We start from the raw sequence: 71,168 nt of genomic DNA, 5'->3' as shown, positions 1-71,168 counted from the left end.
TGCCACACACCAGCTTAGAAATTTTTTCCTTTTTGCTACAAGTTGTTAAACTGTCCGTAGGTAACACAACCAAATTACCTTTCTGCTCTTCTTGTGCCCTGGCTAGGGTATCACCCTGATCAGACAGAGTTGTTACACCCTTCTCCAACCACACATGAGCAACAGGCCCAATACAAGCATCAGAATTGTCTGGTCTCTGGGATTTTGCTAAGACACTAACTGGATGCAACCTAGTTACGGTGCCATTCTCCCCAGCAGATGCAAACTTAGGACCATTCCCTTCCTGGGCTTTAGTTGAATCCAGAACCAACTCTGAGACAGCTAAATTACTCTCAACCATCACAGGCCGAAAGGCACCTTCTGTCTGCTCCACAGACAAAGAAGAGTTGGAGACACATTTTCCTTTACCCGACACACAGTTTGGGATTTCATTTCCCTTGTCCCAGCACACCGGGCTGTTCACAGACAACTGCTTGGAGACTGGGGTAGCTTCCTCCATAGGCAAGTCAATACCCCTGACAGACACAGGCACATTTCCTTCACTATCACTATTCTTCGCACAGGAAACAGATAAGGTATAGGGACACTCATCTTCCACTCTCCTTGCCTTCCCAAACTGCTGACTAGATGAAGCCATCAGCTCACATGACTGCCTAGGCTCATCCAAAATCTCCTTGTTCTCCTCTCCCTTCGCTTGATCTAATTCCAGATTTACTTCTGAGACATTAGATAGACATTCAGAAACTTCATTCACAGCCAAACCGCTACTTTCCAAAGACAAACCTTTGGAGAAACCCTCCATAGGCACAACCTTAGGATCAATCCTCTCTTGTGCCTGGTTTGTATTAACTTGAATGACCATGCCTTTAATATGATTTCCAATCATAATATCCTTAGGGATTATGTCTTTTACTCCCACAACCATAGTGCCCTCCAATCCCTTCCATTTCAGGTGGATCTTAGCCAAAGGCACCCTGACAAAATACTTAGATAAGGCTACAACAGTTATATCTTCACCTGGCAAATAATCTTCCTTCCTGACAAGACTTGCTTTAACCAGAGTAATATCTGCTGCGGTGTCCCTCCATGCCATACACCGGACTCCATTAACTTCTGCACTGCTAATAAACTCTGCATTATTTCCCCCATATTTAGCTCTAATGTGAGTTTTAAGGTCAAATTCTTCAGAGACCACAGAAACAGCATTTGCACACAGGGCACCAATGCTGGGCTCTGTGTGGCTTGCCTGTGAGTTTACAACAACAGGGTTAGCATTTGCCGTGGCATTTGGGGCTGCTGGTTTTGGGCTGCCCTTCAGTGTCGGGCAGTCTGGTCTCATGTGACCCAGCATACCACAGTGATAACATGTAACCTGTTCCGTCCTGGGATGTGAGTTCCTACCCCCCGGGCCCCCTTGAACTCCTTTAGAAGAGTCAGGTTTACTTTTAAATCCTTCCCTCCTCTTGAACTGGGGAGAATGGTGATCAGTTTTCCCCGGGGTTTTACACCCTTCTCGAGCCCTGTTTTGGGTATGGGCATCCGCAATCTCTGCTGCCCGTAGGACTGACTCAGGGTCCCTGTCACACACAGCTGCTCTCACATTGTCCGGCACAATGTTTAAGAACTGTTCCAAAGTTATTAAATCCAGCAGTTTTTCAAAACTCCCATGAACCTTGGCTCCCATAACCCACTTTTTAACAAAACCCATCAGCTTATGAGCACATTCTACAAAAGTACAATCCTTAGACATTTTAAACTCTCTAAACTTAACTCTGTAAGATTCAGGAGTAACCTTGAACCGCCTTAACACAGAATCCTTAAACCGCTCATAATTTAAGGCTTCTTGTTCCCCCAAGTCATTAAACACCTCCCTGGCTTTTCCAGTCAGTCTGGTCAGCAGGACAGGCATTCGCTGACCCTCAGGGATCTGGTACAGATTGCAGAGGCGTTCAAAGGTAGACAAAAACTCCTCTATATCCTCAGTATCGTTGTAAATGGGACACATCCTTTCCCAGTTTTTCTCATGGTGGGGGGGAAGTGGAGTACCAGGTGGGGATGACTTTCTCCGCTCTTCCATTACTTGGAGCTGAAGTCTGGCCGTCTCCTGTTCAGCAGCGAGCAGTTCTAGACGTCCCTTACGAGCTCTCTCTTCTCTCTCAGCAGCCTCTTTCTCTCTCTCAGCCGCCTCTTTCTCTCTCTCAGCAGCCTCTTTCTCTCTCTCAGCAGCCTCTTTCTCTCTCTCAGCAGCCTCTTTCTCTCTCTCTCTTTCTAACTCTGCTATTTTTTGCCTCTCCAGCAATCGAAGATCTGCTAGCTTCTGTTCATGCTCAAATTGCAGTTGACTTGTCACCCTTTGCATCCTAATCTTTTCTGCATCTTCTGCAGCGTCAGGTAAGGGCTGTGCTCTTGCCCCCTGATCACTGGCTATTAACAGATTTCTCAGTTCTTCCTTTGTAGCTTTCTTTCTAAAGCTTATCCTCTTTTCTGAACACAAATTTTCCAGGGCTTTTTTGCCAAGTCCCTCATATGCTCTTTGCTCAGCCATTGCAGCAGCTCTTTAACCAACAAAACTCTCAATCCCAAAATTCAAATTTGGATAGCGTGGGGTTCTGACCCAAAGCTTAATTGACCTGGTTCTGTGGATCCAAGCACGACTACGCCACTGTGACAATGCGGTTCTGGCGGAACCCAACTGAGAGTGCCAACTCAGGACAAATTGCTAAAACAGGGCAGTTACAGCCCAAGGCCGGGGTTTTTCCACCTCTAAGGCAAACCAAACCAGCCAGACTAAGACTTCGGTCTCACCCCACTGGCTAACCGCAAGTCTCACAAGCAATCTCCTTAGACGCTCCAGTTTCCCAGTATTACCACCAGTGCCACACGTTATGGGGACAAATGGTTATAAAAACCAATACCCCAGTAAAAGAAAAAGGTTCTCCTGATCCCAAAGGACCAAGCCCCAGACCCAGGTCAATATACAAGTCAGACCTTACCCACAAATCACGCTACTGCCAATCCTTTAGAATCTAAAATCTAAAGGTTTATTCATAAAAGGAAAAAGATAGAGATGAGAGATAGAATTGGTTAAATGGAATCAATTACATACAGTAATGGCACAGTTCTTGGTTCAGGCTTGCAGCAGCGATGGAATAAACTGCAGGTTCAAATCAAGTCTCTGGAATACATCCCCAGCTGGGATGGGTCATTCAGTCCTTTGTTCAGAGCTTCAGTTTGTAGCAAAGTCCCTCCAGAGGTAAGAAGCAGGATTGAAGACCAGATGGAGATCAGGCATCAGCCTTATATAGTCTTTTCCAGGTGTAAGAACACCTCTTTGTTCTTACTGTGGAAAATTACAGCAAAATGGAGTCTGGAGTCACATGGGCCAGTCCCTGCATACTTTGCTGAGTTACAAGGCGTATCTGCCTTCTCTCAATGGGTCCATTGTATAGCTGATGGTCCTTAATGGGCCATCAAGCAGGCTAGGCAGAGCTAATCTCAGCTTGTCTGGGATGTCACCCAGAAGCATAGCATAAGTTTGCCATACAGACAGTATAGAGCCAATATTCATAACTTCAACTACAAAACTGATACATACATATAGACAGCATAATCATAACCAGTAAACCATAACCTTGTCCTAGACACCCCATTTGACCCCCTTTATACAAGATTTGGGTGCCACTACCGGACCTTGGTTGCAACGATGATCTATATGGTCCCAGTTTATGTCAATAACGTCACACACCTCATGCCAAAACTGCTATACAAAGGGAGATCCAGGACATGCTACAGATGGGTATAATCCGCCCCTCTAAGAGTGCATGGGCATCTCCAGTGGTTCTAGTTCCCAAACCAGATGGGGAAATACGCTTTTGCGTGGACTACCGTAAGCTAAATGCTGTAACTCGTCCTGACAACTATCCAATGCCACGCACAGATGAGCTATTGGAGAAATTGGGACATGCCCAATTCATCTCTACTTTAGACTTAACCAAGGGGTACTGGCAAGTACCACTAGATGAACCCGCTAAGGAAAGGTCAGCCTTCGTCACCCAGGCAGGGGTGTATGAATTCAATGTACTCCCTTTCGGGTTGCGAAATGCACCCGCCACCTTCCAAAGACTTGTAGATGGTCTCCTAGCGGGATTGGGAGAATCTGCAGTTGCCTACCTCGATGATGTGGCCATTTTTTCTGATTCATGGGCAGAGCACATGGAGCACCTGGAAAAAGTTTTCGAGCGCATCCAGCAGGCAGGACTAACTGTTAAGGCTAAAAAGTGTCAAATAGGCCAAAACAGAGTGACTTACCTGGGGCACCAGGTGGGTCAAGGAACTATAAAGCCCACAGGTAAGTGGGGAACATGGAGACCGGGGAAATGAGTCGGAAACAAGAGGGAGTGTGGGCTATATTGGCAGAGAGAAAGGAGAGTCAGGAAAAAACTGGGAGGAAAGATCAAACCAGTATTTTAGATGCCTATATACAAATGCGAGAAGTATGGGGAATAAGCAGGAAGAACTGGAAGTGCTAATAAATAAATACAACTATGACATTGTTGGCATCACTGAAACTTGGTGGGATAATACACATGATTGGAATGTTGGTGTGGATGGGTACAGCTTGCTCAGGAAGGATAGACAGGGGAAAAAGGGAGGAGGTGTTGCCTTATATATTAAAAATGTACACACTTGGACAGAGGTAGAGATGGACATAGGAGACGGAAGTGTTGAGAGTCTCTGGGTTAGGCTTAAAGGGGCAAAAAACAAGGGAGATGTCATGCTAGGCGTCTACTACAGGCCACCTAACCAGGTGGAAGAGGTGGATGAGGCTTTTTTCAAGCAACTAACAAAATCATCCAAAGCCCAAGACTTGGTGGTGATGGGGGACTTCAACTATCCGGATATATGTTGGGAAAATAACACAGCGGGGAACAGACTATCCAACAAATTCTTGGACTGCATTGGAGACAACTTTTTATTTCAGAAGGTTGAAAAAGCTACTAGGGGGGAAGCTGTTCTAGACTTGATTTTAACAAATAGGGAGGAACTCGTTGAGAATGTGAAAGTAGAAGGCAGCCTGGGTGAAAGTGATCATGAAATCATAGACTTTGCAATTCTAAGGAAGGGTAGAAGGGAGAACAGCAAAATAGAGACAATGGATTTCAGGAAGGCAGATTTTGGGAAGCTCAGAGAGCTGATAGGTAAGGTCCCATGGGAATCAAGACTGAGGGGAAAAACAACTGAGGAGAGTTGGCAGTTTTTCAAAGGGACACTATTAAGGGCCCAAAAGCAAGCTATTCCGCTGGTTAGGAAAGATAGAAAATGTGGCAAAAGACCACCTTGGCTTAACCACGAGATCTTGCACGATCTAAAAAATAAAAAGGAGTCATATAAAAAATGGAAACTAGGACAGATTACAAAGGATGAATATAGGCAAACAACACAGGAATGCAGGGGCAAGATTAGAAAGGCAAAGGCACAAAATGAGCTCAAACTAGCTACGGGAATAAAAGGAAACAAGAAGACTTTTTATCAATACATTAGAAGCAAGAGGAAGACCAAAGACAGGGTAGGCCCACTGCTTAGTGAAGAGGGAGAAACAGTAACAGGAAACTTGGAAATGGCAGAGATGCTTAATGACTTCTTTGTTTCGGTCTTCACCGAGAAGTCTGAAGGAATGCCTAACATAGTGAATGCTAATGGGAAGGGGGTAGGTTTAGCGGATAAAATAAAAAAAGAACAAGTTAAAAATCACTTAGAAAAGTTAGATGCCTGCAAGTCACCCGGGCCTGATGAAATGCATCCTAGAATACTCAAGGAGCTAATAGAGGAGGTATCTGAGCCTCTAGCTATTATCTTTGGAAAGTCATGGGAGACGGGAGAGATTCCAGAAGACTGGAAAAGGGCAAATATAGTGCCCATCTATAAAAAGGGAACTAAAAACAACCCAGGTAACTACAGACCAGTTAGTTTAACTTCTGTGCCAGGGAAGATAATGGAGCAAGTAATTAAGGAAATCATCTGCCAACACTTGGAAGGTGGTAAGGTGATAGGGAATAGCCAGCATGGATTTGTGAAGAACAAATCATGTCAAACCAATCTGATAGCTTTCTTTGATAGGATAACGAGCCTTGTGGATAAGGGTGAAGCGGTGGATGTGGTATACCTAGACTTTAGTAAGGCATTTGATACGGTCTCGCATGATATTCTTATCGATAAACTAGGCAAATACAAATTAGATGGGGCTACTATAAGGTGGGTGCATAACTGGCTGGATAATCGTACTCAGAGAGTTGTTATTAATGGTTCCCAATCCTGCTGGAAAGGCGTAACGAGTGGAGTACCGCAGGGGTCTGTTTTGGGACCGGCTCTGTTCAATATCTTCATCAACGACTTAGATATTGGCATAGAAAGTACGCTTATTAAGTTTGCGGATGATACCAAACTGGGAGGGATTGCAACTACTTTGGAGGACAGGGTCATAATTCAAAATGATCTGGACAAATTGGAGAAATGGTCTGAGTTAAACAGGATGAAGTTTAACAAAGACAAATGCAAAGTGCTCCACTTAGGAAGGAAAAATCAATTTCACACATACAGAATGGGAAAAGACTGTCTAGGAAGGAGTACGGCAGAAAGGGATCTAGGGGTTATAGTGGACCACAAGCTAAATATGAGTCAACAGTGTGATGCTGTTGCAAACAAAGCAAACATGATTCTGGGATGCATTAACAGGTGTGTTGTGAGCAAGACACGAGAAGTCATTCTTCCGCTCTACTCTGCTCTGGTTAGGCCTCAGCTGGAGTATTGTGTCCAGTTCTGGGCGCCGCATTTTAAAAAAGATGTGGAGAAACTGGAAAGGGTCCAAAGAAGAGCAACAAGAATGATTAAAGGTCTTGAGAACATGACCTATGAAGGAAGGCTGAAAGAATTGGGTTTGTTTAGTTTGGAAAAGAGAAGACTGAGAGGGGACATGATAGCAGTTTTCAGGTATATAAAAGGGTGTCATAAGGAGGAGGGAGAGAACTTGTTCACCTTAGCCTCTAAGGATAGAACCAGAAACAATGGGTTTAAACTGCAGCAAGGGAGGTCTAGATTGGACATTAGGAAAAAGTTCCTAACTGTCAGGGTGGTTAAACACTGGAACAAATTTCCTAGGGAGGTTGTGGAATCTCCGTCTCTGGAGATATTTAAGGGTAGGTTAGATAAATGTCTACTAGGGATGGTCTAGGCAGTATTTGGTCCTGCCATGCGGGCAGGGGACTGGACTCGATGACCTCTCGAGGTCCCTTCCAGTCCTAGAATCTATGAATCCCATACAGGCCAAAGTGGATGCTATCCAAAAGTGGCCGGTTCCAAAGTCTAAGAAACAGGTCCAATCCTTCTTAGGCTTGGCTGGATATTATAGGCGATTTGTACCCCACTACAGCCAAATCGCCACCCCGCTGACAGACCTAACCAGAAAGAAACAGCCAAATGCAGTTCAGTGGACTAATGAATGTCAAAAGGCCTTTAACCAGCTTAAGGCAACACTCATGTCTGACCCTGTGCTAAGGGCCCCAGACTTTGACAAACCGTTCCAAGTAACCACAGATGCGTCCGAGCGAGGCGTGGGAGCAGTTTTAATGCAGGAAGGACCGGATCAAGAATTCCATCCTGTCGTATTTCTCAGTAAGAAACTGTCTGAGAGGGAAAGCCATTGGTCAATCAGCGAAAAGGAATGCTATGCCATTGTGTATGCGCTGGAAAAGCTACGCCCATATGTTTGGGGACGGCGTTTCCAACTACAAACAGACCATGCTGCGCTACAGTGGCTTCATACCGCCAAGGGAAATAACAAAAAACTTCTTCGGTGGAGTTTAGCTCTCCAAGATTTTGATTTTGAAATACAACACATTTCGGGAGCTTCTAACAAAGTGGCTGATGCACTCTCCCGGGAAAGTTTCCCAGAGTTAACTGGTTAACAATTGTTTTTGGAATAAAACATATTGTTAGTTTTTATATAATCAGTAGTATGTCTAAAGGTACATGTGTCTTATTAACTCTGTTTTCTCCTAGAACTCCAGGGAAAAATCACAGCCAGTGTGGAACCGAACATCCAACACTATCTGTGATTTGGGGGGCGTGTCATAACTATAAAGGGAAGGGTAATAGCTGTCCTGTGTACAGTACTATAAATCCCTCCTGGCCAGAGACTCCAAAATCCTTTTCCCTGTAAAGGGTTAAGAAGCTCAGGTAACCTGGCTGGCATCTGACCTAAAGGACCAATAAGGGGACAAGATACTTTCAAATCTTGGGGGGGGAAGGCTTTTGTTTGTGTTCTTTGTTTGGGAGTTCGTTCGTTCTCCGGGAATGAGAGGGACCAGACATCAATCCAGGTTCTCCACATCTTTCTAAACAAGCCTCTCCTATTTCAAACTTGTAAGTAAATAACCAGGCAAGGCGTGTTAGTTTTCCTTTGTTTTTCTCAACTTGTAAATGTACCTTTTACTAGAGTGTTTATCTTTGTTTGCTGTACTTTGAACCTGAGACTAGAGGGGAGTCCTCTGAGCTCTTTAAGTTTGATTACCCTGTAAGGTTAATTTCCATACTGATTTTACAGAGATGATTTTTACCTTTTTCTTTAATTAAAAACCTTCTTTTTAAGAACCTGATTGATTTTTCCTTGTTTTAGATCCAAAGGGGTTTTGGATCTTGATTCACCAGGAGTTGGTGGGAGGAAGGAGGGGGGATGGTTAATTTCTCCCTGTTGTAGATCCCGGGGGGGGTTGGAACTGATTCACCAGGAGTTGGTGGGAGAAAGGAGGGGAATGGTTAATTTCTCCTTGTTTTAAGATCCAAGGGGTTTTGGATTTGTTTTCACCAGGGATTTGGTGAGGGTTTTTCAAGGCTTCCCAGGGAGGGAATCCATTGATGGTGGCAGCCGAACCAGAGCTAAGCTGGTAGTTAAGCTTAGAAGTTTTTCACGCAGGCCCCTACATTTGTACCCTAAAGTTCAAAGTGGGGATCTCAGTCCTGACAGAAGCACTTTGAGATCTACGGGTGAAAATCTCCAGATAAGAGCTTGGCATTCCCGTTGCCTTGGCATGACCTCAATGCCCCTATGCAAAGTAAAAAAACAACGAGGAGTCCAGTGGCACCTTAAAGACTAACAGATTTATTTGGGCATAAGCTTTCATGAAGCAAGATGTTAACATGACCCTGAGAACCCCTCAAAGCCGACTGGGGTCCCTGTTGTAGATCAGCAGCTCCTCACAGGCCTGACAAACTCACTGCACCTAACACCCCACTTTCACGGTCTTTATCCGTGAATGGTGTCATGTGAGGTATCAGATGAAAGCCAGCGACACCCGGGTTGTTCACGTCCTTGTGCAAGGCGTGTACTGACCCTCTACAAGGAGTTTTGTGCATTCACTGAAAAATATATTGTAACAACACAGAGGTGACAAGCTGGTTTTCCGCCAGACAAAATAATAACAACATATGGAGATATACCTATCTCATAGAACTGGAAGGGACCCTGAAAGGTCATCAAATCCAGCCCCCTGCCTTCACTAGCAGTACCAAGTAGTGATTTTGCCCTAGATCCCTAAGTGGCTTTCTCAAGAATTGAACTCATAACCCCGGGTTTAGCAGATCAATGCTCAAACCACTGAGCTATCCCTCCCACAAAGCTTTTCTGTTCATCTAGCCCTGTGCCCAGTGTAAATTAAGCACTGTGGATCAATACAATAGAAGCCCCATCTGCATATGGAACCAACAGGAGGACATGAAATCAACAGAGAAGAGCCCCCCACATCTGTGCCAGCCTTGATGGCATGAAGACATGAATATTCTGCTGTGGGAGAGCACAACTGGCTCTGTGCAGAGACACACCATGGGTGGCTGTGACAATACCCACGCCTCAGTGAATTCATCAGGCCCCGAGGTCTATTTCACCCACCCTCTGCCCCCCAATCTTGCCCCCCAGCCCGTATTCCAACCTTCTAAATGGTGGAGCGGCCACAAACTGCCCCCCCTTATTAAAACGACAATAACCTGCTTCTTCTCTCACCCCCACAAGAACACACACACACCTTCAAAATTACCCCACGGCCAGGGACGGGCAAGTTGGGTTCACTGAGAACAATAAATTCCAGTGGCTCCGTGGGGAGGAACTCAGGAAGCCCAGCTCTGGGGTGCTAGTAGTGAGGTGTATGTCAACAACATCCCCAGCTTAACAACCGTGCCAGGATGCAACTGCTGGATGCTCTCCAAATGATCTTTTTAGACCAAGGAAGTGATCTACAGTAGACACCTTCCCAGGCTGACCTAACCTACTGGGATGTACAGAGATACCACAGTGATGGGCAGTATAGAAATCCTAGCTAGCTAGATGGATGGGTGGCTGGGGATAGATAGATAGATAGGTGTACGGGGACAGATGGATGCATAAAGGGGTGTGTATGGAAATAGACAGATAAATATATAGGTGTTTTGCGGGATGGATGGATAGAGAGGGGTGTGTATTTAGATGGATGGATGGATGGATGGTTAAGGGGATGGATGGATAGAGGGGTTGGGTGGAGGGATGGATGGATGGAGGGGTTGCATGGATGGATGGAAGGATAGACAGAGGGGTTGAGTGGAGGGATGGAGGGATGGATAGAGGGGTGCATATTTGGATGGATGGATGGATGGATGGATGAAGGGATGGATGGACAGAGGGGTTGGGTGGAGAGATAGTTGGATAGAGGGGTTGGATGGATGGATAGAGGGGTTGGGTGTAGGGATGGATGGATGGAGGGGTTGCATGGATGGATGGAAGGATGGATAGGGGTTGGGTGGAGGGATGGATGGATGGATAATGGCTTGTGTATTTGGATGGATGGATGGATGGATCAATAGAGGAGCTGGGTAGCGGGATGGAGAGTGGGGTTGAGTGAAGGGATGGATAGAGGGATGCATATTTGGATGGATGGATAAAGGGATGGATGGATAGAGGGGTTAGGTGGAGGGATGGATGGACAGAAAGAAGGTTGTGTATTCATTGTATCTACTAACAACGTGACTGCCCTAGCTAGCTACACACACGCTGCTCCTCCGCCTGGTTTCCGGCAGCGTCTTCAGCACAGAACACCATGAGCACCAGAGGGCTCACAGACTATCTAAACAGTGGTTCTCAACCAGCGGTACACGTACCTCCGGGGGTACACAGAGATCTTGCAGGGGGTACATCAACTCATCTAGATATTTGCCTAGTTTTACAACAGGCTACAGAAAAAGCACCAGCAAAGAAAGTACAAACTAAAATTTCACACAGACAATGACTTGTTTATACTGCTCTATATGCTATCCACTGAAAGGTAAGTACAATATTTATATTCCAATTGATTTATTTGCTAATGATATGGTAGAAATGAGCAGGTCAGCCATTTGTCAGGACTAGTGTGGCTGTGACATTTTGGTATTTTTATGTCTGATTTTGGAAGCAAGTCGTTTTTAAGGGAGGTGAAACTTGGGGATATGCAAGACATAGCAGCCTCCTGAAAGGGGTACAGTAGTGGGGAAAGGTTGAGAGCCACTGACTACCCCTTAGACACAGGAGAGCTAGCTGGACACCAGGAGGAGCACGTTAACTTTGCTCTGGGGGAGTTCAGGAAGATTCAGCCAGAATTCCCTCCCACGGAGTCCATGTCACCCCCAACCTCCCTTTTTGGTGGTGCAGCAGCTGGTTCACAGCTCCATGCCCAGCCAGTGCAGAAAGGGCAAAAGTCTGCCCGAGGATGTGTGTGTCAAAGCAGAGGGAGTGTGTTGCATGTGAGAGAGAGAATCTGCAGGAAACTGTGTGTGAGACAGAGAGGGGCAGAGAGAGAAAAGCAGCGAGATAATGTGGTGGAGTGCGAGAGAAAAAGAGCGTTAGCAAGATCGTGTGTGAGCGTCTGTGCAAAAGAGAACTTGCAGGAGATTGTGTGTGTGTGTGAGAGAGAGAATGTGCAGGACATTTTGTGTGTGTGTGAGTCACTGCAAGAGAGAGAATGTACAGGATGTGTGTATGAGTCTGTGCAAAGGAGAATTTGTGGGAGGTTGTGTGTGTGTGTGTCTGTGCAAAGGAGAATTTGCAGGAGGTTGGGTAGGTGTGTGTATCTGTGCAAAGGAGAATTTGAGGGAGGTTGTGTGTGTGTGTGTCTGTGCAAAGGAGAATTTGCAGGAGGTTGTGTGTGTGTCTGTGCAAAGGAGAATTTGCAGTGGGTTGGGTAGGTGTGTGTGTCTGTGCAAAGGAGAATTTGCAGGAGGTTGTGTGTGTGTCTGTGCAAAGGAGAATTTGCAGGAGGTTGTGTGTGTGTGTGTGTCTGTGCAAAGGAGAATTTGAGGGAGGTTGTGTGTGTGTATCTGTGCAAAGGAGAATTTGCAGGAGGTTGTGTGTGTGTGTGTCTGTGCAAAGGAGAATTTGCAGGAGGTTGTGTGTGTCTGTGCAAAGGAGAATTTGCAGGAGGTTGTGTGTGTGTGTGTGCGCAAAGGAGAATTTGCGGGAGGTTGTGTGTGTGTGTGTGTTAAAAGGAGAATTTGCAGGAGGTTATGTGTGTGTATCTGTGCAAAGGAGAATTTGCGGGAGGTTGTGTGTGTGTGTGTCTGTGCAAAGGAGAATTTGCAGGAGGTTGTGTGTGTCTGTGCAAAGGAGAATTTGCAGGAGGTTGTGTGTGTGTGTGTGCGCAAAGGAGAATTTGCGGGAGGTTGTGTGTGTGTGTGTGTGAGAAGAGAATTTGGAGGAGGTTGTGTGTGTGTGTGTTAAAAGGAGAATTTGCAGGAGATTGTGTGTGTGTGTCTGTGCAAAGGAAAATTTGCAGGAGGTTGTGTGTGTGTGTGTCTCTGCAAAGGAGACACACACATTTGCAGGAGGTTGTATATTTGGGGGCGGGGGGAGAGAAGGGGGTGAAATTAAGCTTGAGACTTTCCAAACTACCAATTCCTATTTGAATTTGTGAGGACCGTGCATCCTCATTCACTAGACGGGCCGGAAAAAACTCTCCCCTTTCTTGCCTGGGCCAGAGTCACTTCTGCCTGCTTGCGGCAGCCCCCCCGAGAGAGCCAGATATCCCTTGCTGGCCGGAGAGCGACCCGCACGCTGGCCCTTGGCCTGACGCCAGCTCTGGAACGCCCCACCCCGCTCCCGGCCTGACCTGGGTGCAAGGAGCAGTCAGCTGGAGGGACTTTGGCAGCTCTCCCGCCCCGTCCGATGTGCATAATCCAAGGTCTTGACTCCCAGCCAGGCCATCCTCGAATCAGCCTCATGGGAAGGCGGGGAGGGGAAAGCTGGTAACTCCCAGCACCTCGCCAGTTTTACGCACACGCACAGCAGAGCTGCTGGGAGGTTGCGGTGGAGCCCCGGGTCAGAGAGGCCAGCAGAGTCATGCTTGTTCTGTGCACAGCCCTAGCCGGGCTGCTGCTCCTGCTACCCCTGCTGGTGAACCTGCTTTTCCCCTACTGGTGGCAGGACCTGGTCGTATCACTGTCCGTCATCCACAAGGGATTCAGATGTCTGCGCCGGCTCCAGCACCGCCCTCCCCTCACCCTGCTCGATACCTTCTTGGAGAAGGTGCGGAGCCACCCGGAGAAAGCCCTGCTGCTTTTCGGGGAGGAGGTCTACACCTACCGGGACATAGACCGGCGCAGCAGCCAGGCGGCTCGGGTCCTGCGGGACGGCGTGGGGCTGCGGGAAGGGGACTCGGTGGCCGTCTTCCTGTTGAACGTCCCTGCCTACCTCTGGGTTTGGATGGGGCTGGCGAAGATCGGCTGCGCCATGGCGTGCCTGAACAGCAACATACGCGCCAAGTCCCTGCTGCATTCGCTCGGTGCCTGCGGGGCCACGGTGCTGCTGACCACCCCAGGTGAGTGGGGAGATTGCTCCACCTAGCGTCACGTCTCCTGGTGAGCAGGGACCAGCTGCATCCCGGGGCTCTGCCCCACAGCGAGGGGGGGCCCTGGTCCATCCCAGTGCAAGGTGTTCCTGCAGCAGGGGGGCAGGGAACTGCCCATACTGGTTGGGTCTCTGATCCACCCCAGGGGCAGAGGCATGGGACTGTCACCAGCTGAGGGGCAATTCATAACTTCACTGCCTTGGGGGGTGGGTCTGGCCTCTCATCTCAGTTTGGTGTTGTAGTGGTTAGAGCCAGGGGGGCTGGGAACCACAACATCTGGGTTCTATCCTGGCTCTGGGTGAGGAGTGGGGGCTAGTGGTTAGAGCAGGGGGGCTGGGAGCCAGGACTCCTCGGTTCTCTCCCTGGCTTTGGGGGGGCAGCGCTGAAAGTAACTTAAGGGACTTACCGGTATGCAGGGCAGCTGGGGTCCTGAACGGGGGGTGGCGCTCAACTGGGCGGGGCCTCGGGCAGATGGGGCGGGGATGGGGGCAGACTCCCCCAGCCAGCCTGCCCTTCAGCATGGCCCGGCAGTGATTTAAAGGGTCCGGGGCTCTTGCCGCTGCCGGGAGTCCTGGGGAAGTGTCCCTTTTGGCCCCGCCACATCAGCAGCCCTGCCAGTACGGTCAGCTGTGTACCAGCTCTTACCGGTATGCCATACCATACCGGCTTACTTTCACCTCTGGGGTGGGGTGTAGTGATTACAGCAGGGGGGCTGAGAGCCAGGACTCCTGGGTTCTGTCCCCGGCTCTGGGAGGGGAGTGGGGTTTAGTGGTTAGAACGGGGGGAGGCGGGAGCTGGGAGCCAGGACTCCTGGATTGTTCACACAGGGGTCAACGACTGCACAGTGAGCGTAGTGAGTGGGGCCCAGGCTGCACACGGGGCTCTTGTCTTGCTCCTTACATCAAAGCCCTGCCGGCTGGGGGAGCGGGAGGCACCCAGCTGTAGGTGTGCCTGGATCACAGCTGCATGGCGTGGGTACCAGCACTTCGGAGCCAACCGAAGCCAGAGCAGGCCCTGTGCTCTGTGGGAAACCTGGCATGGATTTGGGGGAAGCCCTCCTCTGCCTCCTGCTGTAAACTGCTAGACCCCCCAGAGTCAGGAAGAGAACCCAGGAGACCTGGCTCCTAGCCCCCCTGGTCTAACCACTAGACCCTACTCCCCTCCCAGAGCCAGGGATAGAACCCAGGAGTCCTGGCTCCCAGCCCTCCCACTGCTCTAGGTCAATGCCAGGTCCCCAGTTGCAGTCTCTCTCCTTACGGTAATTTCCCCAGGCCTGTGACCATTCTCCGGGTACCTGAATCCCCTTTCTCAGCTTGCCAGCGAAGGAGTTAAGGTGTGTGTTTACTCAGTTTCTAGGGTATAGTGCAGAGATATTATGTACAGACTGAATCAAGGCCACGGCTCAGGCAATCAGGGTTAAGAGGACAAGGAAAAGGTTTGGCAGTTCAAACCACTTGCCGCGTCACTTTTCATTGTGTGTGTGCACGTGTTTGTGTGTGGCTGTTTGCATCTGGGTATGCAGGCGGGAGTTTGTGCGTGTGTGCGTGGGTTTGTGTGTGCGGCTGTTCCCTGCATGTGTGTTTGGGCAGGGGTGTGTGCACATTTGTCTAGGAGTATGTGCATGGACGCATGGATGTGTGTCTTTGTGTGTGTGTGTGTGCTGGTCTAGGTGTGCATGGTAGTGTGTGTGTGCATTTGTGTGTGTGTGTTTGTGGGTATTTATGTGCATGTGAGTTGGTCTAGAGGTGCGTGTTAGTGTGTGTTTGCATGTGTGTATGCATGCATTTGTGTGTGTAGTTGTTTATGTGTGTGTGTGCTAGTCTAGGTGTGCGTGTTCAGTGTGTGTTTGTGTATGTGTGTATGTGCGTGCATTTGTGTGTGTGTTCTTTTTTAATGCCTGTGTGTGCCTGCTGGGTGATATTTGGCCAGTCCCGTCCCGTCTCTGAGTCTACAGATGAAAAGGGATTCACCAGGGATTCCTATTATTATTCTGTGTGTGTGTGTGTATGGATGCATCTATTTGTTTTGTGTATGTGTGAGAAAGTAAGTGCGCCGTTGGGTGCATGTGTTTGTTTGAATGTGTGTGTTCTTCAGTGTGTGTGTAGGCATTGGTGTGTGTGCATTTGTTCAGGGGTGTGTGCACCTGAATGTTTTTGTGGGTCTCTCTGCAAGTGCACCTGCATGGGTATGTATTTGTGTGTATGCCTGTGTGTGTCTGGTTGTGTCTACGTGTGTGTTTTGTGCGTATATGTGTATACATTAGTTTGTGTGTCTGTATTTGTGTGTGTCTCTCTCTGTGCGTGGGTTGGCGGGGACTATCTAGCTCAGGGTAAAGTCCCCTGGGGCTGTAATAATGCCTCTCTCAGAGTTCGAGGACGGAGGTTATGATGACAGCCACGCCCCAGCGTACACATACATGCCCAGCTTTGGCACCTAATAGCGGCAATAAAACTCCACAGCTGTTAAGACTAATCCCAGGCTACTGGGAGGGCATTGACAGGGGGAAACTGAGGCACAAAGTGGGTCAGTGACCTGCCCAAGGCTGCACAGCCATTAACCCTGCCTCTCCTGGCTCCGGTTGCTTATCCTAATTGGGTCCTGTAGCCTTGAACGCTTTTAATCATACTCTACGGCAATGTGGGGCGCTCACATGCGATGGATGTTTTATAAATTCCCAGGTTCCAGCCAGAAGAGACCATTGTAATTATCTGATCTTAGCTCTGTATAACACAGGTCCAAGGACACAGGTCCAAGTATTCCCCTGATCTAATCCCTGCGTTAACTAGAGCATATCTTTAAAAAACGCATCCAATCCTGATTTAAAAACTGCCGGTGATAGAGCATTTCCCACCCCCCCTTCGTAAGTTGCTCCAGTGCTTAATCACCCTCACTGGTAAAGATGCAGAAGCCTGCTTTCCAGACTGATTCTGTCTAGTTTCAATTTTGCCCAAACATTTCTGCTGTACTCCGCGCTGATTAGGCCTCAACTGGAGTATTGTCTCAGGGGGTAGCCGTGTTAGTCTGTATCTACAAAAACAACAAGGAGTCTGGTGGCACCTTAAAGACTAACAGATATCTGTTAGTCTTTAAGGTGCCACCAGACTCCTTGTTGTTAACTGGAGTATTGTGTCCTGTTCTGGGCACCATTTCAGGAAAGATGTGGACACATAGGAGAAAGTCCAGAGAAGAGCAACAAAAACAATGATTAAAGGTCTAGAAAACATGACCTATTAGGGAAGATTGAAAAAATTGGATTTGTTTAATCTGGAGAAGAGAAGACTGAGAGGGGACATGATAATAGTTTTCAATTAAATAAAAGACAGTTAAAAGGAAGAGGGTGAAAAATGGTTCTCGTTAACCTCTGAGGATAGGACAGGAAGCAATGGGCTTAAGGGACGTTTAGGTTGGACATTACGAAAAACTTCCCAAATGTCAGAGTGGTTAAGCACTGGGATAAATTGCCTAGGGAGGTTGTGGAATCTCCATCATTGGGGATTTTTAAGAGCAGGTTGGACAAACACCTGTCAGGGATGGTCTAGTTATTACTTACTCCTGCCTTGAGTGCAGGGGACTGGACTAGATGACCCACTGAGGTCCCTTCCAGTCCTACGATTCTATGACTCTGTGGCTACGGGAATCTGTTCTGGTTTCGTCTTTATAAATTGAGACTTTTTAAAATTAAAAGGAAAGGAAGTCTTGAGATGAAAAAGTCATTTCCAACCCAACAAACTGCAATGTTTTGTTTGGAAAAGGTTCAAACGAAATTTTTTGAGCGTTTGGTTGCTTCCAAATTGTCTTTCGTTTTCATTTTGTTGTTTGAAAGCCTAAAAACGCTTCAGATTGAGACTAAACCTTTCATCCCACATGAAACAATTTTTGCCTCTGCTTTTGTGTCATCTAAAACTTTGAAAACTTTTGTCTTAGGTCTGATCCCAAATGATTTTCTTTCTCCCTTCGACTTTCCAAAATTGCCAATGAACCGAAAAATCGGTTATTCGCCCAGCTCTAGTTAAGGTATTGGGCTGGGACCTGGAAAACTCCTGACTGGTTCCTAGCTCTTGCTCAGATTCTGGAGAGGGGCAAAATTTCACAAAGGACCCAGAGCCTCAAAGGCTGAAACCGTCAGGGGTCAGGTGTCTGAAATACCTTTGGGGATCTGAGCTTTGGCATCTCAGCAAGGGTGTTCTCTCTCATATGCCTCCGGCAGCGCTCCCAGTTGAGAGACTCATGAGCAGATGTTCACACTAGTCACACAGTTGAAAATCTGGCCTCTTCTTTTTGAGGCCTAAATTACAATTGTTATGGTAGCAGGCAGAGGGTCCCGTCAAGATCAGGGTACTGTTGGGTTATGTGGCCTAGTGGACTGAACTCTGATCTGGGGTCTACACTGGCTTGCTGGTTGATCCTGGGCTTCCACACCCCGTGCCTCAGTTTCCCCACATGTGGAATGGGGATAAAGATATCTTTGTGAAGTGCTTTGAGGCTTCTTGATAAACAGACCTAGATAGTATATTTTATTATGCTGGGCACTGCCCGGGTACATAATTAGAGGCAGCGCCTGTCTCAAAAAGCTCCCAGTCTAGAAAGACAAAGGGCAGAAGGGGAAACAGCTCGTCCACATTTGTCCAGCTTCATGCAGCAGGTCCAGGGCAAAGTTGGGGGACAGAACCCAGGTGTCCTGACCCCTCCTCCCCCCGCCCGGTGCAGTGCACTGTTCATAGATGAGAGCAGAGCTGTTTTGGAAATCCTGGTCTTGATCTCGCAGCGTGCCTCAGTTTCCCTGCTGCAAAACAGCAATGAAAAGCCATTTCCCTGCCTTACGGGTGGGCTCCAAGTACCAAGCTAAACAGATGCGCTCTCCACTCGGCTTGCCGGGATCCTGCTCGCAGAGCTAGGGCGGTGGCCGCTGGGTGCCTGAAGTTCGCCAGAATTCCAGCACGTGGCCAACGCAGCATAAAACGGGATTTGCTGTCAAACTCCAGGGCTTCTGGACTGATAGCTTTAAATCCCTATTGAATTCGGTGAAAGCCTCACTGCAGGGAAACTGCTGCTGAACCTCCAGCCTGTTTTACAATCCCCTTGCCCAGAAGGAGCCATTAGATCGACCCTGACCTCTTACACAACACGGGGCCAGAGAACAATCCAATTTTACCTCTGGCCAGCCCTTGCCAAGCAACCCCAGGCTTTCCTAACCTTGGTGGAATACAATTAATCATATACCCAGGCAGGCTGTAAGTTTGGTCCCGTGCTTTTTTTAATCCTTGCATCTCTGGCACCAGCAATGAGAGTTCAAATCTCGCCATGATCTGTAGGTCACTGACAGCTATCTCTGCCCGATCTGAAGTCAGTGGTAGGCTTATAGTAGACCCCTAGTGAATTAGCGCCATATAAATGCCTAAGGACAAGCTCTGGGAAAGGTTTCTCTGTGTGTTTGCAAGATCAGCAGGGAGAATCGACCTGGAGTTAATCATCCTTGGGCTCAGATGAGAGGTGGCACTGATAAGGATCAGGATAATGAGGCAACTATAAAAGAAGGATCATAAAGCGATAAGCGGACGCCCCCTTCTCTAGCTAACGGGCTTAGGACACTCCCCTGCCAGAATCTTCCTGGTGTAGTTAGAATTGACAGTAAAAGGCAGAGGGCAAATCTAATGCTGGCTTTGATCTGGGAATTAGCCACGTGCAATAGGGAAAAAGCTTCTTGGCTGTTATCTCAGGAGCCCCTAGAGAGACTCCAGATGAGATCAAGCCACATGGATTGCAAGGCCAGACGGGACCATTGTGAGCTCTAGTCCGGCCTCCTGGCTAGCACGGGCCACAGAACGGCCCCACAGTAACCCCTAGAGCAGATCTTTCAGAAAAACATCCCATCTCGATTTAAAAATTGTCAGTGATGGAGAATCCACAGGGACAGTCCCTGCCCCAAACTAGCTGACCCTCTACATAGACAAGAGGTGGGAGGAGAAGATGAGGCACAGAGAAGGAACATCGTTATGTTCACAGCACAGTTGCTGAGAAGTTAGATAAAAGTATAACATTTTTTTGCTGGAAGGTTGCAATGTACCACAACTTTTATTACTTAGAAGCCAGAATGATAACTCACAAGAGCCAAAAAACAGGTGCACCCCGGGATGGATGCAAATGGAGCCCTTCTTCCCCTGATCACGAACTGATCCTGGATGCAGCGCCTGTAACCATTGGCTCAATAATTTAGAGCCATAATTTTCAACCCCGAAGGTCTCAATTTAGGCCTTTACGTCTATCTATAGATACCTACACCGGGCCAGGGCCTAGGAGCCCTGGATTCTATCACAGTTCTAGCCCTGACTTGCTGTGTGGTTTGGGATAATTCATGTCCCTGCTCCGTGCCTCAGTTTCCCCATCAATAAAATGAGCCAGATCCCTGGTTGGTGTAAATCAGCATCACTCCATTGGCGTGAATCAGCCCTGCGCCCTTGGAGTCAACATGCTTGACTCGCTGTATTTTTCTGGTACCCTTGTGTATGTGTCTGTGCCTGTATTAGGTATAGATGTGTGTTGAACTTTGTATCTGCGTGTGTGTGACATGCCCCTGGACCGTGGAGCCCCTGCACCCTCTTTAACTTTCCTGACCAGGGTGTCTCCTACCCTGCTATGCTAGTGAACAGCAAACCCCACCAGGCTGTGTTCACTCAGAGATCAGCATGCAGACGCACACCCAGCAAAGTGTCATGAAGGCGCTTCCAGTCACTCATCAACTGCACTACAGGGAGCAAATTCCCCCAGCCTTGCCCCCCAGAAATGTGTGACTTACACTGCTCAAGACCTCTCTCATCAATGCAAGCTCATTAATTAGTTCGCCGCTCCTTCAAAGGGTAGTGGACGTGCCCCAGTCTCTAATCTGAGCAAATCCCCCCCTAGAAAAACTCACTGGTTTAGACCCGACATCAAAAGAAGCGGATTAACTAGATAAAGAGGGATTTGAAGTGTTTAAGGGGCAGTGGCATAGAAGATTAGAACCGGTTACAAAAGGAAATAAAAGAGCAAAACTGCAGTCTAAAGCCTAAACTTTACCAGGCTTATCATTCTAAAAGCAAGAGGATTTCTCTCCCCCAAAACTTCACAGCCGTCCATGCTAAGTGGAACGCCTTCCAGGTAGGCCCAGCCCCTACCAAAGTCTCAATGTGGAGCTCTTTGTTTTTCCCTGTGTAGAGATGGGGGGAAGAGGCAGGCCACGGTGATGTCACTGTCCCTCATTTATACTTTTCTTCAGGTGCTGGAAAATCCATGCGGTGTCATGGGGTTGGGCAACCCTAGGGTTACCATACGTCCTCTTTTTCCCGGACATGTCCGGCTTTTCGGCAGTCAAACCCCCGTCCGGGGGGAATTGCCAAAAAGCCGAACATGTCCGAGAAAATGGCGGCTCTGCTCCTCCCCGACTCTTCGGCTCTGTTTAAGAGCCGAGCTGCCTGAGCGCTACCGGCTTCGGGCAGCCCCCGTGCCTCCAGACCCTGCGCCGCTGGAGCCCGGGAGGGGAAGTGCCTGGCTGGGGGCGCAGGGTCCGGAGGCAAGGGGGCTGCCCGAAGCCGGTAGCGCTCGGGCAGCCCGGCTCTTAAACAGAGCCGAAGAGTCGGGGAGGAGCAGAGCTGCGGGGCTGGAGGCTCTGTGTAACTGACACAGTGTAAGTTACGCAGAGCCAAAGCAGCTGGAGGCTCTGCTCCTCTTCGGCTCTGTTTAAGAGCCGGGCTGCCCGAGCGCTACCGGCTTCGGGCAGCCCCCTTGCCTCCGGACCCTGCGCCGCCGGAGCCCGTGACGGGAAGTGCCCGGCCGGGGGCGCAGGGTCCGGAGGCATAGGGGCTGCCTGAAGCCGGTAGCGCTCGGGCGGCTCGGCTCTGTTTAAGAGCTGGGCTGCCCGAGCGCCAACAGCTTCGGGCAGCCCCCGTGCCTCCGGACCCTGCGCCGCCGGAGCCCGGGAGGGGAAGTGCCCGGCCGGGGGCGCAGGGTCCGGAGGCAGAGGAGCTGTCCGAAGCCCAAGCGCTACCGGCTTCACGGTTTGCCAGGCAGCCTCCGGACCCTGCGCCCCCAGCTGGGCGCTTCCCCTCCCGGGCTCCAGCTGCGCTGGGGAAGCGCCGGCTGGGGGCACAGGGTCTGGGGGCTGCCCGGCAAACCCTGAAGCCGGTAGCACTGGGGCAGCCCTTTCCCCATGGCTGGGAGTGGGAGGGAGGAGGGGGCGGAGTTAGGGCGGGGAAGGGGAGGAGTTGGGGCGGGGTTAGGGGTGGGGAAATGGGCGGGGCCAGGGCCCGTGGAGGGTCCTCTTTTTTTATTTATGAGATATGGTAACCCTAGGCAACCCTTGTGGTGGACATGAGCTGCTGACCATTTTCTTCATTATGAATTGCAAATTTTTTATTGCACCTTTTGTCTACGTTGGGGCGCCAGAATGGGGGGGTGGGAGGGGCCCCAACACATTTTACCGGCCGTAAGGGTGAACGACGGGGTGGGGAGGGTTGGAGAGGAGCAAACAGGGGCAGGGTCTTGCGGGGAAGAGGCGGCATGGGGGCGGGCCTCAAGGGAAGGGGTGGTGCAAAGGCAGGGGCTCGGGGAGAAAGGGTGCCATGAGGCAGGGCCTCGGGGGGGGGAGGGGTGTTGTGGGGGTGGGGAATGGGCAGTCGGAGGGTGGGGGCTCAGGAAGAAGGGGTGCCGTGGGGCAGAGCTTTGGGGGTGGGGTGGCATGAGGGTGAGGGTTCAGGGGGGTAATGGGCAGTGCGAGGTTGGGGCCTCAGGGAGAAGGGGTGCTGTGGGGCGGGGCCTTGGGGGAGGGGTGATGTGGGGGTGGGAGTTTGGGGAGAGGGGGTGCCATGGAGTGGGGCCTCAGGGAGAGGAGTGGTGCGGGGGCCAGGGCTCAGGGAGAAGGGACAGTGCAGGAGCAGGCTTTGGCGGAGGAGGGGTGGTGTGGGGCGGGGCCTTGGGGGAAGGAGTGGCATGGGGGGGCAGGGCTCAGGGAGAAGGGGTGGCATGAGGACGGAGCCAGTGTTCGGGCGCCGGTGGCCCCCCACTTTTAGGGAGCTTCCTCCACTCCTGATTGACATGAGCTTTGGAACGTATGGCCTCTGTGTTTGCCGTTTCTCTGTCCTCTCCGAGGGGCTGGTCGGTGGGCATTTCTCAGACTCACAACATGTTTCAGTCTATAGCGAAATCTCACAGCTTCATGTACAAAGATGACACACACGCATTTCAACAGGATAATGCGGTTCATCCAATTCAGGCTTTGCCCATGATACCTCACAAGGCATGCTCTGTACAAACCATCCCCCAGCCATCTCGCGGTGGTGAACATGTGGGTACAGGGGGGAACGTGGGGTGGGGTACAGTGTGTCACAGTGCGCCTCTGCGTGCGTCTGCTCTGTCTGTCTGCCCGCTCCCACCTTTGTCTGTGTATCTGTGTGCGCCTGCGTCGGCGGGCACATCTGTGTCTGTGTCTCCATACGCCTCTGGGTGCGCGTGATGCAGCGACCCGCGTTCGTCAATGGGGAAAAATGCCTTTCTCACCCCCTCTTCAGACCTCAAAGCCGCTATTGAGGACGTTCTGCCCAGCCTGCAACAGAAAGGGATCCGGGTTTTCTACCTGAGCGCCGAGTCCCCCACCAGTGGCGTGGAGCCTCTCCAGGGCCAGATAGATGCCGCCTCCGAGGAGCCGATCCCCATCGCTTTCCGAGCCAACGTCACCAGCAAATCCACTGCACTTTACATTTATACCTCGGGCACCACAGGTGAGGAGGAGACGTGTGATGGGAGTGCTGAGTAGCTGTACCTGGCTGTTAAGTAGCCTTGGAAAGATGATTGTTATAAAGAGGAGAGTGAAACATTTGTTCCCTTTATCCTCTGAGGACAGGACCAGAAGTATGGGAGCAAGGGAGGTTTAGGTTGGACGTTAGGAAAATCTTCCAAACTGTCAAGGTAGTTACACACTGGAATAAATTACCTAGGGAGGTTGTGGAATCGGAATAGCCATCGTTGGAGGCTTTTAAGAACAGGCTGGACAAACACCTCTCAGGGATAGTCTAGATAATACTTAGTTCTGCCTCAGTGCAGGGCACTGGACTATCGAGGTCCCTTCTACTCACACATTTGTACGATTAGATGTTTGTTGGTAAATGTCGACAAACGTTGTTTCATCACACAGGCCCAAACCGAGAAAGCAATATTTCCACTGATAATCGTCAGATTGGCAAAGTATGAAAAAGGCTGCTTGAAAACGCAGTCGAGTTTGATTTAAGGATATTTCCTTTGTGCAAGTTGACATGTGATGCTGACAGTTTGTCTTTTAATGGTTATAAAGATTTAAAGTTTTTGAATCTTAGCATCGGTTGCCAATAAATAATTGTGGTCTGACCCGCCTTTTGTCTGACCACCCATAGGTGCTGACTCTGTGGGTGCTCCTGGGCTCAAGCACCCAGCTAAAAAAATAGTCCCCCCAGGGCGGGACTAATCTTTTGTGGACCCCGGCACCCGGAGTGTGGCCACATCCCCTGCTCCTCCTGTGCTCAGCCCCGAGGCCCTAGCCCTGCTCGGCCTCCTCCCCCTGAGGCCTTGCCCGCTGCTCACACAGGGGGAAGGGGGCAGAGAGGAGTACCCACAGGAAAACCCAAAAGTCAGCGCCTGTGCGACCGCCCCTAATTTCCTACAACTGTGAAAATTTAAATCGATAACAATCAAATTAAGATGCTTAAAACCTATAATTTTTGCGCAATTGAAAATTTAAATCAATTAATTTAAAAAAAATGCTTAAAAATAAACATCTGTCAACATTATTAAAAAAAAAACAAACTTTGCCATCTTGGAAGAGGGCGGCCATCTCTGGATGTTGTGACAAAGTTCCTCCTCTACCTTGGTGGGTCCTGCGCTTATTGGCGGATTTGCTCACTTCACAGATTCACCCTGTGGGTCGGGAAACACTCCAGAGACCTTCCCCTCTGGTAGAAGCTATAGTCCAGGTCAATTCCTCCTGTGTTTGATCAGGAGTTGGGAGGTATGGGGGGAACCCGGGCCCACCCTCTACTCCGGGTTCCAGCCCAGGGCCCTGTGGACTGCAGCTGTCTAGAGTGCCTCCTGGTACAGTTGCACGACACCTACAACTCCCTGGGCTACTTCCCCATGGCCTCCTCCCAACACCTTCTTTGTCCTCACCACCAGACCTTCCTCCTGATGTCTGATAACGCTTGTACTTCTCAGTCCTCCAGCAGTACACCTACTCACTCTCAGCTTCTTGCACACCTCTTGCTCCTAGGTCCTCACACACACTTCCTCTCCTCTGGCTCCCCATGGCTTGGCTGGAGTGAGCCGTTTTATAGCATCAGAGGGGCTTTAATTAGAGTCAGGTGCTTAACTGCCTCACCTGACTCTTAGCAGGTTAATTGGAGTCAGGTGTCTATTAGCACTGGAGCAGCCCCTGCTCTGGTCACTCAGGGAACAGAAAACTACTTATCCAGTGGCCAGTATATCTCCCTTCTGCTACTCTGCTGTTCCCAACTGGTCTGGGTCTATCACAATGTAAAATATTGATTGGCACTAGAGATGGTTGGGAAATGTGCAGCATCACACAACGTTATTTCTTAGAATGCAGACTGATAACACGCAAGAACCAAAAGCAGAGAGAGACAGAGGAAGAGAGGCCCAGCTCACCTCACCTGGCTCTAGGCTGGCTTTTTGCAGGCTGATTGCTCAAGATCCCAGTTGCATGCTTCCCTACAGAGCCCCCCTCAACTGCAAGCAGGAAACCCCGTAACACTTAAAGAGATAGTTTGCAATTTTAACACAATTTTCAGTACGCCACAGGGACTGCTTTTTGTTTTGGTACATTCCTTACTTTGCACACACAAAAAAGGTTAAAAACCGGTCAACATCAGAATGAAACATTTTGAAATGATCAAGATGGAATTTTGATTTGATTTGAGCCCATTTTTTTAAATGTTTGGTTCCTAATTTTTTTTGGATATTTTGAAAGTTTGGGACAGGAATACTTTTCAAATTGCTGACAGTTTTCATGGGAGGAAAAAACGTGTTTCCCCTCAGCCCTAAAAAGGAGTCTTCTGCATCTGTAAACTTTGCATCCAACTTAAGGGATCAGGAGATGGGACTCCCAAAACTTTAATAGGAATAAGCGCTGTCATCTTGGAAAATGGCAGCCATTTCCAGTTTCAAAATATTGATCAGCACTAGTGAGGGTTGGAAAATGGGAATTTTTTTTGGATGAAAACAAAAATAATTTTTTGTTTTCGTCTAAATTGTTCGTGATTTTTGGCACAAAAAAAGTTACGTTTTGATTTTGACCAATGAAAATTCAAATACCGAAATATTTTGACCAAAGCACCAAATATTTTTATTCTGAAATACCAGCATGGTGCCTCATGGGAGTTGTAGTTCAGGTCCCCACTTGCATAGGCGCTGACTCCATGGGTTCTCCGGGGTTAAGCACCCACAGAAAAAAAATAGTAGGTGCTCAAACATCCACCAGCCACAGCTGTCCAGTGGCGCCACTGATCAGCTGTTTGGCCATGCCACCGATCAGCTGTTTGGTGGCTAGCAGGAGGCGCTTGGGGAAGGGTGGAGAGCAGCGAGTGGGTGGGGGGCCTTAGGGGAGGGGATGGAGCAGGGGAAGGAAGAAGTGGAGTGAGGGTAGGGCCTCAGGGGAAGGGGTGGAGTGGGGGTGGAGCTCCCACAGGGAAAAATAAAAGTCAGCACCTATGCCCTCTTGGACAGGGGAAGTAGTGCACCATGGGAGTGCCTGGCTGTGGTGCATCATGGGAGATGTAGTTCAATCCAGGAGCCCGGGTCATAAAGGAGAAGGGAGTCATGCGGTAACTGCACTACAAAACCCATGAGGCATCACTAAACACAATTCCTTTGGCCTACAAGGACTCCCGAAAGCTGCCATCATCACCCACTTGAAAGTGTGCAACATGGTGACCATGTTATACATAAGTGGCGTCAAAGCCGAGGACGTGATCTACACCCCTCTGCCGCTGTACCATTCGGCTGCACTGCTCATTGGACTTGGAGGATGCTTGGAGGTTGGTATGTACAGAGTGTCGGCACGAGTCTAAAGACACAGAGGGTGCAGGGGCGCGTCACTGGGAGAGGTGAATAGATAGAGAATTGGTTGGGTATGGAGATAGATAGATAGAAATGCAAACAAGTGCATTTTTCCCATGCCAGGTCATCTTTAAGCAAACATCATTCTTAATTCTTATTATTATTATCTAGATATGGATTATAAACTGGCCGTGAACAAATTCGGGCTGGAAATTAGAAGATGGTTTCTAACCATCAGAGGGGTGAGGTTCTGGGACAGCCACCCAGAAGGAGTTGTGGCTCACTGACGGTTTATGTTTTATGCTCCTGAAAGGTCATGCTTCAGGGTTTCAGCCAACCAGCGGCAGGGGTCAGGAAGGGATTCCCCCCCACCCCCGCAAACAGTGTATTCTGTTTTTTGTTGCTGTTGTTTTGTTTTTATCTCCTTCCTCTGAAGCAGCAGGGATGGCTGTGGCTGGAGATGGGACACAGGACAGGGCTCTGAGGTGGCACTGAGTATTCTCTCTCAGGTGCTTGGCTAGATGGTTCTTGCTCACGTGCTCAGGATTAAACTGATCGCATTAGGTGGGTGGGGAAGGAGTTTTCCCCCAGCTCAGATTGGCAGGGACCTTAAGGGTTTTTTGCCTTCCTCTGCAGCGTGTGGGTCACGTGCCAGGATTATCTGGGTGTATCTCACTTAACCATTTCACTGCCATTGCGGGGGCCTCGCATAGGGTCCCTCCTATTCTCTGCCTGTGGCACACACCATGTCTCCTGTGGGCTGTAATATACTGGTCCCATTTCACTTGCTGGGTTTAGCGGGCAGGTTCTTGGTGGAGTGGGTGGCCCTGTGACATATAGGAGCTCGGAGAGGTGATCAGATGGTCCTTTCTAGCCTGAAACTCTATGACCCTGAGCCCCAGCCATGGCCCAGAACCCCACTGGGCTAGGCACTGTACAGGCACAGAACAAAGAGACGGGCCCTTCCCTTCCCTCCTAAGTTATTGCTAATTCTGCCGAGCTGGGCTCTAAAACTCTTCTCTGAGCGTGAAGTTTAAACCATGTGGAATTTAGTTCCTGTGAAAACCGTTTGTTCAGGTTATTGTCACCCCTTTGCCAAGTACTCCTTCACACAACACAACCGTCAACCTGTGGAACTCACTGTCGAGGGATGGCCAAAGGTATAAATGGATTCAAAAAATAATTAGATAAGTTCACAGAGGAGAGGTCCATCAATGGCTATTAGCCAGGATGGCTAAGACTGTCACGGCCAGATGCTGGAACTGGACAACAAGGGATGGATCAGTCAAGAGTTGCCCTGTTCTGTTGCCCTGAAGCACCTGGCACTGGCCACTGTTGGAAGACAGGATATTGGGCTTGACGGACCAATAGTTTGACCCAGGATGGCCATACTTATGTTCCTTAAGTTTCTTAAGCTGTAGAGGATACCCAGAGCCTCACAGCTCAGCTTTCCACTGGAGGAGATACATTCTTAAAGGCAGGTTGTTTATTTTGATATTATATGTGCCAGGCCTTGCACAGAGATGGTGTTGTATTCATTTAGATGGAATATGTGGGCCAAAGGTGTTAACACAACCCAGTCGCTGTCCAACATTAAACAGTGCTCAACAAGATTCAGGGTTTGGCCTCCAGGGAGCTTAGCCTGCTTAGGGCCACGGCAAATGCACCATCATTTTTTTTTTAACCTTCTATTAAAGCTACAGAAAGGAAGGAAAACCAGCTAATGCCTTTGAAATGTGAAAGTATTGAGTAGGGCTTTCACATGAACAAGTCCTGTCCCCTTTCCCTTTATCTGGAGAGTTTTAGAGGAAAACACTCCTTGTCTCTCCTACGGTACCCAAGACGGTAACGATCCTTCTGGCGAAAAGAGATGACGTTAGCTGAGGCGGGCTGGAGCTGTGGTTGTTGCCGCTGGTGTTTGAATCTGATCCCGTTTCATCTCAGGTGGTGTTTGGGGTTCAGCAGGAGCCAGTACGGGTGGTGATATCGTCTGGGTTTCTCTCTCTGGCCCAGATATCTTTGAGGATTAGGGCAGAGGCCAGATGTCCCAGGAGACAGTGGGGGTGGCTGTCATGATGGTGAAGCTTTCTACATAGCCTCCATCTGTTCTTTTTCTATTCCCCCCCAAAAAAATCTTTCTTTAAGGACCCACAAAGGGAGTCATGAGTGGAACTGCCTGTCCCCTCATTATTTTGGCCACCAATTAGGCCTAGTTTCTGACACACAATTTTGGTTCATTAATTGCCAGTTCCACGTCTTCTGGTTTTACCAAGCATGACTTTAAGACAGTCCTTGAGTTATCTCCATGGGCCTCTTTGTTTAGACTACCTCAGTTTTCCTTTTTCCATTGACATTTGTTATTGTAGGTTATTGTGACATTTTATAAACTTCTACAGACTTTTTACAGTTGGGCTTACAATTAGGGCAAATGTATAGTCCCAATTATTACAACAGGGGTCAGTATGCAGGGGAAATCCTTTCTTTCAGAAATCTCAGCATGCCACCAATGATCGATGCACTGAGAGCAACTAACTGTGTCTCAGAAATCAGCTCTAGTCAGAAAAACTCACGGCTCCTCCTAAAAAGAAACTGCTTCACAAAACTAACCATAATTCAAACATGTCTCCAAAGACTGACCATTTGCTCGCACGCCAAGAAAAAAGCCTATACGCAGCAGTGCCACCTGGTGACTCCTGCCATATTATTATTATTGTTTGTTTTATGATGTCAACTAGGTGTTGTAGCTCTGTTGTGCTAGGCGCTGTACAAACACAGAACAAAAAGATGGTTCCGGCCCTGAGGAGTATAAGACGAGATACAACAAGTGGATTTAACAAATAGTCAGGCAGAACATAAGGCAAATGGTGGACGAATCAAATCAGTGGGATAAGCAATGTACCAGTTACCTCTTCAGTGCCATGATTGGGTTAGGGTAGACTGGAAAGGCTGTATTAGATGGGGTTCACATGCCCCCCCATCACCTCTCCTTCCCTCTCCCCTAGGAGCCACCTGCGTCTTGCGTCCCAAGTTCTCCGTCTCCCAGTTCTGGGATGACTGCCGGCGATACCACGTCTCTGTGATCCAGTATGTAGGGGAGGTGATGCGCTATCTGTGCAACGCGCCCAAGGTAACCCAACGCCTTTCCCGGGGGCCGGGGGGATGCTAGATGGTCTTTGATTGCTAATCCCAATGTGGCAGGTGGGGCAAAGCAGTATGGAGTCTGCTATGTCGTGTTGTTATTATTATTATTAATACAGGGTACCAGCACAGCACCAATTTAACCACAGAGTCCTTTATTAAATCCAGACGGCCAAGTGGTATTTACACAACTGCTCCAAACTAGCCTTAAATCCCTAGGCAGTCATCACCTCCATACAATAATGTGCAGTGATAAGTTTTGATTGGCAACTTATAACAGAATTAGCTTAAACCCACGTTGGCTAGCACCAACTGGTCAGACAGATACCAGCAACAAATATTTGAAGAGTTCACCCTTTTATGCCTTATCTACTGGAACCCCGGGTGCCGGAACAGGAGGGTCCGGGAGCCATGGCCCCATTCCTCCCACTGGCCACAAGGGCAAGCGATGGGTGGGAAGGGGCGGAGAGGAGAGAGCAGGGGGTGGGGCCTCAGGGGAAAGAGGTGTTGTGGAGGCGGGGCCATGGTTCGGGCACCAGTGGGTCCCGCGCTTTTAGGGAGCTTCCACCGCTCCTGACTGGAACCTACATGACTATTGTTCCTGCTCCTTGAATTCTGTTCTTTGCTAAAACAGGTTAGAACCATCCCTGATAACTGGGGCTTTTTAAGCTCAGTATTTCCAACACGATCTCTCCAGACCTTCCCAGAACTTCTCAACACAAATTGGCAAGCATGATATAGTCGTTAGCCAAGTTAATTTAACCCTTTATATACCTATCCAATCCTTCCCCTGAGGGTGAAATTCAGAGATGAGTTCAAGGGACATCTTGACCAACTACAGAGAATGAACCATCGTTAGGCCTGGTCCAAAATGTTCTCTCTAAATTCTTTTTTGATGGAAAAAATTAGTTTGTTGACTAAGCAAATTTTTTTCACAGCAAGTTTCTACTCTCTGTGGAAAATTGGGGTTTTTCGTCCAAAAACCAAATGCCCAAAAATCGAAAAATTTCAGCTGAAAACTGAAATATTTTGATTCTGAAATGCTGCCATGGTGCCACATGGGAGTTATAGTTTAGTTGCTTCTTGTTCCAATTTTCCTCTACAGGTCAGGCTCCCCAGTAGACTACATCTCCCAGGATGTACTACAACCAGGAACTCCCATGATTCACCTACTGCCTCCCCTCTTCAAGAGAGGTATCATGGTGCATCATCAGAGATGTAGTCTAACCAAGGAGCCCAGCCTGTAGAGGAGAATGGGAGTATCAGGCACCTGGACTATGTTTCCCATGATACACCACAACCAGGGACTCCCATGATGCACCTACTGTCTCTTCCTTCCGGGGGGGCGGGGGCAGGGGGGGCATCATGGTGCATTATGGGAGATGTAGTCCAACTAGAGGCACCTGGACGACCAGTCCTATGAACACCCTGTGACGGGTTGGATCACAGAAACCCCCTTGGAAGCTGCCACCTGATATTCCAAGACTACCTCTACCCCTGCTTTCCCTGCCAGCTCAGGACTCCAGCACCCTGTCTTGCTGAGCCAGACACACCCGTCTGCTCCAACAAAGACCCAGGGTCTGAATTACTTGCCCAAAAACTGCAGGTTTACCTGAAAGCAGCTAGCAGAAGTGTTCCTGTTTTTAACACTCAGATGCCCAACTCCAAATGGGGTCTAAACCCAAATAAATCCGTTTTACCCTGTATAAAGCGTATACAGGGTAAACTCATAAATTGTTCGCCCTCTATAACACTGATAGAGAGATATGCACAGCTGTTTGCTCCCCCAGGTATTAATACATATTCTGGGTCAATTAATAAGTAAAAAGTGATTTTATTAAATACAGAAAGTAGGATTTAAGTGGTTCCAAGTAGTAACAGACAGAACAAAGTAAGTCACCAAGCAAAATAAAATAAAATGCGCAAATCTATGTCTAATCAAACTGAATACAGTTAAGATCCTCACCAGTTCCAGAATGCTCCCTTTTACAGACTAATCTCCTTTTAGCCTGGGTCCAGCAATCACTCACACCCCTTGCAGTCACTGCCCTTTGTTCCAGCTTCTTCCAAGTATCCTGGGGGGGTGGAGAGGCTCTCTCTTTAGCCAGCTGAAGACCACATGGAGGGGTCTCCCAGGGGTTTAAATAGACTTTCTCTTGTGGGTGGAGACCCCCCTCCTCACTCCTATGCAAAGTCCAGCTCCAAGATGGAGTTTAGGAGTCACCTGGGCAAGTCACATGTCCATGCATGACTCACAGTTTTTACAGGTAGCATCCATTGTTTACATGCTACTTTGAATGTCCTCAAGTAGATTTCTTATGTGGATTGAAGCATTCCAAGGTCCATTGTCCTTTAAGTGTTTCTTGATTAGGTCCTTAATTTCAACATTCCTTTCTCCAGGAACTGACCAAATGCTCTACTAAGGTTATTTAGAACAGGAGTACTTGTGGCACCTTAGAGACTAACAAATTTATTAGAGCATAAGCTTTCGTGGGCTACAGCCCACTTCTTCGGATGCATATAGAGTGGAACATATATTGAGGAGATATATATACACACAAACAGAGAGCATAAACAGGTGGGAGTTGTCTTACCAACTCTGAGAGGCCAATTAAGTAAGAGAAAAAAACTTTTGAAGTGATAATCAAGCTAGCCCAGTACAGACAGTTTGATAAGAAGTGTGAGAATACTTACAAGGGGAGATAGATTTAATGTTTGTAATGGCTCAGTCATTCCCAGTCCCAGAGTTGGTAAGACAACTCCCACCTGTTCATGCTCTCTGTATGTGTGTATATATATCTCCTCAATATATGTTCCACTCTATATGCATCCGAAGAAGTGGGCTGTAGTCCACGAAAGCTTATGCTCTAATAAATTTGTTAGTCTCTAAGGTGCCACAAGTACTCCTGTTCTTTTTGTGGATACAGACTAACACGGCTACTACTCTGAAACCTAAGGTTATTTAGAAATCAAGGCAGTACGCAGCCAACATTCATAACATTCATAACTTTGAATACAAAAATGATACATGCACACAAATAGGATTAATACATTCAGATATGTTACCTGGCATATGTAGCATAAAACACATTCTAAGCATATTTCCATAAAGCCTTATGGGATGGCATCACACACCCCAGCAGAATTTCAGAACTGAAGTATTTGGGCTTGCGCTAAAATTTTTCAGTCGTCACATTTTTTTTTGCCATTTTTCCGAGACGAAACAAAGGAACAAACATTTTTCAACCAACTCCACTGGGAATTTGCAGAGCTAAAAATCAGGGTCCCCCAGAGCTTGAGCGAAAGGGGCCAGACTCTGGAAGCTGTAATAGGCCCGCTGTAGATCAGGCATAGATGGACACGCCCCACGTATGTCCCACCTGAATGGTCAAAATAGTGGTTTAAGGGGTATCGATGCCTTATGGTGGCAGTTCTTTGTATCACCCACTGGTGAGTCTATGTTACAAATCCCGCCTCCCATGCCAACCTACAATGGCTATGAGTCTCTTACAATCTTAAGCTGTAGCAGCTCCTGGTTTTAGTGCTGAGGTCGCTGGTTCAGTCTCTGGTGTGTCAGCCAAGAGGGTAAATGTCACATGTGCCCGGGGAGATTTCACCCTCTGTGTTCCTAGCCAAGGTCCCTTGTCCTATGCAGCACCCTGGAGCTCTGGCTTGTGTTGGCCTCAAAATAGGGTTTCTGTGGCACCGTTGCTTCTTTAGCCACAGTCCAGGGTCTTACCGGGGTGTTTCCACGAGGATGATAAATCAATGAGGCGAGTCAGGGATATTCTCAGTGTGATCTTCTTTATTCACCAACCCACCCCCCACCCCCAAACAAACTTACCAAGTCCTGTTTCCATGAGTGCTGTGAGAACAAACAGCAGAAGGCAGCTTCCAGGCTGCAAGATCCCCATTGTCTGCCCCTCCAGCAGGCTCTGTGCCCAAGAAGCTCCGTCCCTGCTTCATCCCAGAGTCACACTCGCTCTCTTCCTCCTGGTTTTTTGCTCCCACAGCCCAGCCCCCACGTTTGCAATCAGGGAACCTCCCCCTCATGGTCTCAGGTCCTAGCTCTGCCCCGCCACGTGGCCTGCTGCCTTGGGTGGTTGCCCAACAGCTGTTATTACCACATAAAGGGGCTGGGTTGCTCCTTCTTTTGATCTTGAAAGCGAATGCTCAGCGCCCACTCCCTGGATGGATGCTACTGACTCCTTACAGCACAACATGGAGGCATATAGGGTGTATAGGCATATAGGGCACCTTGGTAGATCCCTGAACTAGCGTGAGACCCAGGGTGAGACCTGGCCTCCTCTCTGTGCCACTCCTGGACCCTTGCCCTGTTTGCCTTGCAGAGGGAGAACGAACGAGAGCACAAAGTGCGGCTGGCTGTGGGTAACGGCCTGAGGGTGGAGGTCTGGAAGGAATTCCTCCAGCGCTTTGGGCCCATCTGCATCTGCGAGTTCTACGGGGCCACAGAGGGGAACACTGGGTTCATTAACTACACGGGGAAGATTGGAGCGGTGGGAAGGGCCAACTTCCTCCATAAGGTGAGGAATGCTACTCTGCCTCTCCCCTACCATGGTGGTCATTTCCCTAGTGCCCATTACCGGTTTCTTCCCCAGCTGGGACAGGTGTGGAGGCTGAGCACAGATGATGAGGGTCTCTCTAGCCATTTGGCCTCTCTTACTGTGGTTCATCAACAACACTGAGATGAAACAGATTCCTGCATCCATTTCCCCCGGGATGTGAGGTTATGTTGATATTTCGCCCCCACAGGCTGTGAAAAGTGTTGGTGCGTCAGAAAGAGTCCGGTTAGGTTAGGCCCTGGGAGGCTTGGGGATTGAAAGTGAAAGGCCTTAAGGACCCCAATCTATTTAGCTTATCAGAAAGAAGACTGAGTGGTGAAGAAGTATCTTCATGGATAGGAGACACCAGACTCTTTAACCTAGAGGGAAAAGGCAAGACTGGCTGCCTTCTGGAAGAGCTGTTAGCCAAACACGAGTTGTATTGTTCAGGACAGGGACAATCAGGAGAAATTCTCTGGCCTTTGTTATACTAGGGTTACCATACGTCCGGATTTTCCCGGACATGTCCGGCTTTTGGGGGCTCAAATCCCCGTCCGGGGGGAAATCCCCAAAAGCCGGGCATGTCCGGGAAAATCAGGAGGGAGGGAGGGAGGGCTCGGCCAGGGCCTATTTGGCCGGGGCCGGGGTTGCGGGGCCGGGGGCATGGTGCCGGGCCGGGAGCCGGGCCGGGCTGGGCGCGGGGCCGGGCGGGGAGCCGGGGGCGCGGTGCCGGGCCCGCGGGGCCGGGCCTCCAGGGGGTGCGCTGGGCCGGGAGGCCGGGCCGGGAGCCAGTCCGGGGTCACGGGGCCGGGGGGTGCGCTGGGCCGCGGGGCCAGGCCACCGGGGGGTGCGCTGGGCCGCGGGGCCGGGCCGCGGGGGCGTGCGCTGGGCCGCGGGGCCGGGAGCCAGGGGGTGCGCGGGGCCGGGAGCCTGGGGGCCGGGCCGGGAGCCGGTCCGGGGTTGCAGGGCCGGGGGGCCGGGCCGCTGGGGGGTGCGCCGGGCCGCCGGGGGCCGGCAGTGCTGGGCGAGCCGGAGGTGGTTGGCCGGGGGCCGGGGCCGGCACCCCAGGGCCCGAGCCGACCCAGGCTGGAGCCGCCGGGGGGGCCAGCCTGGGCCGCGCCTCCTCCCCCCCACACCCCCTCTTACCTGCTTCAGGCTTCCCGCAAATTAAATGTTCGTGGGAAGCAGGGGAGGGGGTGGAGACTTTGGGGAGGGGGCGGAGTTGGGGCGGGGGCATGGGCGGGGCTCGGGGCGGGGCCGGGGCCCCGTGGAGTGTCCTCCTTTCGGAGGCACAAAATATGGTAACCCTAGTTATACAGCAGGTCAGATTACAGGCTTGGCTACATTTGAAACACTGCCGCTGTAACGCTTCAGAGTGGACACTCCCTGCAGCAGCGGAGGGGTTCTCCTGCATGCCAGACAGAGAGAACTTCGGTTTTACCCCACTGGCTATCCAGAAGTCACACAAGCAATTCCCTTAGACACTCCAGTTTCCCAGTAGCACCACCAGTGCCACTCATTATGGGGACGAATGGTTATGAAAACCAATACCCCAGTAAAAGAAAAAGGTTCTCCTGATCCCAAAGGCCCAAGCCCCAGACCCAGGTCAATATACAAATCAGATCTTACCCACAAATCTTGCTGTTGCCAATCCCTTAGAATCTAAAATCTAAAGGTTTATTCATAAAAGGAAAAAGATATAGATGAGACTAGAATTGGTTAAACGGAATCAATTATATACAGTAATGGCAAAGTTCTTGTTTCAGGCTTGTAGCAGTGATGGAATAAATTGCAGATTCAAATCAAGTCTCTGGAGTTCATCCACAGCTGGGATGGGTCATTCAGTCCTTTGTTCAGAGCTTCAGTTTGTAGCAAAGTCCCTCCAGAGGCAAGAAACAGGATTGAAGACAAGATGGAGGAGATGCAGCTGCCTTTTATATTCTTTCTCTTGTGGGTGGAAACCCTTGGTTCTCCTGTGCAAGATCACAGCAAGATGGAGTTTGGAGTCACATGGGCAAGTCACATTTCCATGCATGACTCAGTTCTTTACAGGCCGATGCCATTGTCTACATGTTAGTTTGCACGTTCCCAGGAAAGCTCAGATGTGGATTGACGTCTCCCAAAGTCCATTGTCAGCTAAGTGTTTATTGACTAGGCATTTACTGAGGATAGTCCTTTCTCAAGAAACTGACCTAATGCGTCCCTGAGGCTACTTAGACTCAAAACACATTGAGATACAAGTACGTAGCCAATATTCATAACTTCAACTACAAAAATGACACACCCATACAGATAGCATAATTATAATAAGCAAGTCATAACCTTTCCATAGACACCTCACACGGCAACCTTTGTACAATATTTGCTGAAAATATATAACAGTGGTTGCAACAATGATCTATACGGTCACAGGTTATGTCAGTAATGTCACACCCCCAACGCTGTACATCATTTATTAGATATATTATGGTAGCACTAGGACCCCCAGTTATGGACCAGGGCCTCCTTGTGCTAGGCACTGTACTTTATCTATTAGGTATATTATGGTAGAGCCTAAGAGCCCCAGCCATGGATCCTGGCCCTATTGTGCAAGGCGCTGTACAAACCTAGAACAAAAAGATGCCAAATTATCCTTATTTTCACCTCATCATTTGTCTGATTGGACGGTGAGCTCTTTGGGGCAGAGATTGTCTCTCACTAAATGTCCAGCACAGTCTTGGTTGGTTCCTCTAACAACACTGTGCAGCGCAGGCTGCATCCACAGCCCTGCCTGATGGTGATTCAACCTTGGAGCTTTGCAATCCGGCCCTCAGAAGGAAGGGACCATGTTCTAGCTCAGCACTGGGGCATGAAAGCGTCATTGCCGGGGCAACTAGCATCCAATAAGATCTCCTTGCGGCACCGAAGAATTGAGAAGGGTCATCTGCTTGGAGAGGGCTTCGAGCACCTCTTTATGCCGGTGATTTCTGCCCCTTTGCTTCTCCCCAAGTGCCAAGGAGTTCAAGGATCTCGGCACAGCTCCATGCTGCGGCACGAGGCGCTGCATGATAGTGAACAACGCTGCTCAATGCTGAGGTGCACAACTCCAGGAGTATCCTGGCTTCACACCAGCATTGGAACAGGCAGGTGACATCCAGGCGATGAGACCCCAGGGCACGGGAAGGCAGATGGATAAGCAGAGAGGCCGATCCTGGCGAAACGCATAGCAGTGTGGGATAGCGGTGGGCGGACCCTCAAGCTCCTGCCAACGAACCAGTGCCTTTGTCCATCCTAAATACGCAATGATTTCAATCCACTTACCAAGCGGATTGTATTTTTCCAGCATGGTCCAACTGTTTTTCAACGCTGCGGGCCAGAGGTTAATTTTGGGGCTACCTCCGTGGCCCTCGTGCAGAACTATAATTCCAGATTCTAGTATCAGATCAGTTTGGAAGGATTTAGCCACTAATAGGGTTCAGAAGTAATAAAATGAAATTAAATAAAAGAATATCTCACCTCCTCGTGAAAACCCCGGGGAAAAGGTTTTTCTCACACTAGAATCCCAAGGTCGACAACAATAGTTGTATCGGTAAGTCGGAAACAGCAAGGCATTGTGATTGTCCGTTACTTTCCACCACTCAAGCAGTCTTCCACGCTGTATTCCCCACATCAACTTTCCTGAATTGCAGCCATTGATAGGGAAGGTGGCAGATCCTGGTAATGGGCACATGAGGGATGCTGGCGTTATTTTTCCAGCTGACTTCCGTCTTTGTCACCCCGTTGCTTTCCAGATGCTCGTGCCCTTCGAGTTGATCCAGTACAACGTGGAGCAGGATGAACCCGTGCGAGATGAGAGAGGGTGCTGCATCCGAGTCCCCACCGGTAAGAATAACAGGCTGGCCATCGGGAGGCGCTGATGCGGGGAGTGGGCCCCTTGGGGAGGACGCATGGTGCAGCGGTTACAGTCTTAGCCTAGGCTCAGATCCACTGAGCGTAAGGAAAACTCGGTGCCTAAATACCATTGAAGATCTGTGCCTCGGTTGCTGTTTTGTGAAATGAAGTTAATAGCCCAGCCCTACCTTACAGGGGGAATTGTCAGAATCAGACCATTAGAAGTCTGTGAGACACTCCCGTACTCACAGCAGCCACATAAGTCCCCTAACTAGAGAGTGGAATAGTTGATAGCAAGGATGAATGAAAGCCACGGAGCTGGAGAATCTGCAAGACTCATGCCCCGTTGTTTTCAGAGAGGGGATGGCAAAACCAGTTCAACGTCACCAGCCCTGTCCTCGGTTGTTTTAACCTATTTCATGCACACATCGAATAGACAAGGTTTTCACAGATTTCCTGGCGCGTTTGGATTTAATACGACGTGACATCAAATAGCTAATTCGGTTGAAGTGTGATTTAAGAGAGTCAGTCAAATACTTGATACAGCACTATACAGAATACAGAAAGGAAATGTACATACCAATCTGAGACTGGAGAAATTAGGCATCACGTTTCACTTCACTTTGCTTCTAACTCCCCCAAGTCATGCCTTATATACTGGTTTTGGAGAAAGAAAATCCTTGAAAATCTTTCTCTCTCATGCTCTGATCTGATTTTGAAAATTATCAATTTACCGAATCAATAAGCCAATGACAGCTGTAACTATTGTATCTGTACTGAGACCATCTGTAGCCATAATCAGACATTAGTCAATACATTACTCAATGCTGTGACATTGATTATAGCACACGTCCGCTGTACCAAATGTGCCCTGTGCGTTTTATCAATTACATGTTGTCATTTATAACCATCCTTCACCAATTACACCATCTCGTCCACTACAACACACATCGAAAGTAACAGGCATGTGGACTAGGTCAGCAAGGTCAGGGGAAAAGCAGATGAGATGGTTAAATACAGTCCTACTTTAAATTACAGACATCCATTAGTCTAAAACAAAACAGTCTTTGGCATTAGAGTTGGTAATATTTAAAAAACGGACACTCCAGCAGGAGTCCTGGAACCTCCCCTGCCCTACCTCTTCCCCCTCACGGCCCCATCCCCATCCCACCTATTCCCCCCAAAGCCCCGCCCCTGCCCCTGAGGCCCCGCCCCAGTCCACTCTTCTTCCTCCCTCTCCCCTGTCGCTCACTGCTTTTCCCCTCCCACTCCCTACCCCCGCCCGGGTCAGGAGGGATTTGCCTATGGAGCGGAAGCTGGGAGCTGCAGCATTCTGATGCAGGTCAGAGTTGGGGGGAGGGATAGCTCAGTGGTTTGAACATTGGCTTGCTAAACCCAGGGTTGTGAACTCAATCCTTGAGGGGATACTTAGGGATCTGGGACAAAAATCTGTCTGGAGATTGGTCCTGCTGTGAGCAGGGAGTTAGACTTGATGATCTTCTGAGGTCCCTTCTAACCCATATATTCTATGAAGGTAGGAGGCAGCCAGGGCTGGTACAGATGATGACGCAGTCCCTTCCTGGTTTGCAGTAACTGGACTTTGGGTGTCCAGTCAGTAGATCTGACCAGACACTGTCAGGTCCCCTTTTTGACCAGACTTTCCCAACTAAAACTGGGCACCTGGCCACCCTAGAGTTTAGACAGCATTTTGGTTTAACATAGAAAAGATTCTACAATTTTTTGGTCAAAGAATCACAATAGTTAAATAGAGAAGAAGCATACAGTTCTAACATAGTCTAGTCTGACCTCGTGCATATCACAGGCCAGAGATCATCACCAAGTAATTCCTTCATCAAGCCCAGAACTTCTGATTGAGTTACAGGGCGACATTATCGACAATCATCCAGGGTATGTCTGCACAGCAACTAGACACCCGCTGCTGCTGGCCCGTGGCAGCTGATACTGGCTTGTGGGGCTCGGGCTGCGGGGAGGTTTCATTGCTGTGAGGAGGGAGGGTCCCAGAGCCCAGGCTTCAAGCCGAGTCTGGAAGTCTACAAAACAATGAAACAGCCTGCAGCCCGAGTCAGCAGTAACGGGCCAGCTGTGGGTGTCTAGTTGCCAATGTAGACATACCCACAATCTTGATTAAGAGACTCCAAAGGTAGAACTAGGCTCCAGGGGTATTCGCAGTACGTGTAGACACACCCTGGCTAGCTTTGATCCAGTGATGCAGAATCCACTTTACATCCCATGGCAAGTTGCTCCTTTACACAACAACACAATAGGAAGACAGGAACTTGGCACAGTTGAGTTCCCACACGATGTTGTTGTCAAGCTGTACACAATCATGCTAGGCCTAGCTATTCCCACACTGCCACAGAACACAGCGAGTGCTGTCCCGGAGCCACAGGACCAAAGCTACATCCCAGCTTTTAAACAGTCCCTTGGCGGAACCCATCAGTGCTCCAGGGTAGTTCCTTCCGTCAGGAGCGGGGAAGAGGGGAAAAGTCTCTCAGCTGGAGTCTACGCACCTCAGCAAGTATTTGCAGTGACACCAGGTGGCGTTTCCAAAACAGTTGGGTTTGTTGGCGAACAGGAACTCAGCCTCGGGAAGTCCTTGGCTCAGCACAGGGAGATAACGGTTAAGACATTGTCCCTCTGGCCAAGCCAATGCAAATCACCGGCCAAGCTTCTATGGGCTCCATTCCAGGCGCTGCGCTCACCGCTCAGCCTCTCCCAAAAGCCGACTCCTTCTCCCCGGCCTGCCACTGGTCCTTTGTTCTCGAGCTGGGGCTTCTGCTCAGCTTCCCTGCTGAGATGTGGGGGGGTGGGAACCCACCTCCCTCTGGGCGATTGGTTTCCTTAAGGGTCCCGTTCATTGCATCCCGGGCAGTGAGAGGGTCACACACACCTTGCATCTCCTGCATCGTCCCAATAGCACCCTTTTGCCCTTCCAGAGAGCAGTGCAAAACAGAGGGGAAACTGAGGCATACATGAGCATCACAAAAACATGACTGAAAATTGCCACTTTATCATGAGTGCCCCTAGTGGGCCCAGCCCTATATTTGCTACGCTGCCAGTGACTAATTACCCTTGCTTCAGACTTTATGCCTGGTTCTAGGCTGAATTTGTCTGGGTTCAGTTTCCAGACATTGGATTTCATTCTGCCTGTGTCCACTCAGTCAAATTTCCCAGCTAATGGGCAGGATAGAAGATCTAGCAAAGGTCCTTTGGTCCCCATTACTTGTAGTATCTGACCACCTCATGGGCTTTAATGCATTTATCCAAACGCACCCCTGTGAGGTAGGGAAGTCTTATTAGGGTGACCCTATTTCCCCAAGGGAAAACGGGACACCGCGTGGGGCTAGCCCGAGCCCTCCTGCTCCCCGGTGTGGGGCTGGCCCAAGCCGCTCATCCGAGTTCTCCCCCACAGGGCTAACCCGAGCCCCTCTCCAAAGGCTGGAGAGAGTGGGGCTGACCCAAGCCACACGCCCCCTCGCGCATTTCTCCATACCCCACTTTTGCCAAAAAAGTCAGGACGGCCGGGACCAGGCTTAAAAAAGAGACTGTCCCAACCAAAATGGGTCATATGGTCACCCTAAGTATTATCCCCATTGTAGAGATGGGGGATTAAGATACAGAGAGCAAGTGTAAAATTCAGGAGTCTAAATCCCTTTCTCAATAGCGACCTAGGAACTTTGGAGCCTAATTCTCATTGAAATTCAATGGGGCCAATACTATAACGGGGTTCAAAAGGGAGCTAGATAGATTCATGGAGGATAGGTCCATCAATGGTTATTAGCCAGGATGGGCAGGAATGGTGTCCCTAGCCCCTGTTTGCCAGACGCTGGGATTGGGTGACAGGGGATGGATCACTTGATGATTACCTGTCTGTTCATTCCCTCTGGGGCACCTGCCATTGGCCACTGTCAGAGGATGGGATGCTGGGCTTGATGGACCTTTGGTCTGACCCAGTCTGGCCGTTCTTATGTTCTTATAGGGGCCTGTTTACACTTGGAAATTAATGTGGTTTAAGATAGGGCGTGCATTTAAAGTGCAATGGATATTCTTGAATAACGCCATGTGGGGACGCTCTGATTTTGGCGCAAGAATGGCGTGTTCCTGCGGAGCTTAACCCCTTTTCAAACCCACCACTTGTGACCTTTCCGAGGTCACTCAGACAGGTGAGGGGTTCTGTCTCCACCTGCCGTGTAACTTTGGGAACCTTAGTGCTGTGCTGCTATGGCTCAAAGCCCTGACACCAGTCGCTGGCCCACAAGCCAAAGATCTGCCCCTGGCTTCCACCAGCCATGTTACTCCTTTCAAGGTGACACCAACATCCCTTCTGGGCCTGCGTGTCCCCAAATCCTTCCAACCCAAGTTCCAGCTGCTCGGTGCGCCACCCCCAGAGGAGTGAAACCAGCCCCCAGCTACCAGTTCACTTTGGCACACATGCCAGGGCGTGCACACCGGAGCCAGGCTCGGGGTTAAAATAAATGAAAGGTTTATTTGATAGAAAAAATCCCAGACTCTGAGAAGAAACAGCAAAGGGGAAGCCAACACACACACACACACACGTTATGTTACCCCGGAATTTGACCTTCCTGCATGTACCCCAGAACTTGACTATTCTGCAGTCGGCCATTCTGTATGTGCAGCCACTGCCCGCTGAAAACCAAACATCACATAGCTAGGAAAAATCTTTGACCTTTGTGAGACAAGGTCAGACAGCTGCAGACTTGCAGTTTGCTCATCAGAATGGGAAGATGGGAGAGAAAGTTCTGGAAGAGAGTGAGTGAATAGCGGCCTTGGTTTTAGGTGCCCCTGACATATTGTTGTTATGGCTAGAACTGTTTTGAGATAATGAGGAGAAATGCTGACTCAGTAGAGGTTATTCTGCAGACCCACTAGGAGTCACTGTAGAGTTAGAGTTAGCTATAAAAGATTTGGTAAAAATAAATACCTCAAATCAGTCTGAGGGAGCTTTTCTCCAGGCAGTGCGCTAACATCTAAACTCCCCATCAACTGGAGACAGAGACTTGGTGGGGTAACTCGCATGACTGGAGTACTGTCATAGATAGGTATAAACTGTTCAGGAAGGACAGGGAGGGGAGAAAAGGTGGAAGGGTTGCAATGTATGTAAGAGAGCAGTATGATTGCTCAGAGCTTTGGTATAAAACTGGAGAAAAGCCTGTTGAGAGTCTTTTGGGTTAAGTTTAGAGGCAAGAGCAACAAGAGTGATGTCGTGGTGGGCGTCTGCTATAGACGACTGAACCCGGAGCATGAGGTAGACGAGGCTTTCTTCAGACAATTAACTGAAGTTTCCAGAACATGGACCCTGGTTCTAACAGGGGACTTCAATCACCTTGACATCTGCTGGGAGAGTAATACAACAATGCACAGTCAATCCAGGAAGATTTTGGAGAGCGTTGGGGACAACTTCCTGGTGCAAGTGCTGAAGGAACTAACCAGGGGTCATTTTCGTCTTGACCTGCTGCTAAGAAGGGTACAGGGAAGAATTAGTAGGGGAAGCAGAAGTGGGTGGCAACCTGGGCAGCAGTGACCATGAGATGGTTGAGTTCAGGATACTCCCAAAAGGAAGAAAGGAGAGTAGCAAAATACAGACTCTGGACTTCAGAAAAGCAGACTTTGACTCACTTAGGGAACTGATGGGCAGGATCCCCTGGGAGGTTAATATGAGGGGGAAAGGAGTCCAGGAGAGCTGGCTGTATTTTAAAGAAGCCTTATTGAGGGCGCAGGAACAAACCATCCCAATGTGCAGAAAGAATAGTAAATATGGCAGGCGACCAGCTTGGCTTAACAGAGAAATCTTCGATGAGCTTAAACACAAAAAGGAAGCTTACAAGAAGTGGAAACTTGGTCAGGAGGAGGAGCATAAAAATATTGCTAGAGCATGCAGGGGTGTAATCAGGAAGGCCAAAGCACAATTGGAGTTGCAGCTAGCAAGGGATGTGAACGGTAACAAGAAGGGTTTCTACAGGTATGGTAGCAACAAGAAGAAGGTCAGGGAAAGTGTGGGACCCTTACTGAATGGGGGATGCAACATAGTGACAGATGACATGGAAAAAGCTGAAGTACTCAATGCTTTTTTGCCTTGGTCTTCACAGACAAGGTCAGCTCCCACACTGCTGTCCTGGGCAACACAGTATGGGGAGGAGGTTTGCAGCCCTCAGTGGTGAAAGAACAGGTTAAGGACTGTTTAGAAAAGCTGGACATGCACAAGTCCATGGGTCTGGATCTAATGCATCTGAAGGTGCTGAGGGAATTGGCTGATGTGATTGCAGAGCCATTGGCCATTATCTTTGAAAACTCGTGGTGATCGGGGAAGGTCCCAGATGATTGGAAAAAGGCAAATATAGTGCTCATCTTTAAAAAAGGGAAGAAGGAGAACCCGGGGAACTATAGACTGGTCAGCCTCACATCAGTCCCTGGAAAAATCATGGAACAGGTCCTCAAAGAGTCCATTTTGAAGCACTTGGAGGAGAGAAAGGTGATCAGGAACAGTCAACATGGATTCACCAGGGGCAAGTCATGCCTGACCAACCTGATTGCTTTCTATGATGAGATAACTGGCTCTGTGGATATGGGGAAAGCGGTGGACGTGATATATCTAGACTTTAGGAAAGCTTTTGATACGATCTCCCACAGTATTCTTGCCTGCAAGTTAAAAAAGTATGGCTTGAATGAATGGACTATGAGGTGGATAGAAAGCTGGCTAGATTGTCGGGCTCAATGGGTAGTGATCAATGCCTCTATGTCTAGTTGGCAGCCGGTATCTAGCAGAGTTTCCCAGGGGTCGGTCCTGGGGCTGGTTTTGTTCAACATCTTTATTAATGATCTGGAGGATGGGATGAATTGCACCCTCAGCAAGTTTGCGGATGACACTAAGCTGGGAGGAGAGGTAGATACGCTGGAGGGTAGGGATAGGGTCCAGAGTGACCTAGAGAAATTGGAGGATTGGCCAAAAGAAATCTGATGAGGTTCAACAAGGACAAGTGCAGAGTCCTGCACTTAGGAAGGAAGAATCTCATGCACTGCTACAGGGTGGGGACCGACTGGCTAAGCAGAAGTTCTGCAGAAAAGGACCTGGGGATTACAGTGGATGAAAAGCTGGATATGAGTCAACAGTGTGCCTTTGTTGCCAAGAAGGCTAATGGCATATTGGGCTGTATTAGTAGGAGCATTGCCAGCAGATCATGGGAAGTGATTATTCCCCTCTATTCAGCACTGGTGAGGACACATCTGGAGTATTGCATCCAGTTTTGGGCCCCCCACTACAGAAAGGATGTGGACAAATTGGAGAGTCCAGTGGAGGACAACAAAAATGATCAGGGGGCTGGGGCACATGACTTACGAGAAGAGGCTGAGGGAACTGGGCTTATTTAGTCTGCAGAAGAGAAGAGTGAGTGGGGATTTGATAGCAGCCTTCAACTACCTGAGGATGGAGCTCGGCTGTTCTCAGTGGTGGCAGATGACAGAACCAGGAGTAATGGTCTCAAGTTGCAGTGGGGGAGGTCTAGGTTGGATATTAGGAAACACTATTTCACTAGGAGGATGGTGAAGCACTGGAATGGGTTACCTACGGAGATGGTGGAATCTCCATCATTAGAGGTTTTTAAGGTCAGACTTGACAAAACCCTGGCTGGGATGATTTAGTTGGGGATTGGTCCTGCTTCGAGCAGGGGGTTGGACTAGATACCTCCTGAGGGCTCTTCTAATCTTAATCTTCTATGATTCTTTGATTCTATGGAGGGATAGAGGGCCCCTTGGAAGTCCAGCTGGTGATTACTCAAAACCATATCAGACTGTGAGTAACTATATCTGGGATGTCCTAAACCTATTGCCTATGTGTGTGTGTGTGTGTGTGTGTGTGTGCTTAATAGCTAATAAATAGTAGTTTTAGATAAGGGCACGCTCGCTTGTATCAATCATTTATCCAATGGAAATTGCTGTGTCCCCACTGATTTGTTCCTGACACTTCCTGGAGTGAGACAGTTGAGTTACCCCTGGGAGACCCCGGGTAACAGTTACCCAAAAATTAAACATCAGGATGCACCTTCTGGCTTTATGCCTCTATATTAGCTAAATGCTCTTTTCTAGCAGATGTTACCTATTGCCTCTGAACAGGTTCCCAGCGTACCCCCGTCATCTTTGAGGAGATCCAGTGTTTCATGGACAACTTCCCGCTTAGGCTGCCCCCCAGTTTCTGGATAAAAAAACCCTCAGGCACAAGCTTTTCCCCCCTTTTTGTGTCTTTTTCCTGGCATGATGACTCACGTTTATTTAGAGTAGGTGAAACTTTCTTAGGCCGGGCCTACACTAAAAAAGTTAGGATGACCCAGCTACATAGGTCAGGGGTGTGAAAAAGCCACTCCCCTTGAGCGACATAGTTAAACCGGTGTAGACAGTGGTGTAGACCCTTCCATCAAGCTAGATACCTCCTCTCATGGAGGTGGATTACCTACGCCAATTGGAGGACCCTGAAAACTGGCCGGGATGGGATGGGCTACGTAGGGGGATATCCATCGGGATTCTCATTCTCCCTTCCAGGTGAGGCAGGGCTGCTGGTGGTGAAGATAACGAAGAGCACCCCATTCAACGGCTACGCGGGCGACCGCCAGAAGTCGGAGAAGAAGATCCTGAGGAATGTGATGAAGAAAGGAGACCTCTACTTCAACAGCGGAGACCTCCTCATGATGGACCACGAGGGCTTCATATATTTCCAGGACCGAGTGGGAGACACGTTCCGGTAGGTTCTGGGGCAAGCCATTACCCTCCTTTGTCCCAGCTGCTGTCCCCTCCCTGGTGGGATGAACTGAGGAGCCCGATGCTGGTAGCACCTATAAAACCCTGCAAGGGACTGGGACCCTATTGTGTGATGTGCTGTACACACAGGTATAACAATAACTAGTTCTCACAGAGCAATTTACAACGGTGATAAGGCTCGTTGTCTCCATTTTATAGATGGGGAAACTGAGGCACAGAACGGGGCTCTGACAGGCCCAAGGTCACCCAGCAAGAGACCTGGGAACAAAACCTAGGTCGTCTCAGTCCCAGTAGGGTGCCACATCCACTAGGCCATGCTGCCTCCCCTCTGCTACAAAAAGATGGTCCAGGAGTCAAAGACTAGGTCTGGCTGGGTTTTCAAAGGAGCCTAACTCAGATTGCTCTTGTGTGCCTAAATCCCATTGGCCAATGCAAGCAGGAGGTGGATGCATCAGCCATAGAAGATAAAACAAAGTCCAGGGGAAAAACTGTCGAAAGCACCAAAGTAACTTAGGCGTGACTTGTGTGTGCACAGCAAAAATAAAATCAATATTTGAATAAATAAATAAAATACACACCCTGTGGCACTGAGTTTAGAGCTCAGATCAGCTGGTTTGGGCTTGCAGAGCTAACACTGCTGGGCTAAAAATAGCAGTGTAGATATTCGGGCTCGGGCTGGAATCCAGGCTCTGAAACCCTCGCCTCTCACCCCATTCCAGCTCAGCACAAACATCTACGTGGCTATGTTTAGCCCCCTGAAACCGAATCAGTTGACCTGGGCTTTGAAACTTGCTGCTGTGGGTCTCTTTGTGCTTGTGTAGACATACCCTAAGTGTTATTTTGAAAAGCAACGTAGGGCTTGTCTACAGCACATGCTTTACTGGTATCGCTAGGACAGCAGAGCCCCCTGGTGGAAACACAGCGTATGCCGACAGAAGGCGTTAAACCATAGTGAGGCCTGGCAGAATTCAATTATTATTTTTTTATAATGTCAATGGATGTTAGAGATGTGTCTTTTAAAGCCTTTTTTTTAGATGTTTATCCATGTACATTTTCACAGCTGAACAAAATCCTGCAGGGGGGAGGGTCAGACAATTATTTAGTGTCAGTAGATGTTGAGGTTCAAAAAGTTAAAATCGTTATAAACCACTAAAAAACAAATGACCAACATCGCATGTCAAAATCTACATGTAAATCTCCTTAAATCAACAAATAATGCCTGGTTTTATTGTTCATCCATTTCAAAAGGCTACATCACTGGATTGTGATTCTAAGAAGCAGCATTATTCTTAATTTGCCGATCTGTACATTTAGATGATTATAGATGGAAATATTTTTTCGTTGGTTTGTGTGTGTATGTGTGTTTTTTCATCAGTTTGTGTACCAACATTTACCTTCTAAGCCTAGAGGAGCCTAGTCTAGATGATCACAAAGGCACCTTCTGGCCTTGAAATCTATTGATCAATGTGGGTGGATGGATGGATGGATGGATGGATGGATGGATGGATGGATGGATGGATGGATGGAAAAATAGATTCCTCTGTTCTCTCTCTTCAGCTGGAAAGGAGAGAACGTTGCCACGACGGAGGTGGAGACGACGCTGGTGGCAGTGCAGTTCATTCAGGAAGTCAACGTCTACGGGGTGCCGGTCCCAGGTGCGTACCAAGCAGCAGGACATATCATGTCACTTTGACACTGTGGCTCACCCCAAGAGCGTCCGTCCTGAGGCGGCTTTTAAAAGCCATTGCGTAGCGTGTCTGTGTCGGGGTCTGAGTCTTTCTTTGCGCGGGGAGGGACCCTGGGATTGAAGAAAGCCGTGCAAAGCATGGAGGAATAGTTCTCTCCACTGCAGAAATCGCTGTGTTATTCAGGAGGTGAGGCTTGATGCTCAGAGCGGCCTGAAAAATCTACGGATCCTTCCATGAACAATCTATGCCCAGGCCTCAGCCTATGGTCATTAGAGCTGTGCAAATAGTGGAGATTTTAGTTCACTGGCAGTTCTGAAAAATACAATAAAAAAATTGTTTCTGGTCCAACCCAATGATCTGAGGTCTGGAAAATCAGCCTTATAGTGAGAGACTAAAACAACTCCGTCTGCTGAGTTTATCCAAGAGATGTGGTGCCATGAGCAAAGCCTACAACTTCCTACATGATATGCTCTTTCATCTAGCACCACAAGGCTCCACCGATGGCTGGACGCTAGACAAACTCAGGCGAGTGATAAGATGCAAATGTTTAAGCGTGAAGGGAATTTGCCCGTGGAGCAACTGGTCTAGGGACGTGGTCAAGCCGCCATCACTTGAAGTCTAAGTGTCTCTTTCTAAAGTACCTGCCAAGTATCAGGGGGTAGCCATGTTAGTCTGTATCTACAAAAACAACAAGGAGTCTGGTGGCACCTTAAAGACTAACAGATTTATTTGGGCATAAGCTTTCGTGAGTAAAAGCCTCACTTCTTCGGATGCATAGAGTGAAAGTTACAGATGCAGGTATTATATACTGACACATGGAGAGCAGGGAGTTACTTCGCAAGTGGAGAACCAGTGTTGACAGGGCCAATTCAATCAGGGTGGATGTAGTCCACTCCCAATAATAGATGAGGAGGTGTCAATTCCAGGAGAGGAAAAGCTGCTTCTGTAATGAGCCAGCCACTCCCAGTCCCTATTCAAACCCAGATTAATGGTGTTGAATTTGCAAATGAATTTTAGTTCTGCTGCTTCTCTTTGAAGTCTGTTTCTGAAGTGTTTTTGTTCAATGATAGTGACTTTTAAATCTGTAATAGAATGACCAGGGAGATTGAAGTGTTCACTTACTGGCTTATGTATGTTACCATTCCTGATGTCCGATTTGTGTCCATTTATTCTTTTGCGGAGGGACTGTCCGGTTTGGCCAATGTACATGACAGAGGAGCATTGCTGGCACATGATGGCATATATGACATTAGTGGATGTGCGGGTGAATGAGCCCTTGATGGTGTGGCTGATGTGGTTGGGTCCTCTGATGCTGTTGCCAGAGTAGATATGGGGACAGAGTAGGCAACGAGGTTTGCTACAGGGATATGTTCCTGGGTTGGTGTTTCTGTGGTGTGGTGTGTAGTTGCTGGTGAGTATTTGCTTCAGGTTGGGGGGTTGTCTGTAAGCGAGGACTGGCCTGCCTCCCAAGGTCTGTGAGAGTGAGTGATCATTTTCCAGGATAGGTTGTAGATCGTGGATAATGCGCTGAAGAGGTTTTAGCTGGGGGCTGTATGTGATGGCCAGTAGTGTTCTGTTATTGTCCTTGTTGGGCCTGTCCTGTAGTAGGTGATTTCTGGGTACCCATCTTGCTCTGTCAATCTGTTTCCTCACTTCCCCAGGTGGGTATTGTAGTTTTACGAATGCTTGATAAAGATCTTGTAGGTGTTTGTCTCTGTCTGAGGGGTTGGAGCAAATTCGGTTGTATCTTAGGGCTTGCCTGTAGATAATGGATCGTGTGATGTGTCTTGGATGGAAGCTGGAGGCATGTAGGTACGTATAGCGGTCAGTAGGTTTCCGGTATAGGGTGGTGTTTATGTGACCATCACTTATTTGTACTGTAGTGTCCAGGAAGTGGATCTCTTGTGTGGACTGGTCCAGGCTGAGGTTGATGGTGGGGTGGAAATTGTTGAAGTCCAGGTGGAATTCTTCAAGGGCCTCCTTTCCGTGGGTCCATATGATGAAGATGTCATCAATATAGCGCAAGTAGAGGAGGGGCACTAGGGGACGAGAGCTGAGGAAGCGTTGTTCTAAGTCAGCCATAAAAATGTTGGCATACTGTGGGGCCATGCGGGTACCCATAGCAGTGCCACTGACTTGAAGGTATAAGTTGTCCCCAAATCTGAAGTGGTTGTGGGTGAGGACAAAGTCACAAAGCTCAGCCACCAGGCTTGCTGTGGCCTCATCAGGGATACTGTTCCTGACAGCTTGTAGTCCATCCTCATGTGGAATATTGGTATAAAGTGCTTCTACATCCATGGTGGCCAGGATGGTGTTTTCAGGAAGAACATCAATGCATTGTAGTTTCCTCAGGAAGTCGGTGGTGTCTCGAAGATAGCTGGGAGTGCTGGTAGCGTAGGGTCTGAGGAGAGTGTCCAAATAGCCAGATAATCCTGCTGTCAGAGTGCCAATGCCTGAGATGATGGGGTGTCCAGGGTTTCCAGGTTTATGGATCTTGGGTAGCAGATAGAATATCCCTGGTCGGGGTTCTGGGGGTGTGTCCATGTAGATTTGTTCCCATACTGTAGCCGGGAATTTCTTGAGCAGATGGTGTAGTTTCTTTTGGTATTCCTCAGTGGGATCAGAGGATAGTGGCCTGTAGAATGTGGTCTTGGAGAGTTGCCTGGCAGCCTCCTGTTCATAATCTGACCTGTTCATTATGACTACAGCACCTCCTTTGTCAGCCCCTTTGATGATAATGTCAGAGTTGTTTCTGAGGCTGTGGATGGCATTGTGTTCTGTACGGCTGAGGTTATGGGACAAGTGATGTTGTTTGTCCACAATTTCAGCCTGTGCACGTCTGCGGAAGCACTCTATGTAGAGGTCCAGTCTGTCATTTCGACCGTCAGGAGGAGTCCACGCAGAGTTCTGCTGTAACTTAAAGAGAAGTTGTGGTCTAGTGGTTAGGATTTGGTGCTCTCACTGCTATGGCCTGGGTTCAATTCCTAGTCAGGGAAGTAAGCATTTTAGAGGGGAGGGATAGCTCAGTGGTTTGAGGATTGGCCTGCTAAACCCAGGGTTGTGAGTTGAATCCTTAAGAGGGCCATTTAGGGAACTGGGGTAAAAATCTGTCTGGGAATTGGTCCTGCTTTGAGCAAGGGGTTGGACTAGCTGACCTCCTGAGGTCCCTTCCAACCCTGCTATTCTATGGTGAGTAAAATTCTCTGACCCATGTTTCTCAGGAGATCACACTAGATAGTTATAATTTTCATTTTGATCTTAAAATCTATCACCCGGCCTCACCTAGGCTAGGATATCCAGGAGTTATGTTAGCACCTCATAGGGTATGTCTACACTGCCCAGCTAACCTGGGCTCCCGCCCTGGTTTTAGCTCAAAAGTCTCTCCACTTCACGCAGAAAAAATCTCTGGCCTGGGTCCGGAAGTGCTTTCAGTCTGGGCTCACTGACCCAGCTGCAGGGTTGGGTTAGAACCCGGGCTCTGCTTTCACTCGGGTTGGAACCTGCCTGCTTTCCAGCGAGGCTAAATCACTTGAATATGGATAGTCCTCCAATGCCCTTCCCACAATTCCCCCCAAAGGACAGACGAGCTTTCCTGCCACTGATGCTATAGACTGGGAAAGAAGCCTAGAGCGTCCGAGCGCAAAGAACCATGGGCTGTGCCCCCAGCCACAGACATGAGTGAGTGCAGAGACAGTAACTCAGGCAGGGCTTTGCAGTAGAGAGGCTCTCACCCAGGTGCTCAGACCCAGGATAACTGGGCAGTGTAGACAGAGCCAAAGTTAACCTGTGCCAGCTAATGCCAGCTTCACATAACACCTTAAAACACCTAATCTAGACAAAGCCCGACACTTTGTGTGTGTGTGTTTCAGGACACGAAGGCAAGATTGGAATGGCAGCAATACGACTGAAGGAGGGGATGGATTTTGATGGTGAAAAACTCTACACACACGCCAAGGATTTCTTGCCAAACTACGCCATTCCTCGCTTTGTCCGCCTGCAGGTAAAAGATCCTTTTGGCTGGGCCTTTAAGCCTCGGGGGCGGATGAGGGGGCTGGAGGACCCTGACTTGGTTGGTAAATTGTAGGGGCAAAGGCTTGATCACACTTTATGGAATATAGTCAAGAGGCCAAATAACCAATGTCAGTCAGGTTTATTGCCACAGTACAAGGAAAAGGTTCGGTGTGATACCAATCTCCGGAAAACCATCTCATGCAGCATTGTTAGAACCTGAACATAAGAACAGCCACACTGGGTCAGACCAATGGTGCATCTAGCCCAGTATCCTGTCTTCCCACAGTGGCCAGTGCCAGATGCTTCAGAGGGAATGAACAGAACAGGGCAATTTATCGAGGGATCCATCCCCTCTTACATTCACCTTACACAGAAATTGTGTTCCCGAGTTACCCCCGTAAAGCTGTCTTTGTATGCCCTACCTGTTTACAAGTAAAAGGTACTGATGTGTACATCATCTGAGACTAGATTTAACCAATCAGCTCTCTATCTAGGTAACCTGGTCCAGCACTGGCAGAACTTCTTCTGTTGCATCTCCACTCGGGAGCTCTGCTGGCATAGCTATACCAGCCAGTGCTCGGAGTAATGCTGTTCCCCTCCTCCAATGGGGGATGACCAGGGACAAAGCTAAAATTCTAGAGCTAAAAGCATCAGCCTCTGCCTCTTTGAGCTAAAGGAGCGACTCCACTAGTAGGCAGCTGGAGTAGACTCTTATCCTCTTATGTGGCATAGAGTGAGCCAGCTCCTGCAGCACTTTGTATGTTTTGTTACACAGGATGCTCTGGAGGTCACGGGGACGTTCAAGCAGTGCAAAGGGCAGCTGGTGAAGGAGGGGTTCAATCCAGCTCTCATCAAGGACCCCCTGTTCTTCCTGGATGAATCGGAGAAACGTTTTGTGCCCATGAGCCCTCAGATCTACAGCTCCATCCTGGAAATGAAACTGAAACTCTAAGAGTCTCACTGCTGCCTTCTGTAACTAATGTGTTAACGGTCCTGGCAATGAAGCCAGGATGCCCCCAATTTGGGTTTCTCAGGATCCATCCAAGGAGGGGTAATTGCCTCCAGTTCTGTTCTAATCTGGTGATAATCTCGTGATTTTGTAATGATGGCTTTGTGCATATTCTGCTCTCCGAGAATCTTGCAGAAAACATAGGGTTTTTTTCGCAGGCGGAAGGGGAGGTTCTTTAAATGTGAATTTCACCCTTGAAACTTCTCACCCTCTGTTGTAGCTCATATTGAACTCTGTGATGTGGAAAAGATTTGTGATTATAGAAGTGAGAATTTTTTTTTTGGCGGATAGTAAATCCCTCCCTCCCCCCAAATGCATTTTTCGGGGCACTGAAACTATTTGCAAATTCCAGTCAAGCTCATAGAAAGATAGGGCAGGAAGGAACCTCAAGAGGTCCTCAAGTCCAGCCCTCCACGCTGAGGTAGGACCAAATAACCCTAGATCATTCCTGAAAGTTGTTTGTCCAACCTGTTCTGAAAAACCTCCAATGACAGGAATTCTACAATGTGTTCCACAGCTTAACTACCCTTATAGTTAGAAAGTTTTTCCTAATAACTAACCTAAACCTCCCTTGCTGCAGATTAAGCCCATTAGTTCTTGTCCTACCTTCATTGAACAGGCAGAATAACCTATCACCATCTTCTTTATAACAGTCCTTAGCATATTTGAAGACTGTTATCAGGTCCCCCCTTCAGGCTTCCTTTCTCAAGACTACACATGCCCAATGTTTTCAACCTGTCCTCCTAGGTCAGGTGTTCTAAACCTTTAAACATTTTTGTTCCTCTCCTCGGGACTCTCTCCGATTTGTCCACCAATTCAGTGAATAGTTTTGACCATAAAAATCCCCCAAAACCAAAATTTCGGAATGGTCAAAACAGTTCATTTTGAGCAGTGCCACTCGGAGGACCTTTCCCAGACCTGAAGAAGCGTTCCATGTGGCTCGAAAGAGCGTCTCTCTCACCAGCAGAAGTTGGTCCAATAAAAGATATTACCTCACCCATCTGGTCTCTTCATTTGGAATCGATAGTTAATGTCATTTTGAATTCATTTGAAATGTTCTGTTTGACCGGAATGGAGTTTTTGGAGGTTCGTTTCAATGAGCCAAAAAACATCAGTTTCGGTTTAAACCAAATCCAGTTTTGTTTTGTTTGTTTTTAATTTTCTGGTTTGGACACCTGTCAGGAGTAAGAGCCCACAGCTAGTCTGGTTACCTGCTAGCTTAACCACCTCACAGCAATGATGCAGCTGGCTGTCAATTTAGCCACCGGATTGACCCCGTTGGGCTTCCCTCCAAGCCCTTTCCCCTCGGCTTCCCAAGAATTCAGTTCAACCCCAGATTTCGTTACTCACGTACCTTTATGCAACATACAACGAAGCAGTTCTGAGTTGATCAGACTCGCGCTCAGTGGTCCAAAGTGATGCAGAAGCCCTCTTCCTTTATATGCATTTGCTCATACATTGCATTGGGTACGTCACAGCAGAGGTTCCCAACCTTTTTCTTTCTGAGCCCCCCCCCCCATCCCCAACATGCTATAAAAACTTCATGGCCCGTCTGTGTCACAAGAACTGGTTTTCTGCATATAAAAGCCGGGGCCGGCATTAGGGGGTAGCAAGCCGGGTGATTGTCTGGGGGCCCCCACGAAGCTACATTGCTCAGGCTTCAGCTTCAGCCCTGGGCCCCTGATTGAGAACTACTGCGTTACATCACAGGCCATTACTTTGTTGGGACCAGTCCCCATACAGTAGGGGTGGGCAAACTACGGCCGTGGGCCGGATCCGGCCCGTCAGGGCTTTGGGTCCGGCCTGCGGGATTGCCCCACGTGGTGCCACAAGCCCCGCGCCACTCTCAGAAGTGGCCGGCACCACGTCCCTGGGGCCCAGGGGGAGGCGGGGCAGAGGCCTCTGTGTGCTGCCCTCGCCTACAGGCACCGCCCCCCACAGCTCCCATTGGCCAGGAACAGGGAACCGCGGCCAATGGGAGCTTCAGGGGAGGTACCTGGAGGCATGGCAAGGGCAGCATGCGGAGCCCTGTGCCCCCCCCCACTCCGCCAGAGGCCGTGGAGGGATGTGGTGAGCGGCGTGGCGTGGCGTTGGGCCAGGGCAGGCATGCAAAGAGCCGGCCCTGGTGCACACCGCTGCCACCCCGGAGCCAATTTAGGTAAGCAGCGCCAGGCCAGAGCCTAAACTCCTCTTGCACTCCGCCCCCCAACTCCGTGCCCTAAGCCCCCTGCCTGTAACTCACACCCCTCCTGCACCCCAACCCCCTGCCCTGAGCCCCAGCTGCACCCCACACCCCAACTCCCTTCCCTGAGCCCCCTGTTGCACCCCTTACCCCTCCTGCACCCCAACCCCCTGCCCTGAGCTCCCTCCTGCAGTCCGCACCCCTCCTGCACCCCTGCCCTGAGTCCCCTCCCACACCCCGCACTCTCTCCTGCACCCCAACCCTCTGCCCCAGCCCTCCATACAATTTCCCGCAGGTGGCCCTCTGCCGAAAACATTTGCCCATCCCTGCCATACAGTGTGCTCTGTCTACACATTACTTATGCTTTACCTCATCTTACGTTCCGTTTGTATGCAGTCCGTTGTTATCTTGTCCATTGTAAACTGTCCCCCTTCTCTTAGCTAATACACACATCCTATCTCCAACCTGCTGAGCCATTTACCTCCCCAGTCATGCTTTCTGAGAAATGTGGCCTCACCCTTATCTAGTTTCTCACCTCAAGCCAGGCCTACAGGCTCGACTGAGGGGATCAGCAGACCTGCTCTTAAGCACAGCTGCAGGGCCCCTTCTGTGCAAAGCTTCCGCCCACTTTCGCTTTTTTAAAAGGATGCCCAAGCCTGGTTAAGGGGAAAAGGTCTTAAGTATTTCCTTTCTACCTTGGGTAAGTAAATGGAGGACTTCATTTCAAAGAGCCGAATCTTGGGGTGGCCAAAAACTTTTGTTTTTTTTTTCAACAAAGCCAAGTTTTTCATTTAGTCAAAAACGCCAGCAAAAAGTTTCAATGGAGAGTTTCACACACTCTGCACTAACCTCTCCAACCTAGAGGGTGTCTCTGCAATGTAAACCTTAGGTTTAGTTCCATCAGTACTGATGGTTCCCCAGCATCTGCTCTGGTAGTCGTGTGTGTTGAAAAATGAAAGCATGTTAATTCCCATTAGCTGCATTTTACAGATGGGTAAACTGAGGCACAGAGCAGCACCTTGACTTGCACTCAAAGGCAGGGCTGCGTCCCAGGATGCTGTGCTAGCCACTAGGCCACGCTGCCTCCCCTCTCCCTGTACATCCACTACCGCCAACTCTGAATGTTCAAAAATAACATGTGAGGCGGGCAAAAAAAATCACAAGACTGGCTAAAACCATCATGAGATTTAAAAAAAAAAAATTGTAATTTTCTTCAGCTTCCTGGTTTCTGAGTTTCAGGTGCTCGCTCGTGTCACGGTTTCAAGCTTTTCTCTGTAGCCACCAGGGCAAGGAACTTCCTTTTGTGTAAACCAGTGGCTCCCAAAGGTTTTCATGCTGTCCCCCCCTTTGGGCTCACCTCTGTTCACACAACTCCCTGGGGGAACTAGTCAGAGCCCTGCAGCCCAGCAGGACCTGCAGGGCCGGCTCGAGGTTTTTTGCTGCCCCAAGCAAAAAAATTTTTGGCTGTCCCCCACCCCAGCCCTGGGTTCTCTCTTCCCCCCTCCCACCCGCACCCCCTGCCACCCCAGCCCTGGGCTCCCCCCCACCAGTGCTGACTCTGCCCGCTCCCCCCTCGCCTCCAGCCGGTCCGGCGCTGACAGGGTCAGGGTAAGCAGCGGGTCTCCTGGGCCGCGCCTCAGCCCAGGGTCCCTCCAGCCAGGGCTCCCGCCTCCAGGACTGGCCAGGACCCGGGAGGGCAGAGCCGGGTGACCGTCCCGGCAGAGGGCTGAGGAGCCGGGGCAGGGTAAGAGCGGGACGCAGGCCCCGCACGACAGCGCCCCGCCCTCTATGGCCCCGCTGCTGTGGCTGCTTCTGGCTGCCCTGCCACAGTCCCTGGGTGGCTCGGGCTGCTTCGCCCAGCCCCGGCTGCAGCGCTGGGGGGCGGCCGCCCTGCGGCAGCTGCAGGCGGCTCCGTGTGCCCCGTGGGGTGTCCCCCAGCCTGAATGTCCCCCGCTCGAAGCCTGCCCGGCCCAGCTACAAGCTGTGGGTGCTGCTCCCCCGCGGCGCGAACCGCAGCGGCCCCAGGGCGCCCCCCGCATCCCGCCACGCGCACGACGCGCTGCTGCTGCCGGGGCCGGCTCTAGGCTTTTGCTGCCCGAAGCACACAGAAAAAAACTGGCCGGAATGCTGCCCTTGAAAATGTGCTGCCCCAAGCACGGGCTTGGTTTGCTGGTCCCTAGAGCCGGCCCTGAGGGCCTGTGTACATGTGCCGGTTTTGGCTCGGGTCTTCTCCCCTTCTCCTGTATTTTGGCGACAACGTGCCGACAGGTCACCGCGCTGTGCGGGAGATGCAGCGCAGCGAGGTGGTGGCAGGCAGCAGGGGCGGGGCCCGCATGTCTTGTGACCGCCAGGAACAGGGTTCACTCACCGTTGGGGATGCCACCTTGTGGCTGGGTCTGGGGATCAGCTCTTGCCTGGTCTAGCAACCCCTTCCTTTGCTCATCTGGCTCTCTGGGACTCAGGCTGCTCTGTCTTTGTGACTCTGGCCTGGTCACTATGTAGTTTTCCCTTTCCGGGATACCAAAGTCTCACTGGACCAGCTCTCTGGGTAACACTTTCACCAGTCCTGCAGCACTTCCCAAGGTCTGGAAGGGAACAGACCTTGACTGCTGTCTAGAGGGTCCTTGAGCCAGAACCCGGAGTAAAGTGACACCGAGGGAGTGAATAGGGGCCTGTTTGTGGGACGATACTTTTCTACCTCAGAAGGGGAAGACATTTGGTGACCTGCCCAGAGGGCTGAGTCACAAAGAGGCAGCAGCAGCTCATGGGGCAAGAAAGGGGCGGTAGACCCAGAGAGAAAGGCAGAGAGATGGCATGAAACTGTGAGAAAGGAGCATTGACCTCGTGTGCTATTCCCCAGAGTGACCAGAGGAGGCACCATTTTAGTGGTGAATAAAGCACCCCTGTCACAGGCCCTCCGGGTTCTCAGCATTAGGAAAGGTTTGCTTGGGTGGAGGCCCCAGCCGCCTTTATAAATGAACCTAGGACCAGTATCCCTGGGGAGAAAAAAAGAGAAGGCTGCAGCCACGCCTCAGCGGTCGGTTATATGAATAATTCTGTAAGGGTTACCAGAGAAAGCACAGGAATACTAGGTCGATTCCCTGATATTTGCCTTGGGTGACGCTGCTGAGGACATCCTCACTGATGAGGAAAAGAATACACAAAAGTGGAGCAGGCTTTTGATGCCCATTTCATAGGCAGACAGAATATTTTATATGAAAAGGCCAAAATGTCCTGGTTAGAGGTCGCTCCATATTCACTGCTGGAGTACAGGTGCAGTTCTTTCTCCTATCTTAGGGTCGGATTACCTGATGTTCACAATGATAATTGAATATAAAGATTCAATGGATGGAGAAGAGGAAATCGAGAGAGAGAGAGAGAGAGAACATCAGAATAAGCATTATGGATTTCTGCTGGGTAGAAAACATGCTGTATTTTTTCCCTTAACCTATGCCCCGAAAGGAGTTACCTGTTGCCTCCATAGCACTTGGCCAGCAAGTGCTCCCATTGGGGTGGTAGGTGAGTGCTGCTCCATTCGGATGAGTTGGACTCCTCTTTCCATCAATGAGAAATGCTCTCCAGAAAGCAGAGACAACTATTGGAGATTTAAAGAATTCAACAAGTGGGACCTCAAAGGAGCCAACTTCAGACACAGCATCCAAACAGAGTAGCACTTTCTTATTTAGTTCTTCAGAGAGCGCCAGCTCTGCTTGGCTACTGTTCCTGAGAATGTCTGGGGAGATGAGGGCAGCCAACCAACAATTTCCTGACAAATATTCCTCTAGGGAAAGAGAGCTTGTGTTAAAAAAAAAAAAAAAAAAGAGTTAAAGATGGTAACCCAGCAGTGTGCCTGTTTCTCTCAAGAAACCACATCCAAACCAGGCAGCACTATCCTACAGAATGACCGGACGGTGCAGTGGTTTCGATATGATTGGTTGGAATTTCCCCAGTGGAGGTTGCGAATCATCCAAGACTGAAGTACAGTTGTAGTTCTTTACCCTGTCTCTGGGTAGAACTACTTGTAGTTCACAGTCATCATTCAATTTAAACAGTTGATTGGAAAGGGAGAACAGTGAGAAAACACAAGAGAGAGAGGAAACATATGAATGAGAGTCACCGTTTTCTGCTGTGCAGAGAAAATACTGATTTTTTTTTTCACTTTCTTATTTAGCTCTTCAGGAAGAACATCCAAATACACTGGCACTTTGAAAAACCCCACCTATGTTTGGCTGTTGTTCCTGGGAATTGTCTGACAAAATGGTGGCATCCAGTCAGCCTCTGCCTGGGAAACCTTTCTCTAAGGAAAAAGAGCATTAGTATGTGCCAAAAAAAAATTATTAACAACCAAGTGGAGTTCTGCATTGAAACCCAGCAAAGTGCTTGTTCTCTCAAGAAACCAGATCCAAACCAGGCACCACTATCATATGGAAGGACCAGAGTGCTGTGGTTAAGACAGGATGGGTTAGAATTTCCTATTTTGAGGTTGTTCTGCATTCAGTGCTGGAGGCCAGGTGCAGTTCTTTGTCATATCTTACAGTGAGAGAGCCTGCAGCTCACAAGAATAACTGCATTAAAACCGTGATTGGAGAAGCGGAAGCTGAGAGCAAGACATAGAGCCCGAAAACATACGAATGAGCCTTGTGGGTTTGTGCTGTCTGTCGAAAATGCTGTAGTTTTTCACTAGACCTAGGCCTCAACAAGGGAGCAGTTACCTTTCTCAATATTCCTGTAAGTGCTCCCATTGGGGCGATAGGTCAGTGATGGTCCATTTGGATGGTTTGAATTTGACTTCTTATGTATAGGAAGAGTTCTCAGAGACCAAAGATTCTCCAGGAGAGTGGAGGAACTCAAGAGGCGGAATCCCATAAGGAGCAAACCCCAGAAAGATTGTCCAAACACTTTACCACTTTCTTATTTAGGTATTCAGAAAGCTCGGGAATGCCTTGGGAAATGGTGGCAGCCAGCCACCCTCTGCCTGAGAAATCTTCCTCTATGGAAAATTAGTCTGAGCCCCCCCAAAAACCATCCATCTGTAGTTCTTTATCCTGTCTTAGGATAAGTCTACCTACAGTTCAGAATGATCATTGGATTTAAACAGTTGATGGAAAAGGGGATACAACGAGACTATACTGAGAGAGAGGAAACATATGAGTTGTCTTTAGAAAACCCTGTATATTTTCACTTGACCGATACCTCAACAGGAGATCACTTGCCTTCAAGTGCTCCTCCTGGGGTGCAACGCCAGTGAAGCCCCATTGTGATACTCTGGATTCCTCTTCTGACCATTTGGAAATGTTCTCAGAAATCAGGGACTCGCGTGGATGTTTGTAGCACCTGATGGACAGGATGCTGTGTGGACTCCAGTGCAGAAATAATGTCCAGATAGAGCAGCACTTTCTTATTCAGCTCTCCAGAAAGTGCCAGCTGTGTTTGGAGATTGTTCCTGGGAATGTGGGGGGGAAATGGTGGCTGCAAGCCAGCCACGTCCAGGTCAATGTTCTTGTAGAAAAAGAAAGCATTAGCCTTTGCAAACCTAAATGAGGGAGTTCTCCATGACACCCAGCAATGTGCTTGTGTTTCACAGGAAACCAGATCCAAGCCGGGCACCCACTATCATACGGAAAGACCAGAGTGCTGTGGTTAAGACAGGACGGGTTAGAATTTCCTGTTTGGAGGTGGTTCTGCATTCAGCGCTGGAGGCCAGGTGCAGTTCTTTGTCATATCTTACGGTGAGACAGTCTGCAGCTCACAAGGATCACTGCATTAAAACAATCAGTGATTGGAGAAGAGGAAACTGAGAACCAGACAGAGTTTGAAAACATACAAATAAGTGTTGTGGATTTGGGTTGTGTGGAGACAATGATGGATTTTTTCACTAGATCTGTGCCTCAACAGGGGAGCACTTACCTCTCAATATTCCAGTAAGTGCTCCCGTTGGGGCGGTAGGTCAGTGATGGTCAATTCAGGTGGCTTGGATTTGAATTCTCACCAATAGCAAAAGTTCTCAGCAATGAGAGTCTCTTGAAGGTTTGAGGTAGAGACGACCCAGGCCTGCCTAGTGGGGGCCTGAGTGATGTCAGCCAGTTTCAGAAATGTCCCCAAACGCCCCCACAAACACGCGTCCCCTCTGGTTTGAGGAAGGAAAGCGGTGGAATCCCATAAGGAATCAACTCCAGTAAGAACATCCAAACACATTGGCACTTTCTTATTTAGGTATTCATAAAGTTCCACTTTTGTTTGGCTATTGTTCCTGGGAATGCCTCAGGAAATGATGGCAGCCAGCCACACTCTGCCTGAGAAATCTTCCTCTACAGAAAAAGAGCATTAGTCTGATCCAAAAAATTTTAAAAAACAACCATTGGAGTTCTGCCTTGAAACCCAGCAATGTGCTTGTTCTCAAGAAACCAGATGCAAACCAGGCAGCACTATCCCACAGAACGACCGGAGAGTGCAGTGGTTTGGATATGATCCGTTGGAATTTCCCCAGTGGAGGTTGCCAATCATTCAACGCTGAATTACGGTTGCAGTTCTTTATCCTGTCTTAGGATAAGACTACCTGCAGATCACAGTAATCTTGAATTTAAACAGTTGATGGAAAAGGGAATACAACAAGACAACACAAGAGAGAGAGGAAACATAAGACTGAGAGTCCAATTTTTGTGCTGTGCGGAGAAAATGATGTATTTTTTTCACTTAACCTATGCCGCAACAGGAGAGCAGTTACCTGTGTCAATATTCCAGCAAGTGCTCCCGTTGGGGTGCAAAGTCAGCAAAGCCCCATTGTGATTCTGTGCTTTTCTCTTCTGACTCTTGGGAATGTTCTCAGAAATCAGGGACTCTCTTGGAGGTTTGAAGCATCTGACGGATAGGACCCTGTATGGACTCCACTGCAGAAACAATGCCCAGACAGAGCAGCACTTTCTTATTCAGCTCTCCAGAGAGTACCAGCTCTGTTTGGATAGTGTTCCTGGGAATTTGGGCTGGAGGGCGGAAATGGTGGCTGCCAGCCAGCCATACCCAGGTCAATGTTCTTGTAGAAAAAGAAAGCATTAGCCTTTGCAAACCTAAACGAGGAGTTCTCCATGGACACCCAGCAATGTGCTTGTGTTTCACAGGAAACCAGGTCCAAGCCGGGCACCACTATCATACGGAAGGACCAGAGAGTGCTGTGGTTAAGACAAGACGGGTTAGAATTTCCTGTTTGGAGGTGGTTCTGCATTCAGCGCTGGAAGCCAGGTGCAGTTCTTTGTCATATCTTACAGTGAGACAGCCTGCAGTTCACAAGGATCACTGCATTTAAATGATCAGTGGCTGGAGAAGAGGAAACCTGAGAGCAATACAGAGCCTGAAAACATATGAATAAGCCTTGTGGGTTTGCGCTGTGGAGAAAACGCTGTAGTTTTTCACTAGACCTATGCCTCTACAGGGGAGCACTTACCTTTCTCAATATTCCAGCAAGTGCTCCCGTTGGGGCGGTAGGTCAGTGATGGTCCAGTTGGATGGTTTGAATTTGACTTCTCACATGTAGGAAAAGTTCTCAGAAACCAAAGAGTCTCCTGGAGAGTGGAGGAACTCGAGAGGTGGAATCCCATAAGGAGCCAACTCCAGAAAGATTCTCTAAACACGTTACCACTTTCTTATTTAGGTATTCAGAAAGCTCCAGCTGTGTTTGGTTATTTCTTCTGGGAATGTCTCTGGAAATAGTGGCAGCCAGCCAGCCCCTGCCTGAGAAACCTTCCTCTAGGGAAAAAGAGCATTAGTCTGCACAAAAAGAACAAAAACCCAACAAACCAGAGTTCTGCCTTGAAACCCAGCAATGTGCTTGTTCTCTCAAGAAACCAGATCCAAACCAGGCAGCACTATCCTACAGAACGATTGGAGAGTGCAGTGGTTTAGATACGATCAGTTGGAATTTCCCCAGTGGAGGTTGCTAATCATTCAACGCTGGAGGACAGATGCAGTTCTTTATCTTGTCTTAGGGTAAAACTACCTGCAGTTCACAACAATCATTTAATTTAAACAGTCGATGGAAAAGGGAAAACAGCGAGAGACTACTAGCGAGAGAGGAAACATATGACATTTTGTGCTATCTGGAGAAAATGCTGTATTTTTTCACTTGGCCAATACCTGAACAGGACTTACCATTCTCAATATACCAGCCTGTGCTTCTCTTGGGATGCAAAGTCATTGAAGTTCTATTGTGATTCTGTGGATTCCTCTTCTGACCACTGGGAAATGCTCTCAGTAATCAGGAACTCTTGATAGTTTACAGCATTGGACAGATAGGATCACATACGGACTCCATTGCAGAAACAATGCCCAAACAAAGCAGCACTTAGATCTCCAGAGAGCTGTGTCTGGATATTGTTCCTGTGAAGTGTGTGTGTGTGTGTGCGCGGGGTGGGGGGGGGATGGGGGAAAGGTGGCTGCCAGCCAGCCACATCCAGGTGGACATTCCTCTAGGAAAGAAAGCATTAACCAATGCAAACCAAAGGAGGTGTTCACCGTAACACCCAGCAATGTGCTTGTTCTCTCAAGTAACCAGATCCAAGCCAGGCAGCACTATCCTACAGAATGAGCAGACTTAAGTGGTTAAGACAGGATTTGTTAGAATGTCCTGTTTGGAGGTTTCTTAGCATTCAACGCTGGAGGCCAGGAGCAGTTCTTTGTCATATCTTAGAGTGAGACAGCCTGCAGTGCACAATAATAATTGCATTTAAATCAATCAGTGATTGGAGAAGAGAAAACTGAGAGTAAGACAGAGCTTGAAAACATACAAAGAATTGTTGTAGATTTGGGTTGTGTGGAGAAAATGATGGGATTTTTTTTCACTAGGCCTGTGCCTCAACGGGGAGCACTTACCTCTCTCAATTTTCCTGCAAGTGCTCCTGTTGGGGCGGTAGGTCAGTGACGGTCAATTCGGGTGGCTTGGATTTGCCTCCTCACCAATAGGAAAAGTTCTCAGAAAGTTCGGCAGGTTTGTGGAGACAACCCAGGCCTGCTTATAGGGCGGTGCTGAGTGATGGCAGCCGGCTTCAGAAGTGTGGCAAAATGTGTCCCCCGCCCCGATTAGGTGTCAGCTCTGGTTTGAGGGACTAAAGTGGTGCCTTGAAACCCAGCAATGTGCTTGTTTTCTCAAGAGACCAGATCCAGACCAGGCCGAACTATCCTACAGGAACAACCGCGGAGTGCAGTGGTTTAGATGTGATCGGTTGGAAATTCCCCAGTGGAGGTTGCTAGTCATTCAACGCTGGAGTACAGGTGCAGTTCTTTACCCTGTCTTAGGTTAAGACGACCTGCAGTTCACAATGATCATTTAATGTAAACAGGAGGACTTGTGGCACCTTAGAGACTAACAAATTTATTAGAGCATAAGCTTTCGTGGACTACAGCCCACTTCTTCGGATGCACTAACACGGCTGCTACTCTGAAACCTGTCATTAATGTAAACAGTCAATGGAAAGGGAAAACAGAGAGATAACACTCGAGAGTGACAGGTTTCAGAGTAGCAGCCGTGTTAGTCTGTATCCGCAAAAAGAACAGGAGTACTTGTGGCACCTTAGAGACTAACAAATTTATTAGAGCATAAGCTTTCGTGGACTACAGCCCACTTCTATGCATCCGAAGAAGTGGGCTGTAGTCCACGAAAGCTTATGCTCTAATAAATTTGTTAGTCTCTAAGGTGCCACGAGTACTCCTGTTCTTTTTACTCGAGAGTGAGAGGAAACATATGAACAAGAGTCACAGTTCTGTGCTGTGCAAAGAAAACTCGGTAATTTTTTCACTTCACCTATGCCTCAACAGGGGAGAACTTACCCTCATCAATATTCCAGCAAGTGCTCCTGTTGGGGTGCAAGGTCAGCGAATCTCCATTGTGAGTCTGTGGGTTGCTCTGCTGACCATGGGGAAATATTCTCAGAAATCAGAGATTCTCTTGGATGTTTGAAGCATCTGAGAGATGCCCAAACAGAGCAGCACTTTCTTACTTAAGTTCTTCAGAGAGTGCCAGCTATGTTTGGAATTGAATACTGTTCCTGGGAATGGCTGGGGAAATGGTGGCTGCCAGCCAGCCTCTGCCTGGGAAAAAGTCCTCTAGGGCAGAAATGGTGGCTTCCAGAATTAGTCTGTGCAAAAAGACCCCCAATAAACAACAAATTGGAGTTCTGCACGGAAACCCAGCAATGTGCTTGTTTTCTCAAGAAACCAGATCCAAACCAGGCTGCACTGTCCTTCAGAATGACCAGAGAGAGCAGTGGTTTAGATAGGATTGGTTGTAATTTCAACAGGGGAGTTTGCTAATCCTTCAGCACTGGAATACAGGTGCAGTTCTTTACCCTGTTTTAGGGTAAGACCACCTGCAGTTCACAATGATCACTGAATGTCACCATAGAGTTGATGGAAAAGGGAAAACAGCAAGAAAACACTAGAGAGAAAGAGTCACTGTTTTGTGGTATCTGGAGGAAACGCTGTATTTTTTACACTTAACCAATGCCTCAAGAGGGGAGCATTTACCCTTGTCAATACTTCAGCAAGTGGTATTGTTGGGGAGCAAAGTCAGTGAAGCTGCATTATGATTCTTTGGATTCTTCTTCTGACCGTTGGGAAATATTCTCAGAAATCAGGGAATCTCTTGGAGGTTTGAAGCATCCGACGGACAGAATCCTGTATGGAGTCCACTGCAGAAACAATGCCCAGACAGAGCTGCACTTTCTTATTCAGTTCTTCAGAGAGTGCCAGCTGTGTTTGGATATTGGTCCTGGGAATTTTGGGCAGAAATGGTGGCTTCCAGGAAGCCAGGCTACAAGTCAATGTTCTTGTAGATATAAGTAAGCATTAATCAATACAAAACAAAGAAATTTAACTTCTTCTTTCAAGAATCCAGATTGAAACCAGGTGGCACTATCCTACAGAACAACCAGCAATTGCAGAGGTTTAGATATGATTGGTTGGAATTTCCCCAGTGGAGGTTGCTAATCATTCAGCGCTGGAGTAGAGGTACAGTTCTTTATCCTGTTTTTGAATAAGACTACCTGCAGTTCACAATGCTCACTGAATTTAAACAGTGGATTGAAAAGGGAAAAGAGAGAGAAAACACTAGAGAAAGGAAACATATGAATGAGCACCAGAGAGTGTCAGCTGTGTTTGGAAATTGTTCCTGGGAATTTCGGGGAGAAATGTGTAACTGTTCAGAAAAGTATTAGCCTTTGCAAAACAAAAGAGAGTCATCCATGGACACCCAGCAATGTGCTTCTGTTTCAAAAGAAATCAGGTTCAAACCAGGCAGCCTGTATTTGAACGATCAGTGATTAGAGAAGATGAAACTGAGAGCGAGACAAAGCCTGAAAACATATGAATAAACCGTGTGGGTTTGTGCTGTGTGGAGACAATGCTGCAGTTTTTCATGTGATCGATGCCTCAAAAGGGAAGTACTTACCTTTCCCAATATTCCAGCAAGTGCTCCCATTGGGGTGGTAGGTCAGTGATGGTCCATTTGGGTGGTTTGGATTTAACTTCTCACCAACAGGAAATGTCCTCAGAGACCAGAGATTCTCCTGGAGGTTGGAGGAAGGCGAGTGGTGGAATCCCTGAAGGAGTCAACTCCAGAAACAACATCCAAATACACTGGCACTTTCTTATTTAGTTATTCAGGAAAATCCAGCTGTGTTTGGCTATTTTTCCAGGGAATGTCTGAGGAAATGGTGACAGAAAGCCAGCCTCTCCCTGGGAAATCATCCTCTGGAGAAAAAGAGCATTCGTCTGTGCATAAAAACAGAAACCAACAAATTGGAGTTCTGCCTTGAAACCCAGCAATGTGCTTGTTCTCTCAAGAAACCAGATCCAAACCAGGCAGCACTATCCTACAGAAAAACTAGACAGTGCAGTGGTTTAGATATGATTGGTGGGAATTTCTCAGTGCAGGTTGCTGATCATTCTACGCTAAAGTTCAGGTGCAGTTCTTCAACTTGTTTTTGGATAAGACTAACTACCATTCACAACGGTCACTGAATTTAAACATACAGTCGATGGAAAAGGGAACAGTGAGAGAAAAAACGTTCAAGAGAGAGGAAACATGAGAGTTTCCATTTTATGCTGTGCGGAGAAAATGCTGTATTTTTTTCACTTAACCTACGCCTCAACTGAAGAGCACTTACTCTTGTCAATAATATTCCAGCAAGTGCTCCCATTGGGGTGCAACGTCAGCGAAGCTCCATTGTGATTTTGTGGATTCCGCTTCTGATCACTGGGAAATCAGAAAATTTCAGAAAAATTCAGAAATCAGGGACTCTCTTGGAGGTTTGAAGCATCTGACAGAGAGGATCCTGTGTGGACTCCACTGAAGAAACAACGCCCTGACAGAACAGCACTTTCTGCTTTACCTCTTCAGAGAGTGCCAGCTGTGTTTGGATAGTGTTCTTGGGAATTTTGGGGGGAAATGGTGGCTGTAGTTCTTCACCTGACCAATGCCTCAACAGGGGAGCACTTACCTTTTTCAATATTCCAGCAAGTGCTCCTGTTGGGGCGGTAGGTCAGTGGCGAACCATTTGGGTGCTTTGTATTTGACTTCTCAGGAGAGGGAAAAGTTCTTTGAAACCAGAGCGCCTTCTGGGGCACGGGGAAAGAAGGAGAGTGAAAAGAAAGAGAGAGAGAGAATGAAAATGTCTCTGATTTTCAAATGAAACCCAAGAAGGAAATATTCTACACACAGATACAAGTATACAACTAATGTACTTCCAGTCTGACTTAAGCATGCTTCTTTGGGAAAGGTTACCTCCTGTAAAAAGCAACAGAGGGTCCTGTGGCACCTTTGAGACTAACAGAAGTATTGGGAGCATAAGCTTTCGTGGGTAAGAACCTCACTTCTTCAGATGACTTGCATCTGAAGAAGTGAGGTTTTACCCACGAAAGCTTATGCTCCCAATACTTCTGTTAGTCTTAAAGGTGCCACAGGACCCTCTGTTGCTTTTTACAGATTCAGACTAACACGGCTACCCCTCTGATACGTGACCTCCTGTACTAGCTTTTCTATCAAATGTAGAAAAACTATTTGCCAGGGCAATTTTCAGTAGAAGCCACTAAATGGAGGATCTCACCTGGAAAACGGAGCAATGTGCTTTGCAGTTTGTCTCTATCAAGATCCAAACTAAGCAGCACCTTCCATTTAAAAAAAAACTATTGCTAAACACATAGAGCAAAATAGTCAGAGAAACAGTGAAAGGAGGCCAGGCAGAAGATAGGATGGAGAGAAAGCAAAAGACAAAGAGAGTAAGATATAAGGAAAGAGGTGCTGAGAAAAAAGATGGGGAACAAACAAATAGAAATTGCCAGACACAAACAAATCTATAGTCCATCTAGTCTAATTTCCTGCTTACAGTGGCCAGCATCAGATAAATAGGTCTGTCCTGTGGCTTCCTTTTCCCAGGAAAAGCACCAGTATTCCAACTATGCTGCTAAGGTTCAAAAAATCAAGTGTCAGGTTTGCAAAGCAGAGCAGGACTTACCCATCAGTGTGTGAGTCTCATTCTCCCCAGGTCCAGGCTGGCTGGGATCTCTCCATGCAAAGCATCCTCTCGTCAGGGGCTCTGGCAAAGCTGGGCCTCAGAGGCAGCACGGTCTCTCCCAGGGCTTGTGGTATTTCCTGGCCTTGAGCCTTTCCAGCCTCTCTTATATGCTGGGGCCAGTGTCTCCCTCCCAAGTCCCTCCCCGCCCTTTAATCATCAGAGGGAGTCGCCACGTGGTATTCGTGAACTTGCAGGGAACAATAGCCAGGCACATCAAAGGAGCATCAGGGCTAAGCTAGTGATTAAATCAGCGAATGTTGCAAACGTCCAAGAAAACCCCCACTTTGCATGGACACAAGCCTCACCACAGAGAACCTTATGGGTTGGGGGCTGGCAAATGGTTTCCAAAGCCAGCAGAAAGAGAAGCCATGTGGATAGGAATGTGGGGTCCAGTTCTGGGCTCTTGACACACACTTCTGGACTTTATGACATAAACAGACCCCAACAGGGGCTATTCCAGCTCATTGGGTTTTTAGCCTCCCACTCCTCCAGCGTGGCCATGAGGTTGTAGACTCATATCCATGCTAGAACTTAATATAGGTTAGCTGCTGAGCTGGGGTAGGGGGTTGAGAGTCCAAAAATTTGATGGCGGAAGGCCGTACACATCACTGTGTGGTATTTTAGTGTCTATCCGTGCAAGTGTGTCCTTGATTCCATGTGTGAGTGTATATATTTTTGCACTAGAGTGTCATGCATACCTGAGCACATTTTTGTGTGACTGTATCTGCCTGCTGGGCTGGGGTGGTTTTCTGGTTAGTTCGTTTGTCTTTTTGTGCCTATGTGTGTATGTGCGATTGTGTTCATGTTTGTGTGTGGACGTGCCTCACTCTGTGCGTCTATAGGCCATGTTGCACCAGATTATGACGGTGCAAGAATAACTGAGATACATTTGATTTAAGCCTATATGACATTAGCCTCATCTGCTGGGATGTTCCTGATACAGGACTAGTGGCTTGGTTGCAAAGGCAGCAGAGAGAGAAGCCGTGTGGTTAGGAATTTGGGGTCCTGTTCTGTGCTCTGTGTATAGATTGCTGTACATTTACACATCTAGCAGCCTTCAACACAAGGCCGCTCTGCTCTGCATCTGCAGATGTTCTCCACTGGAAAACAGCAGCGGTAAGAGCACTGACCCCTCTAAGATCCCAATCACTTCACTGGGGTGTCAACTCCGCACCAGCTCCCCCATTCCATCCCTGCTGGCTTAGACTGAACCCCACATTCGAAAAGGACGCATTTTACAGACTGAGGACTTGTCTGCACTAGGAAATTTTGCTGGTACAGCTACACAGGCAAATACTCCTAATGTTGACACAGCTTGTAATGGTATCATAGTTGTTCTGCTGGCCTAGTTTAGACCAGAAGTGACTAATTCACATCCCCCTCTCAGGGGTCCCAA

General features: G+C 48.8%; 1 protein-coding gene across 1 annotated transcript; it reads left to right on the top strand.

Annotated features, from left to right (window-relative positions):
- Nucleotides 1-13,347: 13,347 nt before the first annotated feature.
- SLC27A5 (solute carrier family 27 member 5) lies at nucleotides 13,348-55,010 on the top strand. The gene is made up of 10 exons (XM_054009598.1): nucleotides 13,348-13,865; nucleotides 23,435-23,644; nucleotides 26,790-26,948; nucleotides 29,969-30,093; nucleotides 34,454-34,648; nucleotides 38,437-38,527; nucleotides 47,108-47,306; nucleotides 48,881-48,978; nucleotides 52,881-53,011; nucleotides 53,798-55,010. The coding sequence occupies exons 1-10, from the start codon at nucleotides 13,388-13,390 to the stop codon at nucleotides 53,972-53,974; spliced, it is 1,863 nt and encodes a 620-aa protein (XP_053865573.1). The 5' UTR covers nucleotides 13,348-13,387; the 3' UTR covers nucleotides 53,975-55,010.
- The last annotated feature ends 16,158 nt before the right edge of the window (nucleotides 55,011-71,168 follow it).

The sequence above is a fragment of the Malaclemys terrapin genome, chromosome 20 (genome assembly GCF_027887155.1).
Source record: "Malaclemys terrapin pileata isolate rMalTer1 chromosome 20, rMalTer1.hap1, whole genome shotgun sequence".
Lineage (NCBI taxonomy): Eukaryota > Metazoa > Chordata > Testudines > Emydidae > Malaclemys > Malaclemys terrapin.
Note: the sequence above shows the minus strand (reverse complement) of the source record. Positions and strands in the feature narration are given on the sequence as shown.

What these genes read in the sequence shown, in the direction of transcription:
- SLC27A5 (XM_054009598.1), top strand. Translation starts at nt 13,388, where the DNA reads ATGCTTGTTCTGTGCACAGCCCTAGCCGGGCTGCTGCTCCTGCTACCC. An exon ending in TTATACCTCGGGCACCACAG is followed by an intron (nt 23,645 to 26,789) that starts GTGAGGAGGAGA and finishes TTGGCCTACAAG; the next exon opens with GACTCCCGAAAGCTGCCATC. An exon ending in CTGCATCCGAGTCCCCACCG is followed by an intron (nt 38,528 to 47,107) that starts GTAAGAATAACA and finishes TCTCCCTTCCAG; the next exon opens with GTGAGGCAGGGCTGCTGGTG.